A 66,651-nucleotide genomic window follows, 5' to 3' on the forward strand; every position below is an offset into this window, starting at 1 on the left:
CGTCTGACTCTTGATTTTGACTCAGGTCAGGATCTCACGGTTCATGAGTTCAAGCCCCACGCCAGGCTCTGCCCGGACAGTGCAGAGCCTGCTTGGGATCCTCTCTCTCTCTCCTTGCCCCTCCCCCAGTGGTGCACACTCTCTCTCTCTCTCTCTCTTAAAAATAAACATTTAAAAATTTTAAATAATGAAAAATGTTTAAAAATAAAAAAGATGTATTTATTGAGATAAAAGGAACATATGATGAATTCGTTCTCATCTCACAATAAAAGCATGTCTGTTTATAACCAAATTATCATGTTGTACACCTTCAACTGGTAGAGGGTGACGCGTCAATTACGCCTCCAAAAAACGGCATCCTTTTTAGGTGTGCAGCCCCCCCTTGTCGGCAATGCGGGAGCCACATCACCACGACCACCATCGAGACCCGGGGCACGCCATCTCCTCAAAAGCTCCTCCGTGCCCCTTTGCTGTCGGTCACCTCCGCCCACCCTCAGCACCCCTGATTTGTGTCCCTGCGGTTTGGCCCTTTCCAGAATGTCGGAAGGGCAGCATCGCACAGTGGGTAGCATTCAGCCCCTGGCTTCTTCCGCTTAGCATAATGCTTTCGAGCTCAGACACCGTGCATTTGCCGAACGGTGTTCCAGTGCGTGGACGTGACCCTCCTTCATCCAAGTGCCAGCTGACCATGTGGGTCGTCTCCGGTTTGGGTGATAAAGCGGCTAGAGGTTTTCTTCCGTCTCGGGTAAAGAGCCGGGAGGGGCGCTGCTGGGTCGCAGAGGAAAGCCTCCGTGTGACTGCATGAGAAGCGGCCACCTGTTTGCCACGTGGCTGCACCGCTTCCCGCCAGCTGTGGATGAGCCTTCCAGGTGCTCCACACCCTTGCCGGCCTTTGATATCGTTGGTGCTTCTCACGTTAGCCGTTCTAACAGGAATGTGGCGGTATCTCGTTATCGTTTTAATGTCCGTTTTCCCTAATGACTAACGATGTCGAGCATCTTTTCATGTGTTTATTCGGGGTCCGTGTCTCTCGTTCGGTGAAGCGTCGGCTCAGCACACTTTCAGAAATGGAGGTTCTGCATTTTCTTGCCCCAGCTGCTAACGTGAGGTGGGAGGGGGCACGCGGGAGGCATCTCAACGTGCTGGTCTCCATCATTTTCCTCCACGGGACCGCTAATGACGCCCTGGAGGGCCCTGAGGTCCTGTAGGACACATGCGGCACCCTGAGAAGCTTCCTCACGTGAGAGATCCCGGTACTCGGAGCACGTTGGTCCCATGGGAGGTACGTGCTGTCTTCTGATCCACACCGTAGGGAAGGTTCCATATAGGGCCTCTCCGATTCTGTATTTGCAAGCTGCCCTGAGTGGGAGACAAAGCGTGGTGGCCGTGCAGCTGGCACATGCAGTGCTCCCCAGAATCTGAAGCCTGCCTGGTGCTGGACCCTTGGGGGTGGCCGGATTTTGTCTGTCTTAACCAAGTTCTCGCACCCACGAGGGCAACTGGGGCCGTGTGGCCAGGTCACCCTTCGGCACTGGATGGGAAGAGAAGAGCTGGACCCAGAACGGATCGCAGCGGGGCTCTGGAACCTCACGTAGGCTCCTGGCATGAGAGCGACGTGCCTCGCGGCTCCTGAGCCCCCATCTGCATTGGCTAAGGCCGCTACCCTACGCCAAGGTGCTTGTCTTTTCTCCGTGCACTGTCTGTGCGGCCTCCTAGCGTCAGCCTGTCGTCACCCCGGGCTCCCCTTGTCCCCCATGCAGCTGGTGCCCACGCCCGATGCTCTGAGCTAGTGCTGTGCAGCCAGATCAACCCTGCCACCCTTCGGCCAGGGGACGGGGGGCAATGTCTGGTCATGTCTTTGGTCCGGTGTCTGATAAACACACAGACAGCCCCCCACACCCAGGAAGGATCCGGTCCCCAGGGTCAACAGCACGGACGCTTTCTGCTTCAGATCCACGGGGATTCTGCTCAATGACGGACGTGTCTCGTGCTTGGCTGTCACTAACACTGTGGCATTTTGGGTCATTGCAGGGCTCAGGAACTACAGGGTTATCATTAGTTCCATTCTATTTTTATCCTCACCGGGAAAAAAGGAAAACGGCAAAGACAAATGAAGAAGGCATGAATAATGGATATGCCCAACGATTTGACATAAATGGGACTGCAGACATAAGCATGCCTCTGACAGATTTACAACTGTCACATCAAAGGCTAGCAAGCCCCTGCACAGTGGCCGGCTCTCCAGGCGTCGAGTCTGAGAAACCCACGCATTAGCTCTCATGGTGAGGTCTTATTTTTTCTCATTTTCACACCGTTTTAATTTGGAGGCTTAGAAAAACTGATTTGTTTAAATAAAAGTAAATTGGAAACTAGATTGGCCATATGCGATAGTTATGTGATGCATCATCACATATAAATTTTGTATGTGATCATCACCTTGGCTGGGCTCTGGCACCCTGCTTCCGGTCAAACGTTATTCTAGATGTTTCTATGAAGGCATGTTTGAGATGACATTAACAATGAATCAGGGGACGTTGAGTGGGGCGGGTTGCTCTCCGTGACGTGGGTGGGCCTCGTTCAATCAGTTGAAGGCCTCAGAGACACGGACTGACTTCTCCCAAAGAAGAGAGAATTCAAAAGACAAAATGGAGGCTCGAACTGCAACTCTTGCCTGGGTCCCCAGCCTGTCGGCCCACCCTGAACTTTCTGGACTTGCCGGCCCCCATCATTACGTACGATAATTCCTTAAAACAATTATTTCTCTCTCTCTCCCCTTGTAAATGCATATGAATATTCATAGATGTGTATGTGTGTGCACGGGCACACACACACACATCCTGTTGATTCTGCTTCCCTGGAGAACCCTAACATATCCCAGGGCTCGATAACCTTGGGGTCTGGTCCGCTGCTTCCACGAAGTAAACAGAAGCTCAGATCGTGTGCGGCCCCCTCCTGGGTACAGGGACAAGGGGGTGGGAAGCCACCCTGATGTGCAGCAAAAGATGGGAGGTTTTGAGGAGGAAAAAGCTCAGGACAAGTTCACGCCACAGCTGAGCTGGACCAGCGCCAGGTGAAAAGTGTGGCGAGCGTGGGGCAAACAGCACCCCATCGTGTGATGTGACCGGCAGTCCTGGGAGGTGCTGCTGGGGTGAGGCCCGGCTCCTTACCCCCTCCGTGGTCTTGCGCGGGTCCCAGGATGCAAAAGAACGTCACAAGTATCTGTTGAAGGAACAGACGGGTGAGTGAGTCCCTGTAGGTCAAATAAAGGGAGTCCCTCCGCACACACGCGGGGCTGTAACCTTTCACTCTCCCGAGCGACTCATGGGACCTCACGAGGCGGCCGGCCCTCAGCACCCGTTCTAACACGTGCTTCGGTGGCTACTCCGTGCTCCTTTCTGAAACACAGGTTTTAAAAACCTGTTATCCCAAGTGTCTGAAACGAAAATGCTCCCCGCAATGTTTAGAAGTTTTCGTAAGAGACCTTGTCACGGCTTGGATTGCGTTCCCCCAAAACATACATTGAAGTCCGAAGCCAGATGCCCGGGGGACGGGACCTTATCTGGAAACAGGGTCTTTGCAGACGTGGTCGAGCTAAGACGGGGCCATGCTGGAGTAGGATGTGCCCACAGTCCAGTGACTGGTGTCCCTATGACAAGAGGACACAGACACAGGGGAGGGGAGGCCAGGAGACGCCAGGGGCAGAGACTGGAGCGGGACGGCCACGAGCCAAGGGTTGCTGGCCCCCCGGGAGCTGGGAGAGGCGGGAAGGCCCCTCCCCTCGAGGCTTCAGGGGAAGCACAGCCCCGCCGACAGCTGGGTTGTGGGCTTTCTCGCCTGGACACTGTGAGGAAGTAAACTGCTGCTGGCTAAGCCGCCTGCTCTGAGGTCCTACAGATGTGAGTACAGGTGTCATAATGACAAGAACAAGTCTGTGCCCCGGGAGCAAGCACTGGGGCTGAACACAACGGAAACTTCCATCCTGAAACATGACCCCTTCCATCGCTGGTACGCCTGGGGTGCTTCCGTCATGCTGGCACCTGTCCACCGTCTGATACGTCAGACTCATTAACTCGGCCCTTCAACAACCCAGGGGGAGACCCAGGCACAGAGAGGCTAAGTGAGTCACTCCTGGCCACACACACAGCTCATCCCTGGTGGGGTCGAGATAGAACTCAATTTGGACCCAGAACCTTCTTCTTAAGCACTGAGTGATACAGCCTGCATCAATGTCCTGGGACCACTGTAAAAAGCGACCACAAGTCAGGTGGCTTAACACCACATAGATGTCCTGTCTCACAGTCCTGGAGGCCAGAAGTCCAAAGTCGAGGCGGCCGCAGGACCGTGCTCCCTCCGAGGACTTGAGAAGAATCTTCTGGGTCTTTCTCAGCTTCTGCCGGCTGCTGGCAATCCTTGGCTTTCCTCGGCTCGGGGCCACCTCACTCCAGTCTCTGCCCCTGTCACTACATGGCCTTCTGTACCCTGTGTCTCTGTGTTCTCCCCCTTACAGGGACACCGGTCCCTGGATTTAGGGCCCGCCCCACTCCAGCATGGCCCATCTCGATTACGTCTGCAAAGACCCCATTTCCAAATCGGGTCTCATTCCCAAGTTCAGAGGGTTAGGAAGTCGACATGTTTGGGGACACAATTCAACCCATAAGGGCTCAACTGTCCCTGGGAATGCTGCGCCCTCAGGGGTGCTACGGGCCAGTGGGCAGGAAGCAGAGCAGTCTCCCCAGGGCTCCCCGAGGGCCAGGCTGGGGTCCGCTCACCGGGGCACCTGACAAAGCCACCCGCAAGCACGCGCAAGGGAAGCAGAGATGGCCGGTGACCCGGGACCTCGGGGAAATGAGCCGCACGCCTCTGTGCTTGCTCCGGGTGCGGCTTCTCCGTGCCCGCATCTGAGCCTCTGCTTCCAGAAGCATCCTCTCGGCAGCACTGGTCTCTGCAGGAGGCGTTATTCCTGGTGAGTCTGCCGCCCGGCACAGTGTGAGGACTAGAGAGAGACGGCAGCTCACTCCCCCGACGGCCGGTCAGTGAGAGCACCGAGCACAGGTCAGTCACCACGCGGGACCATGAACCGTCGGTCCCGAGCTCACGGTACCGCTCCCGGCCATTCCCTCCTCCCGGCCCAGCCTCTCGCGCCTCCAAGCCCCGACAGCTCCCCGCTCTGTCCAGTCCCACCCGCTCTCGGCTGCCCTGCACCCGTGGCCGAACGCCCTGTCCCCTCCACGTCTCTGACCACGCAGCCACCACGGCTCGCGACGGCCTCCCGGGCGGAATTCGGACCCATGCTGCCCCCACCCGTCTTCCCTCCACCCCCACGTCCCACCCCTCCTCTTTGTTCTTCGTGCCCCGACTGCCCGCTCAGCCAGCATGAAGCCCCACTGTGTGCAGGCGCGAGGCTAATCCCTGGGGCTGCGAGCAGGACGAAGCGTGCGACGGGTGAGAAGGCACCTGTCATTGCACCCGACTCTCGGGGCTGTGCCAGGAATGCACGGGAATCCCAAAGGAACAGCAAGGAAAAACTCCCTAGCTCTGTCCGCAGAGGTCAAGGAGGGCTCCCCAGAGGCCCCAGAGGCGGTGACGCCCTGGCTGTGTTGAGGGATGAGGAGGGCGCTCCCGGAAGAAGGAGGTGAGGACAGGGGACACGAGCTACCTGGCCGCAGGTCAGCTCTACCTGGAGGCTACACGGCCTGTAGGCCCTGAGGCCACACCAGCCCAGCCCTGCACGTCCTGCTAAGGTCAGATTGATATCACCAACACCCACTGCCACAATTCCACACACCCTGCCTACGTTCCACCCCCAGGCTGCTTGTTCCAGATGGTTCCCGGGTGCTTCCCCACCTCTGCTTCCCACCCCCACCCCCACCCCCCAGACAGCTCTTCTGCGCTCCTGCAAGGTAGACCGTGATCTGAGGCCAGCAGGGCGGTGCCCGGTGGCAGCGCTGGACCTCACATGCCAGCCAGTCCCGGCTTGGGGATGGGGAGGCAGGGGCGCAGGGACAGGTTGCCCGGCAACACTGGGCCCTCCCCCCTGGGCACAGTGTCCCCCCAGCACAGGTCACCCCCAGCACAGGTCCCCCCCAGCACAGTGTCCCCCCCAGCACAGTGTCCCCCCCAGCACAGGTCCCCCCCCAGCACAGTGTCCCCCCCAGCACAGTGTCCCCCCAGCACAGTGTCCCCCTCCAGCACAGTGTCCCCCCCAGCAGTGTCCCCCCAGCACAGGTCCCCCCCCCAGCACAGTGTCCCCCCAGCACACAGACCACCAGCACAGTTCCCCCCCCTTACAATGTTCCCCTACACTTGGCACATGTACAATAAATGTTCGTGGAACTACTGAATAAAGTTGTTGCCTAAGCAGGAGGTGACAAACATCACTTTTGCTCATAACCCAGAAGCTAGAACAAGTCACATTGTCTTAGCTAATCAAAGGGCATTGGGGGTGGGGCAGGCAAGACCTATAGTTCTTCTGAGTGCCTGGGGGTGCGGGGGCCCAGGGCACGCAGCCCCAAGAAGGGGCACTTTTACCTGAAGACTATTTTGAGTTGAAAGCAATCGAAGCCCAGCAGATTCGGGAACGTTCCTCACCTCGCCCACAACTGCCTACATTCGCGCTGGAAGGCAGAGCCCGAGCAGGAAGCGAGCCCTCACAGAGGCTCCTCTGCACCCAAGGGACTGGTCTGCACAGGAGGGCAGACGCTGTCTCCAAACACCTCCTCTCCCCTTCCTGCTAGCGTCCTCCCCCTTCGGGACCCCCAGAGCCCACCCCGTCCCGGGCTCAGGACGTCCTACTGGCCTCCTGTTGCCTGTCTCTGGAATGTCCACGTCTTTGTGGATTCCCCGTAGGCACCAAACTCAATTTGATTTCCTCCTGCTCACGTGTCTTGTGTCAATTTGACTCTCAGCCCAGCCACAAGGACCTTGAAGGGCAGAGAAAGATCTTCCTCCCACAACAGGTGGGAGGGAAGGAGGCTCAGAAGGAAGCCCAGAGTCTGCTGGGTTGAAAGATTGAAAGGAGAACCCCATTCAATCCACAAATATTAGCAGAGCCCCGACCTGAGGCCAGGTCCCCACCTGCCTGGTGTTTGGGAATTGGGAAATGAGGTGAGTGAGTGACAGAGATGTGTGAGCCCACACCCCCAGGGTGGAGATGGGGGTGGAAACCAACACTCCCACCCGACCCTTAGGAGGTGCCTGTCCCGGGCCCCAGGGGTTGTTCCACTGAAATGACCGGAAAGGCTGAAAAGGGGCTTGGTTGCTTCCATTCTGACCTCAAACTTTCTGGTTGGATTCTTCTCTCTAGTGGGTCTCTGGGCTCAGGCAGAAGACCCTGAGGGCGAAGTGTCCCCTGGTGGGAGCCCCAACTACCCCCTCAGGCAACAAGCACCGGAAGCTGGGGAGACCCAGCATGATTGACCCCAAGACAGTGACGGACCTGACCCACCTGCACGGACCTACTACCTTTGCCTCACTTTTCCTGACCCAAACCTGGAGTATTTCCCACACTTTGGGGACGGTCTTCGAAACCCTCGTCCACCGTCTTCCCCATGCTGGCCTCCCTGAAATAACTTCCTTTCTTCATTCACTGTCTCTGGGTTTTGTCAGCAATGAGTGACCCAGGCTGGTCTGCTTAGGACCCCTGCTCCCCGGCTACAAAGCAACACTCAACCTGGCCTTTGAAAGATGGGCTCCAGGGGCGCCTGGGTGGCTCAGTCTGTTAAGCATCCAACTCTTGGTTTCAGCTAGGGTCAGGATCTCACGGTTCATGAGTTCGAGCCCCACATCCGGCTCTGTGCTGACAGTGCAGAGCCTGCTTAGGATTCTCTCTCTCCCTCTCTCTCTCCAAATAAAAAACAAACAAACAAACAAACAAACAACAAAAAAAAAGCATTTGGGTCATTAGTGTATTGCAAAACTCTTGAAAGCTAATCTAGAATTAACTTTGTTTTCAAATCTGTGTTTCCCCCATGGTCGATTTTATAATTCCTACAACTCGGTAAGGTTTTCACTACCAAAAATAACGTGGAGGTGTTTGGTGAGCCAGTGACGGGGTTCACTGGGTGATGCCTTAGAGGAGTGTTTCCTGCGGGCACTGCTGACCCACAAAACCTGCTGCTGGGCCTTCCCCGGGATGCCACCGGCAGCCGGGCAGCTGGCCTCTTGTCACGGCTGGCCCCGCGCCCTCGCCGCCAACCTCCTGTTCCGTCGATCCTGCAACCGGCTCCCTAACACAGCTTTGCTCAGAACACGTTTTTCAACTTTCCCTCTTGCCCAAATTTAGTAGCTCTTTAATTAGCAACCTTTGCCAACATTCTATTTTTAAACTATTATAAATGTGCGCGGAATTGCTTCGCATCTTTCTGTTTGCACCAGTGTTCACGGTCCCTGGCTTTCCTACCGCCATAATTAGTTTCAAATGGGAACATAGGAGAGTTTTGAGCAAGTTATTTCTATCAGTGCATCGTCACGTGGGTCACATCACAGGAGGGCCTCTGTCTTAACTTTATAACCTTTTCTTTCCATCTGCGGGATTATTTTTTCGGCTCAGACTCAGTCTCGTCCCAGACAGCATCTTCCCAGACTGATGGGGTGCCATCCTGTGCATCACGGTAAGTCCCCGAGGCCGGCCGCTCCAGGACCACTCCTGGCTGTACTTACTCCAGACCCGATTATGTTTCTCTGGAACGGCTTTCAATTTGCCACGCAGTTATTTGAGCAAGGAGTGGAAATAGCTATAACCTCTAATTCTTGCTGAATCCCTATCATATGCCACGTAGCGCTAAGCACTTGACCTTTATCTCACTTGCTATTCCCACCCGACCTACAGGGGCTCAGGAGGTGGAAATTCCCGAGGCGACCGACCGTGAGGGGGGAGGAGGAAGCGGCAGGTTTCGGAGGTGATGTGACTTGGCCGAGGTCACCCAGTCACTAAGTGGAAAAGCTGGCACTGGTCCCCGCCCCCCTGCTCTCAGCTTCGAACCGTCTGCCTCCCGGCGCCCACCTTTATAAGAATGAATCAAAAATCAAATCGAAAATAAGCACCACGTGTGTATTTGTGGCTGTGGCTCAGCAGAACCACCACGGCTCAAGTTTGCCCTCACACTCCCCGTCCCTCGTGGAACTTTCTCGGTGTATCTTTCCTAACTTCAGAATTAAACCATGGTTTCTCAGTCATTGAGGGAAGCTTCTTCCTCTACTGTATGATTAATATCAACCCTCAGACTTGAAGGCGTTTGGTTTCAATTAACATTCTCCAGCAAAAGCTCAGCTTTGCTCTGTGGCTTTCTGTTCTTCCATTTGATGACGGGTCACGGGCACAAGTTTTACTTGCTGTCTCTTTACATTGTTGTACATCTTTGGGCCTGTTTAAAACATTATCTGAGCAATGCTATCCTGAAGGCTAGTTTATGCTGAAGCAATAGGTTTTTCCTAAAACATTGTTGTCGTGGGGGCCACTTAGGTTTTTTGTCTGGCGCCTGAGCTTAAGGTAGGCCACTCACCTACTGACCAGTAAAAGACAGGGGAAGCAGTGAGGGTACCTGTAGAGAGCAAGATGGAGTCAGTCACGTCAAGCAGGGGCCTGGGTCAGGCAATGACGCAAGCAGTTCGGGGTACGGTAGCAAGACCAGCACCGGCTGGAGACACCCCGGAACTGATAACCGGCAGGAGCAGGGGAGGCCTGCAGGGGCCCAAGGCTGATGACACCCCTTTAAAAAGGGAGGGTTTTTGCAGCAAACCGTCAGCCTCCTCGGACGTGACCCCTCTGTGTCTGACCACTTCAGAAAGGCAGCTGCGGCCAAAGACTCTGCCCGGTTCATCTCCAACAGGAACAGAGACCCTCCGCTGCTTGGACATAATAAACAGTGAGCTCTGAGCGCCGACCCAGACCCGAGGGAGGCCTTATCTCAACTGCTCGCCCACAGGCTGATTTCGCGTTGGGTTCGTTAACTTCCTACACCCTCTCACACTCTGTTATCTTGTTTGTTGTGTGGCTTATCTTCTGTTCTGCTCTGTCTGTCGTGTAAGAAGCCAAGTTTAACCACATGGTGAAATGCCACTGAGTTTGGAATCTTGAAGCTGCTTTATAATTGCGATTGACTTTTATTTATGACTGACTGAAGCCAGCCTTGGGACAGGCACACCTTTTTTTTTTTTTTTTAATGTTTATTTATTTATTTATTTACTTAGAGGGTATGCATGAGTGTGAGAAGGGCAGAGAGAGAGAAAGAGGGGGAGAGAGAATCCCAAGCAGGCTCTACGTCGGCAGCGCAGAGCCTGACGTGGGGCTCGATCCCACGAACAGAGAGATCACGACCTGAGCTGAAATCAAAAGTCAGACATTCAACTGACTGAGCCACCCAGGAGCCCCACCTGCTTCCCTTTAATACAGAATTCTGATGAGCTAACTTCAATCCCAGGAGAAAGAGCACACCAATGAGTTTTAGAATAACTATTACCTTGCTGACAATACAGTGGCACTATAATATCACCCTGATAGCCTTGCCATCGTGATGAAACCAATCACTCCAGCCTACTGGTCACAAGGGGAGAGAACTACATCTGAAAAGGAAATCAGATTTCCGAGGGACAGCCAAACAATTTTTCACCTTTGCCTCCCTATCACATACTCCAAACGTCTTATTTTCTAAATTTAGTTGATTTTCGTAAGTCAAAACTCTTGGGAACAGTCTCAAGCAATGTTCGAAAAGCATAGGCTTATTATAACCAATGATATGTCAAATGGGTTAAATATGCAGTCTTGGCCACACTTCAGATGACATCATGATGGTTCTTGGTCACTGATCATCACCACCCATCCATTTTCAAAGTGTTAGAACGCTGACAATAATTTGCCTACCTTAGAAAGAAAGAAAGCTTACAAAGAACAGGACATCTATGTTTAGAAGTAGTAATTTCACAGATATCAGGGAACCAGGCGGTGTCCTAAATCAACTGAGTCACATTTAAGAGGGGAGGGGGGACTGCTTTCTAATGGAGCTGACAGATTAAAACGCTTGACCCAGTTTTTACCAGAGTGCTTCGTAAGTAAACCTCTAGTTCTGTAACGTTTTACCAAGTCTAGTTCTAATCTCGATATTTTAACATAAATTTGGGGGAAAATATTTATTAAGATGTTGACAGGCGTCAAGTTTCTAGCACAGAACACGCCAAGCATCCAAATGAGTCTCGGAGATGATTTAGTACAGTAAGTACGTTTCCAATCAAGTTTAAATGCACGTTCATATTTCTTTTTCAGTAGAGTGACTCATGTTCTGAACCAGGGTCAACAAGGCTGACTCTTATCCAAAGAGAAGGGATGAATCTCTAAAGTCTCCAAGATTTAAAAAACAAAAGACAACAAAAAGGTCAATCATATCTCTACTCTTTTTTTTTAACACTTGTATATATTTTTAGAGAGAGAGAGAGAGCACCAGCAGGGGAGGGGCAGAGAGGGAGGGAGACACAGAATCCGGAGCAGGCTCCAGGCTCCGAGCGGTCAGCACAGAGCCCGACGCGGGGCTCGAACCTACGAACCATGAGGTCATGACCTGAGCTGAAGTCAGACACTCAACTAACTGAGCCACCCAGGCGCCCCTCATCTCTACTCTTTTAAGAATAGCTCCAGGGTCAGATAGATGGAGTCCACGTTTTAGCCGCGTATTCACGACATGCACAGAACCTCGTGAAGCTTGATGTCACGTTGGACAAATATGCCCGGCTGTCTTGAAATGTCGTGGTGGGAAGCAACGCCAGTGTGCTTACAGACACACAGAATAAGCTGCTGTGTGGGAAGGGCGGCCCAGCCTATAACACCCTTTGGTGAGCTCATTGTTTGCTCTCCCAAGGCGGCATCTCCACCTACAAATCCAGAATGACGGTCAGCTCCCTCCTGCCTGTCCCGGAATCAGCACAATGTCAGGGGTAAAGCTGGGTCCTCTTGCTGTGTGGCTCTTGTAGGGCAAGGCGGTTACTGCTTGATTCCAGGTTCATCTTCGTGGCTCTTAGGAGGCCTCCTAAGAGCCGTGGGCCCATGGAGGTGAGCTGCCTCCACCATCAGGCCCATCGGACATCTGGGTCCCCAGGAGAGGCGGAAGTGCCTTCCCTCACCGTCCTGAGCACACACGAGTCTCGTAGCATTCACCACTTGGTTCCTGTCTCTTTCCCCAGAGAGGATGACAGTTCCTTGAGGGCAGGGACCATCGAGTGTTCATCTTTGCAGTCCTAATGCCTGGGTCATGGCAGGCACAGACATCAGAATGCTGGAGGCAGGGTGGGAGAAACGGAGGCCGTCCAAGATTCAGATCTGATCCACACCCCACATACCTCACTGTTTATGGAATAAGTAGCTCACCGAACACAGGCCATGGGGTATGAATCCCTCCGCCTCCTGCTGCCCGCCAGATTATTCCCCATCTGCACACCCCTTTCTCCCCTCCCAAATCATCTGACAGAAGCCCTGCGCTCCTGATTCACCCCTTCCCATTAGGAGAAAAAGAAGATAAAGGGCCGAACAGCTAAGGAGTTCTACCCTAAACATCTGGAATATTTTCAGAGCTGTCGGACGTGATTCCAAACCCCCTCCTGCACCTCCTGGCCCTATGAGCCTCGCTTTCCTGGTGTGGACGGCTTTATCATCCCTGGAGAGCAGGGTGGCTGTGCAGGTCAGATCACAGCGGAGGGCAGACACTTGTTCAACAAAGGCTGTCATTCTTCACCCCAGTGTGACGCTTTGGGGATGTAGATCCATTTTTATTCACCCAAAGAATCCCATGGTGCAGATTTTAAGGGACCTGTATTCCTCACCAGCTTTCATGACGGCCACTTACAGAAAGGCACAAAAGAAATCCCTTCTGGGGGCGCCTGGGTGGTTCAGTCAAGCGTCCGACTCCTGATTTCGGCTCGGGTCACCATCTCATGGTTTGTGAGTTTGAGCCCCACTTCGGGCTCTGTGCTGATGGTGCAGAGCCTGCTTGAGACACTCCTTCTCCCTTTCTTTTTTTTTAAATTTTTTTTTTTAACATTTATTTATTTTTGAAACAGAGAAAGACAGAGCATGAACGGGGGAGGGGCAGAGAGAGAAGGAGACACAGAATCGGAAGCAGGCTCCAGGCTCTGGGCCATCAGCCCACAGCCTGACGCGGGGCTCGAACTCACGAACCGTGAGATCGTGACCTCAGCCGAAGTCGGACGCTCAACCGACTGAGCCACCCAGGTGCCCCACTCCTTCTCCCTTTCACTCTGCCCCTCTCTCGCTCGTGCGCGCGCTCTCTCTCTCTCAAAACAAATAAACTTAAAAAAAGAAAAAGAAAGAAACCCCACGCAAATCCGTTTCCTTAGTGTATGCAGTTCATAATCCAATGTCCAGAATTACTACGGCAGTTACGCGCATGCGCACTCACGCGTCCTTCCCCAATCCTGCCTAAGGCAAAGGGCTGCTTGAAACCGTGTGGATGCAATCCACTTCCTAGCCGGAACAGTTGTCTGCCCACCTGGAGGACCTTGAGGTGTCTCAGGTCTTCAAGGACCGGTGTGGCGAGGAGAGAGGCGAGGAGGCAAGCGGACCCTTTGAGAAAAGACGAGCACATGGCAGACGGATGCCTCGGGTCGGGGAGGAAGTTCAGCTCAGCGTCCCCGCCCCCTTCATGACAATGTTTAAAGACGAGGCTCCTCCACCGTGAGCCCCCGATGGGAGTGATACTTAACCTGGCCCAATTTCCACCCCGTCGACCAGACGGCTATGGCTCGCTCCAGTTCTGGGCCTACGCAAGGCTTGGACGCAGCGTTCGCTGGGCAGGGGCCGTCATAAAGCATGGTGTATGCAGCATCCTGATACTTGACCACTTCCCAGCCACGTTCCCTTTGGTTCTTCTTTCTCCGTCATGGGCTTTTCAAAGAACTTCCCCTGTTGCCGGCAGGTATCCGGGACCCCTCCCCTGTAGCAGATTGAACGGCAGCCTCCAGAGATACCAGTTCCGGTCCTAATCCCGGAAGCCTGCAATTCGAGCTTCTCTGGAAAAGGGGTCTCTGCAGACGTGATTAAGTTAAAGACCCCGAGACACGGAGAGAATTCTTGATTACCCCCATGGGCCCTTGATGCCATTGCAAGTGTCCCTGTAAGAGGGAATCAAGACGGGTGACACACACGGAAGGCAACGTGACCATAGAGGGTGAAGGGACGTGGCCCCAGTCGAGGAGCACCAGTAGCCACCAGAAGCTGGAAGAGGCGAGGCAAGGGTTCTCCCCTAGACCCTCCAGAGAGAGCATACGATTTCAGCCCAGCGATACAGATTTGGGACTTCTGGCCTCCAGCACCGTGGAACAATAAATGTCTGCTGCTTTAAGCCACCAAGATTGTGGTAATTTGTTACGACAACAATAGGAAATGAATACGTCACCCTCTACCCCAACCTAATGTTTCTTTTAAGTGTATTTATTTATTTAAGTAATCTCCACACCCAACGTGGGGCTTGAACCCATGACCCTGAGACCAAGACTCCTATGCTCTTCCAACCGAGCCAGCCAGGCGCCCCTCCAACCTAATTTTTTAAACTACAGTTTGGGCAGATTTGGACCTCTAGATGCATGCTCAAAATGCAACAGATGGTTAAGAGAATTGCGGCCGATTGAAACTTCCCACTTCCAAATGTGTAGAGGCTTAATGCTTTTAAAAAACATTTTTTTAATGTTTACTTATTTTTGAGAGAGAGAGACAGAGCATGAGCGGGGGAGGGGCAGAGAGAGAAGGAGACACAGAATCAGAAGCGGGCTCCAGGCCCCAAGCGGTCAGCACAGAGCCCGATGAGGGGCTGGAACCCACAAACCGTGACATCGTGACCTGAGCCGAAGTCGGATGCTTCACCAGCTGAGCCACCCAGGCGCCCCCATCGTAACACAGTTTCTAAGGGAAACCTGGCCGTGGGAAGCAGACGGCCCAGGACACAGGCCCCAAACTTTGAGAATACGTGGGTTAACAGACACGGTTTTGGCATCAGAGGAGCCCACGGCCTGCCAGCAGGCCACAAACAGAATAGATAGATGTTCCAGCGGCGTGGCTGAAGCACAGAGGCAGGAGGGTGGCTCTTGAAGGACAGACAGGGATCTGCCAGCAGCTGGAGAAAGAAAAGGGAATCCCTGCCAGTACGCGAGCCAGCTGTGTGTGGCTGAGCAGTCGGCCAAGTGGAGGAACATACAGAAGCCACCCGTGTGCCACGTGGTCGGCCGTGCCCACACCGAGGCTGCACCCATCCGATCTGCGTTTAGAGACGTAAATGTGACTCACCTGGACTGGCCTGGGGAGGGAGGGCGCAAACCTGAGGACGTCGGTGCAGCGCCTACAACGATCGGCCAGGAGCACGGCAAGAGGGCAGGTGAGGACAGACCGAAGGGGCGCCCGAGAGACAGACTGGCAGGACTCTGTCATGGCTGGTAGCTGTGGCCTCTCCGGACGGTGATGTCTGAGAGGAGCCTGGTCATATACATATATATTAGTTACCTATATATTTTAGTTACAGATATATTTTACTTATATATATATTAGATATACATATACTTTAGTTATATATATATTTGTTATATATTTTTAGTTATATGCATATTTTAGTTATATATATTTTAGTTACATATATCAGTCATACACATACTTTAGTTATACTAGTTATACATATATTTTAGTTATATATAGTTGTATATATTTTAGTTGATATATATTTTAGTTTAGACATATATTTTAGTTATATATATTTTAGTTATATAGTCATACATGTATTTTAGCTGTATATATTAGTTATACATATATTTTAGTTACACATCTATTTTAGTTATATATTTTTAGTTATATATATATTTTAGTTATATATATTTTAGTTGATATATATTTTAGTTGATATATATTTTAGTTGGTATATATTTTAGTTTATATTTTAGTTTAGACATATATTTTAGTTATATATATTTTAGTTATATAGTCATACATGTATTTGAGTTGTATATATTAGTTATACATATATTTTAGTTACACATATATTTTAGTTATATATTTTTAGTTATATATATTTTAGTTATATATATTTTAGTTGATATATATTTTAGTTAATATATATTTCAGTTGGTATATATTTTAGTTTATATTTTAGTTTAGACATATATTTTAGTTATATATATTTTAGTTATATAGTCATACATGTATTTGAGTTGTATATATTAGTTATACATATATTTTAGTTACACATATATTTTAGTTATATATATTTTAGTTATATATATTTTAGTTGATATATATTTTAGTTGGTATATATTTTAGTTTATATTTTAGTTTAGACATATATTTTAGTTATATATATTTTAGTTATATAGTCATACATGTATTTTAGCTGTATATATTAGTTATACATATATTTTAGTTACACATATATTATAGTTATATATATTTTAGTTGATATATATCTTAGTTGATATATATCTTAGTTGATATATATCTTAGTTGATATATATTTTAGTTGATATATATCTTAGTTGAAATATATCTTAGTTGATATATATTTTAGTTGATATATATTTTAGTTGATATATATCTTAGTTGATATATATCTTAGTTGATATATATCTTAGTTGATATATATTTTAGTTGATATATATGTTTTAGTTATACATATATATCCATATTTTAGTTGTGTGTGTGTGTACACACACACACACACACACACACACACGTTGGGCTGATATGTATTTTAGTTGATATATATGTTTTAGTTATACATATATATCCATATTTTAGTTGTGTGTGTGTGTACACACACACACACACACACACACGTTGGGCTGATATATATTTTAGTTGATATATATGTTTTAGTTATACATATATATCCATATTTTAGTTGTGTGTGTGTGTGTACACACACACACACACACACACACACACACACACACACACACGTTGGGCTCCGACTATAGGCCAGGCACTGTGCTAGGCTCTGGACAGGCAGAGGTGAAGAGGCCCGCTGGGGGCCAAGAGGGTCCCAGCAGGCAGACCCACTAGAATATACACAGGTGGTACGTAACAACCACCAGAGGTGCTGTGGGAGCACCGGAGGGAGCCCCAGACCCAGAGGGAGGCTGAGGAGGTGAGGGCGGAGGTGGTGGAATCCCGGGCGGGGGAAGGAGCGGGAAGTATTCTGAGCCAACGGGATGAAAAGCTCAAGGTTAGAGGTGCCTGGGGGTGGTGTGGAAGGGGGAGATGACGACACACACGAGATGCCCAGAGGCGAGAGACGGAGCCTGATTTGTTTAGAGGTGGGGGTGGGGGGTGGGGAGGGGGAGAGGGGATTATAGGAGGGCCAGGTCGTGCTCCGGTGGGTCACGTTATGGAGTTTGAAAGTTAGCCTCCGAGCAGCTGAGGGCCATCAAAAATTTAAGGGAGTGGCGCAATACCTTTTGTTGTTTAAACACTTTTTTTTTTTTTTTTTTTTTAATTTATTTTTGGGACAGAGAGAGACAGAGCATGAACGGGGGAGGGGCAGAGAGAGAGGGAGACACAGAATCGGAAACAGGCTCCAGGCTCCGAGCCATCAGCCCAGAGCCTGATGCGGGGCTCGAACTCACGGACCGCGAGATCGTGACCTGGCTGAAGTCGGACGCTTAACCGACTGCGCCACCCAGGCGCCCCACCTTTTGTTGTTTAAAAACATCGCTTGGATTGCAAATCGAGGGTGGATTAAAGGGGAGAAATCCGGAAGCTGGGAGAGCCATCTAGAAGTGATTGGGGGTGGGAGGCCATTATGTGATCAGAGAAATGTTCAGGAGGTGGACGGATCAGATCTGGTGATAGGCTGCACCCTGGACCTGAGGAAAGAGAGGACACGGTGCCCCACTTCCCGGCTCAGGCACCTGGGTTAATTGTCCCAGGGACAGACGTGACGAGTCGACAGAGGGTGAGCGTTAACCACGGGGTCAGGTTCAGGGCCACAAACCTAGGAGGTCAACTGACAGACTGAGGTTTCTGCTGGACGTGTCCGTCAAGCCCGGGGTCAGTGAAGCAGTGAGGGCAAGAGCCTGACCACGAGGCTTAGGGTGCAGGCACCAAAACGTGTCCTCCCGAGGCAGCTAGAGTGGAAGGTAATCTGAGGGAGATCGCTTTCGGTATTTGGAATAGAACAGTAACCAAAGAACTTGGCTTCTAGCTCTGGCTCTTGCTACCTAGCACGGTGTTGGTTTTCTCACCGCCAAACGGGGGTAGCTACGTGTGCTCGCTCACACTAATCCCAGGGGACCCTAAAACTCAAGACCCTTTGAAAGCCCTACAATCACTGTTGTATTCTGCCTTCTTTTAAGTCCAAAACCACTCTTTGCTCTGCTACCCATTCAGTTCAAAATACAGACACTTCTTAAAGGTTTGAAATAGCTGTGGGAGAAAATTTTCAGGTGCAACATTCTTTGAGACAGGGCATCCTCTTAAAACTAGTGAAAACTAAGATAACTGGCAATAAAGCTGTTACAATGGAACAAATTTTTAATTTTTATCACGCTAAGGCAAGATTATTTGTTACACATGCTCCTCAAACATTTCATAAATGATTTCAGCCAGGGTCATGTGCATCAACTCAAGCTTAAAAAATGAAATTAGGGGTGCCTGGCTGGCTTAGTCAGTTGAGCGTGTAACTCTTGCTCTCCGGGTTGTAAATTCTAGTTGGGTGTAGAGATTACTTAAAAATAAAATCTTAGGGGCGCCTGGGTGGCTCAGTCGGTTGAGCGGCCGACTTCGGCTCAGGTCACGATCTCGCGGTCCGTGAGTTCGAGCCCCGCATCGGGCTCTGTGCTGACAGCTCAGAGCCTGGAGCCTGTTTCGGATTCTGTGTCTCCCTCTCTCTGACCCTCTCCCGTTCATGCTCTGTCTCTCTCTGTCTCAAAAATAAATAAACGTTAAAAAAAATAAATAAAATCTTAAAAAAAACTAAAGATTGAAAATAAAAAATTACAGGGGTGCCTGAGTGGCTCTGTCATTAAGCATCTGACTTCGGCTCAGGTCATGATCTCACTGTTTGTGGGTTCAAGCCCCGAGTCTGGCTCTGGGCTGACAGCATGGAGCCTGGAGCCTGCTTTGGATTCTGTGTCTCCCTCTCTCTCTGCCCCTCTGCTGCTCACACTCTTGTCTCTCTCTCTCAAAAATAAATATTAAAAATTTTTTAATAAAAAGATGAAAAATTACATTAAAAGATTAACAGACATTTTAAAAGTATTAACCATGATTTTTTTTTTTTATTTAAAAGTATTATTTTAGGGGCGCCTGGATGGCTCAGTCGGTTGAGTGTCCGTCCGACTTCAGCTCAGGTCATGATCTCATGGTTCTGGGTTCCAGGCCGGCTCTGTGCTGACAGCTCGAGCCTGGAGCCTGCTGCAGATTTTGTCTCCAGCTCTCTCTGCCCCTCCCCCACTTGTGCTGTCTGTCTCTAAAATAAACATTTAAAAAAATTAAAGAAATAAACATAAAAATATTATTTTAATGTTTATGTTTGAGTGAGAGAGTGAGAGAGAGAGAGATAGGGTGCTAGCAGGGGAGGGGCAGGGAGAGAGAGACACACAGAATCCCAAGCAGGATCTAGACTCTGAGCTACCAGCACAGAACCTACCACAGGGCTCAAACTCATGAACCATGAGATCATGACCTGAGCCGAAAGTCGGAGGCTTAATAAGCCACCCAGGTGCCCTGGTATTAACCACGACTTAAATTCCAGAATTTAAGTCTGTCCTAACATTACCGCTTTAGAAGGCAACCTTCCCCCACCTTGCAATCTCCTCCCCTCTGGCTTTGGGGAATACACCAGACTGATCTTGAGCTTGTCTAACAGAACATTTCTTTAGAGTTACTGTTTAGAGTTGGGCAATTGTCGTAACAAATTTCTGGTCCAGACTGCGAGTGAAGTGAGCTTCCCAATTACAACATTCGTGCAAGAAAACGAATTGACATGGGCACTGACTTGGGAGGAACGGAGTTAGGTGCAGAGCGATCACTTAATACCGACTGGGGCTGCAGGCGGTCTGTGGCCACGCAATGACAAGCAAAAGCCACGTGAAGCTGGCGACCAGGGCAGCATCCTCCTCCGCTAGCGCAGGACCGACCGGGAGGCCCGTCCCCCGCTCACTCCCGGGCGGTCCCTGCAGCGCAGCCCGGGCGGCGGCTGGGGCACAGGTGGGCGATCAAGGTCAGCTCTGCAAACCCCGCACCCCGCGCACCTCCGCGCAGGCCGCCGAGCGCGGGCGCCGCGGAAGCCCCGACGGAGACGCCGCGCGCCCAGCGTCCCCGGCCTGAGGACCGGCCCCCGAGGGCCGTGCGGGCCGAAAGAGGCGACCGACCGCGGCGAGTCGCCTCCCGCTCCCTCCGCAGCCTCAGAGCGGCCCGCAGTGGAACGGCGCCCCGAGCCGAGGAAGCCGCGGGGCCGGCGCGGAGCAAGCGCTCGAAGGGCGCGGGCGGACGCGGAACGCCAGGCGGAAGGCGCGCGCGGGGCGCGGAAGGACGCGGACGCCCCCGGCGCGCCCGTCAGGCCCGCCCTCGCCCGCCCCCGGCGCGGCGCACCTCCCTCGCCCCGCCCCCCGGGGCCAGCCGCCCAATCACAGCGCCGCGCACGTGACGAGCGCTGCCTGCGATGACCTCATCCCTGGTGTGGGATGACGTCAAATTCAAGATGGATGGAATCACAGCGGCAGCGGCGGCTGCGGCGCGCGCGAGCCGAGTGTGAGCGGAAAGGGGCCCGGCGACTGCCTCGGGGCTGGAGACCGGTGAGTAACTGTCACGCCCCTCGCCCTAGAAGAACTGCGGGGCCCCGCGGGAGGCCACAGCCTCCTCGCAAAACGCGGCCTTTCCTGACGTAACTCTGAGGTGATTTCTCTCCTCTTTTTTCTCTCCACCAGCGGGTTGCGGGTTCCGAGCGCTTCTGCGCGTGCGCCGGGTCCGGGCTCTCACCGAGCATGCCCCAGGCTCCCACGTAGCCGATTGTGCCTTCACACTGCGCATGCTCCTTGCCCGCACTTGGCCTCGCCCTCGCCACTGCGCACGCTCCGTCCCCGGCTGGTCTTCCCTCGCCCGGCCAGGTGCCCCCTGGGCCGGACGTGCCCGGCCCTGGCGCGCGCACCTGCGCGGAGCGGTTGGGACGCCTTCCGGGCCGAGGGCACGTGCTCGCGGTCCCGTGCAGGCGTGGGGACGGGCGGGGGGCGCGAGTGTGCGCGGGAGCTGGGGGCGGTGGGACCCCGCACCTGCCGTGGCCAGCGCCCCGTAGCCCCTGGGTCCCTCCCGGCGACCGCAGGCGAAACCAGCCGGTAGCCCGGGTGGACTTGGCCGGCCCCGCCCCAGCCCGCCTCCTTGGCCGGCCCTCTGCCGGACGCGTGGACCCCGGAGCGCACTCGTTTCCCTCCAGAGGACCTGTTTCTGCTCCGTTGCGGGTGGTTTCCCACTCGAGACAGGCCCCGGCCGAAATCTGCGACCGGAAGCGGTGGGGAGGAGGGGGGTGGGCTGGGACCAGCGGTTCTGGAGAACCCGGCCCGGAGACCTCCGCTGGCGGGAATCCCCGTGATCTTTTCGTGTGTTCTCGCCCGGACCGCTTAGGTCGACCAAGTTCAGTAGCGCCCTATAGGCGCCTGTAGCGTGGGGGAGCCCCTCGGCCCGAGCCCTTCACAGGGCTGCGTGCTTCTGGAGAATGCCACTTGAGCGGCACGTTTGGAGGTGGGGTGTTTTCAGAGACTGGTTCTTCCTCGGGATTGCCAGACGGGGGTCCATGAGGGCAGAGGTTAATCAGACCCCCCGCGTAGTACAGCCTCCTGGGGTCTTGTAGTGCAGGAGCCCCCCTCCGGCGTCTGAGGGCCTCACTGTATTACAACATAGTCCAGTGATTGCCATGATGATGACCCCGAGTCATCAGTAAGGGACCTGCATTGTGGTCTGTGCACCTCGTTTAAAAAGACAAAGCGGGGGGCGCCTGGGTGGCTCGGTCGGTTAAGCGTCCGACTTCGGCTCAGGCCATGATCTCACAGTCCGTGAGTTCGAGCCCCGCGTCGGGCTCTGTGCTGACAGCTCAGAGCCTGGAGCCTGTTTCGGATTCTGTGTCTCCCTCTCTCTCTGCCCCTCTCCTGTTCATGCTCTGCCTCTCTCTGTCTCAAAAATAAATAAACGTTAAAAAAAAAAAATTAAAAAAAAAAAAAAGACAAAGCGGGTTGATCCGTTTTGGATTTTCCATTGGCAGCTCTTCTCCCCTCTGATGCTTGGAGTAAATAACCTCTTCCACCTCTAACGTCTAATTGTCATTACTGTTAAATTTAAGTATTCCTAAGTGTGAAAGAACAGGAAGAAAGTGGACATGGGGGCACTGGTCTGCGTGAAAGCAACGTCATGTTTCATTCATTTCATTCAACGCTCTTGAAGGTGGCACGGACTTCATTGTGTGCGGTGAACAGTGGAAAGGATAGAACCCCAGTCCTTCAGGAACCTTAACAGTGTTTATGGCAGGGGATGTGTAACCAGGGAGCGTCTGGGTGAGCGGGGGATGACTGAAGGGACAATTCTCGTGGTCCCCAAAGCTGATTCTAGAGCTGTTTACCAGCGAGGTTTGCCAGGTCCCGGTGATGGGCTGCAGAGGAGAGAGGTTTCCTGTTTGGGAGACCTGGTGGTTGTCAGCATACCTAACCAAATAAGGAACGTGTGAGGACAAGCAGATGTGGGGTAGGGGCGAGGGTGGGGGGGCGTGAGGACTGCCCCGGGCACGTGGGTGATGGAAGTGTTCATTCAGTGAGCCCCGCGGGCCCAAGGGCAAGTCTGAGCAGAGATGCGGGTTTGGCAGCCCTCGTCCAGGGGGCCTTCAAGCCCCGAGAGCTCATGTGAGAAGCGGGGCTGCCAACGGGCTAAGCTCTAGCAGATGCTGGAGCAGTGAAGGTGAGCAGGTGCGGGGCTTGAACCTGGAGTGTACGAATGGATTTCTCTCTTTACCCGGGAGATGCTTGCCAGGCCTGTGCTGAGCGTTAGGGATACACAGATCATTCCAAATAGTTGTGTTAACCCCAGGAGATGTGGATGGAGTATTGTGGCAGTTCAGGTAGGACTGGGCCACGGGCTACGGGCACAGCAACCGGAGCTTTGTAGAGACCGTGACATTTGAGCGAGATCTTTCTGGGAAGGCTGGCCAAGGGAACTTGGAAAGGTGTGTCAGGTGGTGAAAATTGGGTGCACAGGTTTGTAGGGTGGGTGGTAAGGAGTGTCCAGAGGGGGGTGGAAAGAAAAAGTACGGCCAGAACATGAACAAGCTTGTATGCCAGTCTGTGGAGTTTGGATTTTATCTAGGAAGCAACGGGAAAATCTGTATAGTATTCGAAAAGGCTGTGATGGGACCGGCTTTACTTTAGGAAAACAAATACAAGGCACAGTTTCCACTCCTGCCTGTAGTTGGATTGTCAGAGTACAGAAAAATCAACAAATATTATTGTGCAAGGAGTTTTGTTGGGCATTGTGAAGGGTATCAGGATCTATTAAATAGGTTTTTAGTCCTTACATAAGCTTACCGTTCTGTTGGGGAGACAAACCAAGTAAACGTTATGTAAATGGTGCGACTGTGATACAGGAGTTGAAAGGTATTTGCTCATAAACCGAAGTGGTCAAGGAACGTATATTCCTTAGCTAAGGCTGCCAAACAAAGTACCACAGACTGGGGGGCTTAGTAGCAATTTATTTCCTCACAGTTCTGGAGCCTAGAAGTCCAAGATCAAGGTTTGGGCAGGGTTGGTTTCTCCTGAGGCCTTTCTCCTTGGTGTGTAGAGGGCCACGTTCTCTCTGCCTTCACGTGCTCCTGTCCTCCTCTCCCCTTGGAGGGATACCGGTCAGATTGGATTAGGGTCCACCTTAAAGTCCTTGCTAAAACTTGATGAGCCCTTTAAAGACTCTGTCTCCAGGGGCACCTGGGTGGCTCAGTCGTCTAAGCATCTGAGTCTTGATTTCTGCTCAGGTCATGATCTCACAATTTCCTGAGTTCAAGCCCCGCATGGGTCTCTGTGCTGGCAGCTCAGAACCTGCTTGGGATTCCCCCCCACCTTCTCCCTCCCTCTCCCCCCTCCCTCCCTCCCCCACCTCCCCTGCTTGTGCTGTCTCTCTCAGAATAAAAAAAAAAAAAAAAGACTGTATCTCCAGATCTGCTTGCATTTGGAGGTTCTGAGGGTTAGGACTTGAGTGTGTGATGGGGCACAGAGAGGGGGACACAGTCCAGCCCATGACAAAGGCTTAATGGAGTGATTGGACTTGAGCTGAGCTTTGAAAGATGATTAATGTTCAGCTGAGTCGCATGCGGGGGAAGGTTCCACGGGGTGCCTTGGACATTTCAGATCCGGTAGTGGAGGAAGCAGGACACTCGGGTTCTGTCTCAGAGACACAGCATCTGAAACAGGAAGTTGTCACACGGGAAAAATGAAGGGAAAGAAAATGTAAAAAGTGGTTTGAAACCAGATTTACAGAGCTATAGAGTCTGTGTTTTTAAATTTCTGTGTTTTCACAGATAACCATTGTTTTTGTCATTACGTATTTTCACCCAACTTGTAGGTCTCAGCTAAAATGTCACACGAGGCATTTCTTAGACTCCCTCTCCAAACCCCGTTTCTCCACCCAGGTATGGCCCCCTGTTTACTAACATTATGGCGTAATCTGAAGTTACCTTTTTCATTTGTTTCCTTGCTCATTATCTGATTTACCCCACTAGAATCCGGAGGCCTCATCTGTTGTGTGCGCCCATGTTTCAGGCCTGTCTAAACACGCCTTGCACATACTAAGAGCTCAGGAAATAAATTAGTAGTAGCATTAGCTGCGCGTGTGCCTGATGGATGCTTGAAGCTTCGTTTTAGGAAGCTCCGTGCAGCAGCAGGGTTGTGAAGGATGGACTTGGAGAGTGTGGCAGGAAGAGTGAGTAACACTTGGAAATGTATCAGTTCGGGTCCTTTAAGAAGAAGAACAGAAACCGACAGGCTAGCTTGAGTAGAACAAGGAATTTATTGTAAAGATGCAGGATCGCTCCAGAGGTTTAAGAAAAAGCTAAGGAATTGGGCCAGGAAGTACGGAAACGAAGGTAACTGGCTGGAATGGGCACAGTGGGCACTGGCACACTGCATTTTTAGGTCACTGCTGCGCTAAATCCTCTCCACTCATTTGCTGCCTTTATTGGTTTTCGCAGGCCCGTATTCCAGACAGAAGGTTTCTGATCTGCTTGGCTTTGGTTGCGTGCCTACCCGTGAGCTGGGACAGAGCAGCACAGCACACTCCCTCACTGGGGTGGGGGTGGGGGGGGGGGTCTTCAAAGCCAAACCCAGGGCCGGGCCTCTTCCAGCAGGAGGCCCAAGCAGAAGCAGACAGGCTGCTCGCCGACCGAGGTGCCCCGCACGGGCCGGAGCTGTGCTGTGGGAGGGAGCACATCCTCAGCCAGAGCCAGCCCCTCCCCGAGAGACTGAAAACAGGGTGACGGGGGCCCCAAGGGAGCGGCACTCCTGCCCGGGAAGGGTCGGATTAAGTAAGGCTGGCTCTGCAATCTGAGGCTCTTTGGAGGATTTCTGACACCTGTCTGGTCACTGAGGGAGTGATAACAGCCAACTGAGAGCACTTCTGGTCTCCTTCGAGTAATAAAATCTCGTGGGGAGTCAGGCCTAAATCCAGCGGCGAAGGTTTGGGGCTGCGTGGTACGTGTGTGCTCGTGTTCCAGAGTCAAGCGTAGACGCTTTGCTCTTCTGTTTGCTTTGTGCTACGTGCATTTCTTCTCTGCCATAATGGTGGGGACTGTGGAAGCGGTCCCCAACGCTCCAAGGGACTGTGCGCCCAGAGTTCGGTTCGGGTGTGGGTGTGAACAGACATTTTCCTATAGAACTGGTACCGAGGCTCTTATGGGCTAGTCCAGCAGGGAGTTTGATTTGTAATGTATATTAGCTCTGACACCAGCCTGAGTTTTAGTCTCCAAAACGTGAAAATCAGTGGGCTATCTCGGTCCCTTCCCCTCTCCCTTCCTGGGCCCCTCATTCACCTCCTGGTGCCCATTATACCAGTGCTTTGTTGTGCTTTGCTGTCTTCTGTCCACGTCACGAGAATGCTCTCTTCCAAAACCATCTACCTTCCCTCCATCCCCTTAACGATCTTAATTCCTTCCGCTAACATTGGTATAAAGAGGAAATTATTTGCATTGAATCAATTTCTATTAAGATACGAATCCCCGCTTCTCGTGGCATTTAGTACCTAGGGAATCTGAGGTATTGGTGTGAAATAATTTTCTGCAGTTCAGTTGCAGAGTGCTTTGTAGCCATGCTGGGGAGTTGGAACTTGGATTCCCCGCCCCACAAGGGGTTTAAAGCCCCGACGCAATCAGATGTGTGTTTCTGAAAAGTATCTGTAGTAAAAACGGGAAGAACGGAACCTTTGCCGTTCCGATAGTCGAGCGTGAGTCCCAGGTCTTCTCTGATGTCCCCACTGTGCGCCCACCCACCCTCCCACCTCCCGGCCAAGTTAAGTGCTTCCCGAAATCGGTGTTCTTGTAGCACTGTTGGCATCCGTCACCCTGTTTAATTTTGTACGTCTCTGTCTTCCCGTGGGAACGTGAGCTATTGGACAACAGGCCAGCGACTCTTTAGAACACTCGGGACCACGTACATTCAGGAAGGGAAGAGAGGAAGGAAGCAAAATGCCTGCTTGCCGTGTAGGAAGCACTACATGCAGGGGGAGCTTGCGAACATAGTGTGTCTTCTGTTGATCGTAAAACTCCCACGTGGTAAGCAGGGTTAGCCCCACTTCACAGGTTAAGGAAGCTGCTACTCAGGAAGGTCAAGTGACCTTGACCGGGTTATATGCCCGATCAGTGGCACAGCCAGGACTGGAGACCCAACTGATTTGAACGTCTTTTCCAGGAGCTGGGACTTCCATGAATCGTTAAGCATAAAGATTCTCATTTTGAAATTGCAGGAAACCGCATGAAATAGGAACAGTTCAGGCAGAGTTTGGGAAGATTTTTGTGTGCGAGGATCCAAGTGGTAAGCGAGCCAGCCCTATTTCAGAATCTGGTTTTCCTTGGGGGATTTCCACTCAGCTCTTTCCGTCCATCATAAACGGCTCTTTTCGTCCACATTTCACCCACTTTCCTTTCAAGAGCGCCAGGTTTTCACTATGACTAAAGTGATAGCAGGAACTCTTCACCGATGAGTCAGGTGGAGATAAGCCATGGGAAGGGCGTGGGGGTGGACGCGGTGGCAGTGTGCATTTACACGTAAGAGCTTTCAGATTTGTGATGCGCTGTCTTCGGTGAGTCCGAGGTCCTGGTCATTCATAATTAAAACGTACGTGAGAGGTTGGAGTCTGATGAGCGCAGATTTGTGGAGGAGGCAGTCCGTTCAGTAGCAAAGCTGGCCTTACGGGGGCTGAAGAGCCGAAAAAGCAAAGGCGTTTGGACGTTCAGTCCGCACACCCACCAGCCACAAAGGGTCTGGCTGGGTCATCTCAGGAAATTCAGCAGCTGTGATTTCCACCCCCCTTTTGCCTGCATTCCTAATGGAGCATTTTATATTTTCAGTCACGTTGTTAAACAGGGTGTAAATGAATAAATATACCTACTGTCCTTAAAACACAAAAATCCAAATTGTTAATTGTTTGCAGCTAGACCGGGAAAGGGCCCATTGATCTTGAGTTTCAGTAATTGCAAAGGTAAAAGCAAGGTCTTCAGCCGGCCCGTGAGGGGCCCGCGCTGCACACATCTCAAGGCTTTGTCCCGGGCCGCTGGACAGGACAGAAGGGATCCGGCTCCTCTTAGGATCTTGACTGGTCTTCGTTTAGCCCTCGGGGCCCTCGTGCCTCCTTCCCCTCTGCAGCCCCATCACCCGCCTTCCCTGCGGGCAGCCTGTGCTCCAGCCACGCGCTCTGTCTGTCTCCTGTCCTTGAAATGCCCTTCACGCGTCCTGCCTGACTCCTCCCAGGTTTCTGACTCCTGCTCGTTCTGAAGAATGCCTTCCCTGCCCTCCCTCTCGGCTGCACCTGCACCACGTCCGGACCGCCGCCCCCGTCCTGCGCGGTGCTCAGCATGCTGACGCGTGGTGACGGACTGACCTGTCCTGGTCCCACACCAGTCTTTCAGACGGGACCACGCTTCTCAGGCCTCCGTCCTCCGCGTCTCGCCGGGCCCAGTACATCCTGGACACGCACCGGGCTAGGAGAAGCGGGTAATGTGATGACGGAGTCCAGGCTCTGGGACCCGACTCGCAGCTGGCCCTGCTTCTCGCTGAGTCACCTTAGGTACAGTGCGTGACTTCTCAGTGCCTCCGTGTCCTCGTTTGTATAGGACAGGGGTTTGCACAGTGCCGAGCTCAGATGTTAGTGTGGGAATTAAGGGAGGAAACCAGCGACAGGAGCGCCGTAGGGGTTAAAGAGCGTGGCCCCTGGAGCCAGGTCCCCTGGTGTGAGTCCTGCTCGGCTGTTTATTGTGCACGTGACCTGGACCAAGTTACTGCCCCTCTGGGCCTGTTTCCTCGTCTCTAAAATAACCGAGTACCCACCTCCCAGGGTTGCTGTAGGTACGCAGTTAAGGCGTAAACATGTGGACGCCGTGTGGACGCCATGTGTGGCAGAGCAGGCATGCGAATCCGAGCCACTCGTGGGTGTCCATTAGCGCTCAGGGCAGTGGGACGGGAGATGCCCAGCTGCGTCCCACACTGCGTGCCAGGACTGCGCGTGCCCGGCCACCTTCCGAGCCGGTGGTCTCGTGGGGGGCTCTAAATGCGGCTGTAGCCAAATGAATGGTTTAAGCAGTTTACGGGGACAGCGACTCTTTCTCTTAAGGCCTCACTCTGAGTGACTTATTTTTTTCCTAATTCCCGAACGTTTTCGCTCAAAGAGTATGGGAGCCCGTGGTTCAAGGGATTAGAAGTAGGGACTTGGAACAAAAACAGCGATCACGATCATTTGAGAAAAGCAAAAGAAGGACACTTTTTTGGACCGCGTCGTTTGTGGCATGCAGTGGTGGGGGACGGACGGTGTGGGGTCGCAGTTGCCGCACGGCCAGGAACATGGAAGTCTCCCGTGGTTTCATCCTCACCCAGCCTTTCAGCCTGTGCCTGTGGTTTCATCCCTGGGTGTTTGGATTCCCCCACGAGCAGACCCCGAGACGGGAATGCAGAGTGGATGTTTGCTTGGGAAGTGATCCCAGGAAGCACAGGAGGTCGTAGGGAACGAGGAGCGAGAAGGGGCGCCCGTAGAAGGCACACTCGGCAACAGGTGTCTGCTCACGTTTGGAAAATCAGACTGAATTCCTGAAAAAACCCGAGCCAATTTTTCTATCAAACTTCATCTCCGGTAAGGACACCCTTCCAGCTGTTCTGGTCGGATTCGTGGAGCTTTCTTTAGTTCCTCGCCTTCTCACCCTCTACAGTCAATCCATTAGACGTCCTAGTAACTAACTGCCTCGGCTCCCCTGCTACCACCCTGCTCCCCCACCGTCCTGTCTCCCCTGGGTCACTGCTGCAGGCTGCCAGCTGGTCCAGGCTGCCGTCACCTGTCCCCTGCCTCCTTGCTGCGGGCTCCCAGCTGGCCTCCCAGCTTCTACCTTTCCTGTTTTCCGTGCTCTCTTCTCGACAATGTAGCCGGAGGGATCCTTTTGAAACATAACTCAAGTCATTGTCATTTTTCTGCCCAGAATCTTGGAGTGACTCTCGGTTTCACTTCTGGCAGAAAGCTCAGTTTGCCTGCGGTTCCCTCAGCCCTGCAGTCGGCGGCTCCCTGCTCCAGCCCTGCTGCCTCTTGCGCCCCGTGCCGCTCGCGCTGCCCTTCCCTGGGTGATTGCCATGGCTCCTTGCCTTCTTCAGAGCTTCTCAGATGGCATTTTGTCGAGTGAGTGAATGACTGATTTGTGGAGCTCTGGCACAGTTTGCACTGTGCTGTAGGTGCTCCGTAAATGGCAGCACCGTTTTCTCCTTTATTTAAAAAAAAAATTTTTTTTTTTTAACATTTATTTATTTTTGAGACAGAGAGAGACAGAGCATGAACAGGGGAGGGGCAGAGAGAGAGGGAGACACAGAATCTGAAACAGGCTCCAGTCTCTGAGCTGTCAGCACAGAGCCTGACGCAGGGTTCGAACTCACGGACTGTGAGATGATGACCTGAGCCGAAGTCGGACGCTCAACCGACCGAGCCACCCAGGCGCCCCACCGTTTTCTCCTTTAATCTGCACGACTGCATGGTGTGGTAGCCGCTGTTATCCTTATTTTGCAGTGGCGGAAACTGAGCCCCAGAGACTGACCAGCCCCGAGCCCTGTCTTGGCCCGGACTCGCGGGAAGGAGCACATCGCACATAACGTCTGTGGATGTGAGCACATGAGACTGAAACACAGGTGTCAGGAGATCGCAGCCTTACTGTGTTTGAGCCACGCGGACATTTTCTACTCTGTCCCTGTCGTTTTATCTGTTTTTAATTGCTGGTGTCAAACCACTAAATTGATTTTAAGAAACGCTTTTGAAAAATACTCGTCCGTGCTTTTAATGCTGCGTCTTGCTTTTCTGAGCTGGGTTTCTCAAAAACTATTAGCGCTAAAGACCGTGGTCATTGCATAGCTGGGTTGGTAAGTGTGGCATTACAAGTTGCTTTCTTTTTCTGCTGACCTTTGTGAAAGGTGACAAGGGTCTGTGTAAACAAATGCATGATGTTAAGACATGACAGTAGGATTAGGGAAGAAATTAAAATGGCCAACAGAAAAGAGGAAGGGAGATGTCTCTATCAAGCAGTCACAGATAGAGGAATTAAAATTTGCCGTTGATACAGAATGTTGGAAGGCAGGAATGAACGGAAACTCCGTACACTCTGACCAAAGCATGTGTCTGGGGACAAGCTGCTTACCCGGCACCGTCTCTGGAAGCAGGCACGTCTCTGAGCCCATTATATTGAGCCAGCACCATCAGGGGGTTAGAACAGTGGTAAAGCAGTTTGTATGCCGTGTTCACTGAGTCTAGGTTGGGGGCCCAGCGAACTCTTTGTGGGCTCTTCTGAGGAGCCCCCATGCTGGTGGACCGGCAGAGGCTGATCCTTTGAAACCAGAGGAGAACTTGCCAGTGTGCTGCGTGCCAGGTTTCGTACACTTACAACCTGCCCCCTGCAGAATGATGAAACGGTCACAAACAATCCGCGTTACTCTGAATCCATTCAAAAATAAACGCATTAACAATTTTTTTTAATTTTTTGAATGTTCATTTACTTTCGAGAGAGAGGGAGACAGAGCACGAGCGAGGGAGGGCCAGAGAGAGAGGGAGACACAGAACCCAAAGCAGGCTCCAGGCTCCGAGCTGTCAGCACAGAGCCCGACGTAGAGTTCAAACTCACGAACCGTGAGATCGTGACTTGAGCCTAAGTGGGACGCTTAACCTACTGAGCCACCCAGGTGCCCCAAATCATACTAGTTTATTTATTTATCTTTATGAATATAATTTGTTGTCAGATTGGCTTACATACAACACCCAGTGCTCATCCCTGCAAGTGCCCTCCTCAATGTCCATCGCCCATTTTCCCCTCTCCCAGCCCCCATCAACCCTCAGTTTGTTCTCTGTATTTAAGAGTCTCATAGTTTCCCTCCCTCCCTCTCTGTTTGTAACTTTTTTTTTCCCCTTCCCTTCCCTTCCCCCGTGCTCTTCTGTGAAGTTTCTCAAGGTCCACATGTGAGTGAAAACATAGGATATCCTTCTCCGACTGACTTATTTCACTCAGCATAATTCCTTCCAGTTCCGTCCACATTCTTGCAAACGGCAGGATTTCATTCTTCCTCGTTGCCAAGTAGTATTCCATTGTACGCATAAACCACATCTTCTTTATCCATTCGGCAGATGATGGACATTTGGGCTCTTTCCATGATTTGGCTATTGTTGAAAGTGCTGCGGTAAACATTGGGGTACATGTGCCCCTGTGCCTCAGCACTCCTGTATCCCTTGGGTCAATTCCTAGCAGTGCAACTGCTGGGTCATAGGGTAGTTCTATTTTTAATTTTGGGGGGAACCTCCGCACCGTTTCCAGAGCGGCTGCACCAGCTGTGCAGGAGGGTTCCCGTTTCTCCACATCCTCGCCAGCATCTGTAAATCATAACTGTTTTACAGAAGACACTGCCGTCAAACCACAGAGGTGTTACAGTGACAGAAGCCCAAGTGAAGGGTCAGCTTTGATTGCGTTGTCTGTGTATGAAATGGTTTTCCCTTCATCGAGAGCATGGGTGGTGCAAATATGGGCCCTTTTCTTTGACACCGAATTAAATGGTTACCGTGTATGAGATGCTAGCTCACGTAACCTTCGCAACAGCCCTAAAGAAGGGCACGGTCCCCCATGTTTCACGTGAAGGACCTGGTGCTCAGAGGGGCTAGCCGACCGCCAGGAAGGAGGTGGCCTCTCACCCCGTGTCTCTGCCCGAACACGCGCCCAGCCGCTGGGCCTTTTCTCGTCTCACCTTTAGGTTGTTAGAGAGTTGCAGAGAGATCTGAATCCAGACCTTTTAACTTATAATTAGTAATAATGAAGTTTAGATCAGGCCAGAGTTTCCTCTGTGCTGCTGTCGAAAATGTGATTTGATAAGAAAATTGTATTCGGGAGCCGGTAGGGTGTTTGACATAAGACAGAACCCAAGCTCTTCTGTTGTTTAACATTTCTAACCATTGTTAAGCACTGATACGGTAGTGATCAGTAAGTGACTTTTTTACCTCTTTACAGATTCTTGCCTTTTAAACTTTTTTTAGAGTGCGTGAGCGTGCATACGCGTGAGGGAGGGGCGGGTGGAGAAGGGGGGGGAATCTTACGCAGGCTCCACACTCGGCAAGGAGCCAGACGTGGGGCCCGATCCCATGACCCTGGGATCGTGACCTGAGCTGAAAGCAAGAGTCGGATGCTTAACCGGCTGAGCCCCCCAGACGCCCCAGATTCTTGCCCATTTTTAAAAAATTTTTTTTAATGTTTGTTTATTTTTGAGAGAGAGACAGAATGCAAGTGGGTTCGGTGCAGAGAGAGAGGGAGACACAGAGGCGGGGGGAAAGGTGCAGAGAGAGGGAGCCGTCAGCACAGAGCCTGACGCGGGACTCAAACCCACAAACCGTGAGATCATGGCCTGAGCCGAAGTCAGACGCTCAACCGACTGAGCCCCCCAGGCGCCCCGATTCTTGCCCATTTTTAAAGGTCTGGTAAGGCCACCCCTTTGCGACCCAGTTGTAGCAGTTCACGTCGTGTATAAGTATGCCCAAAAGCAAGACTGACTTTGTTTCCCGAATCACGGGCTCGGGAGTCCTGATAACTTCATACTTACTCTCTGAGGTTAAAGGGATAGAACGAAGCATCGGATGAAGAACCCTAGGTAACAAACTTTTAATTTCAAGTGGTGCCTTTCTGCGTAGCTGCCGAGTTCCAGCAGCCTTCCGACGGTGGTACGGTCTTCGGTCCTAAAAGCGCTCCGCTTCAGCCATCGCTGGTCTCCGGGAGCCACGAGGCCGGTTCGCTTCTGTTTCCCGTGGCATTTAAGGGAGAGCTTTGGTCTGCCTGCGGTCTGCGCAGTGTCGGCCCCTAGGAAAAGACAGCTAGCGTTCCCTGCCCTCGAGGAGCTTTCCGTCTCAGGGCGAGCTTTTCGGCACGTTTTTCATGATGATTCTGCGCTTTGTCTTTCAGATAAGCCCACGCGATGGAGGGGTTGCTGCATTACATCAACCCGGCCCACGCCATCTCCCTCCTCAGTGCGCTCAACGAGGAGCGCCTCAAAGGGCAGCTGTGTGACGTGCTGCTGATCGTCGGGGACCAGAAGTTTCGAGCTCATAAAAATGTCTTGGCTGCCAGCAGCGAATATTTTCAGAGTCTGTTCACGAATAAGGAGAACGAGGCCCAAACCGTATTTCAACTTGATTTTTGTGAACCCGATGCTTTTGATAATGTTTTGAACTACATTTATTCTTCGTCCTTATTTGTCGAGAAAAGCAGTCTCGCCGCCGTCCAAGAGCTGGGCTACAGCCTCGGGATTTCCTTTCTGACGAACATCGTCTCGAAAACACCTCAGGCACCCTTTCCAACGTGTCCCAACAGGAAGAAGATATTCGTAGAAGAGGACGAAAGCAGTTCTCAGAAGAGAAGTGTCATCGTGTGTCAAAGCCGAAACGAAGCACAAGGCAAGACTGTCGGTCAGAATCAGCCCGACCTGAGCCACACCTCGCGGCCCTCCCCCGGCCTCGCGGTCAAGACCGGCACCGGGAAGCCCCACGTCCCAAAGCCAGCGGAAGCGCCTCACGCGTCGCCAGTAGCCGAAAAGACTTGGCCCAGAGATGGCCCTGCGGGCTGCGCGAAGTCCCTCGAGCGTCCCGGCTCTGTGGACGACCCTCACAGAAGCAGCTTAGCGAAGAGCAACGCGGTGCCGCCTGGCAGGCCGCTGCAGGACAGAGAGGGGACGGACGAGAAACCGTGTCTGAGCGGCCAGCTGCCCAAAGGAAAAGCCATAGAGCTGGCCTTGAAGAGACCACGGCCGCCCGTCCTGTCTCTTCGAAGCGCGTCCGAGACCCCCTACGTGTTGAAGGAAACCGGCAAAGGAGGCGGCCCGGGCGAAGACAGGAACCTGCTGTACTATTCCAAGCTGGGGTTGGTGGTCCCGTCCGGCGGCTCTGGTTCCGGAAAGCAAGGCATCGACAGAAGCGGCCCGCTGGTGAAGAGTCTGCTCAGGCGCTCGCTGTCCATGGACAGCCAGGTTCCCGTCTACTCGCCCGCCATAGACCTGAAGCCTTCCCAGGGGCCCTCGGCAGCGTCCGGGGAGGTGCCCGCCAACGTGTTCTGTGCTCTGTCTCAAAAGCCGTCTGTGAAAGAGTGCGGCGACGCGCCAGCCCTCGACGAGCGGACTCCGGCGCCCCAGCCGCACCGCCTCAGGTCCTTCAGCGCCTCTCAGTCCACGGACAGGGAGGGCGAGCCTGCCGTGGCCGAGGTGCGCGTCAAGACGGAGCCCCGCAGCCCGCTGTCGGACCCCTCCGACATCATCCGAGTCACCGTGGGAGACCCGGCGGCCGCGTCGTCCGTCACGAGAGACCTCTCCCTGAAGACCGAAGACGACCAAAGAGACATGAGCAGACTCCCGGCCAAAAGGAGGTTCCAGGCGGACCGAAGACTGCCGTTTAAGAAGGTAAAGGAGGGCGAGCACGGGTCTCCGGTGTCCGAACAGAACTTGGAGGAGGGCTCGAGCCCTCCTCTCCCCGATGCCGACTTTCCAGACTCTGACTTGAATAAAGAGGAATTTGGTGAGTTGGAGGGAACGAGACCAAACAAAAAGTTTAAATGCAAACATTGCCTTAAGATCTTTAGATCCACAGCAGGCCTTCACCGGCACATTAACATGTACCACAACCCAGAGAAGCCCTATGCTTGCGACATCTGCCACAAGCGCTTTCACACGAACTTCAAAGTGTGGACGCACTGCCAGACCCAGCACGGCGTGGTGAGGAACCCGTCGCCGGCCTCTAGCTCACACGCCGTGCTGGACGAGAAGTTCCAGAGAAAGCTCATTGACATAGTGAGAGAGCGAGAGATTAAGAAGGCCCTGATCTTTAAGCTGAGGCGCAGCAAGCCCGCTTTTCAGGCGCAGACTAGCTCCCAGGCCCAAGCCATCAAGAGGAACTTGCGGTCCCGAGCCAAAGGAGCGTACGTGTGCACTTACTGCGGAAAGGCCTATCGCTTTCTCTCGCAGTTCAAGCAGCACGTAAAGATGCACCCGGGAGAAAAGCCCGTTGGCGTCACTAGAGCTGCTAAGCCCAGGGAGCATGTTTCTCTGGAGAGCCCGGTAGAGAACAAGGAGGTTTACCAGTGCCGCCTCTGTAATGCTAAGCTCTCTTCTCTTCTAGAGCAAGGAAGCCACGAGCGGCTGTGCCGAAACGCAACTGTTTGCCCCTACTGCAGCCTTAGGTTTTTCTCGCCCGAGCTCAAGCGGGAGCACGAGGGCAAGTGCGAGTACAAGAAGCTGACGTGCCTCGAGTGCATGCGTACCTTCAAGTCCTCCTTCAGCATCTGGCGGCACCAGGTCGAGGTCCACAACCAGAACACGATGGCGCCGGCCGAGCACTTCTCCCTGCCCGGCCTGGACCACAACGGCGACGCGACCGCCGCCTCCAGGCCCCAGGCCCAGGCCGAGCCTCCGAAAGCCAACCACGCGGCGGCCGCCAAGGACGACGCCGCGTTCAGCGACTGTTCCGAGCAGGTGAACTTCGACTCCGAGGATTCCTCCTGCCTCCCCGAGGACCTCAGCCTTTCGAAGCAGCTGAAAATCCACGTCAAGGAGGAGCCCGCCGAGGAGGCCGAGGAGGAGGCGCCCGAGGCCCGCGCGGCCGCCAAGGACGCGGGCCCCAGCAAGGACAGCAGCCTGTGGCCGTGCGAGAAGTGCGGCAAGACGTTCACGGCGCACAAGCAGCTGGAGCGGCACCAGGAGCTGCTGTGCTCCGTGAAGCCCTTCATCTGCCACGTTTGCAACAAAGCCTTCCGCACCAACTTCCGCCTCTGGAGCCACTTCCAGTCCCACATGTCCCAGGCCGCCGAGGAGCCGGCGCACAAGGACCCGGAAGCCTGCCCTGTCCCCACAAACTCGCCGTCCCCGCCCCCGCTGCCCCCGCCCCCGCCGCTGCCCAAGATCCAGCCCCTGGAGCCCGACAGCCCGACGGGCGTGGCCGAGACCCCCGCGCCGGCCGCCGCCGAGAAGCTCTTTGTGCCCCAGGAATCCGACACGCTGTTCTACCACGCCCCGCCCCTCTCGGCAATCACATTTAAAAGACAGTTCATGTGTAAACTGTGCCACAGGACATTCAAGACCGCCTTCAGTCTTTGGAGTCACGAACAAAGCCACAACTGAAGGGCCGGGGCCCCTTCGGCCCCTTAACGGAAGGGGAGGCGGTCCCCAGGTTTCAACCCAAACTGTGAGCCGCGCATGAGAAACAAAATATTTTTTCAAGAGAAGGAATAATAAAGGTTGGAAATTGTTACGCTTGAATGGAAGCTCGAGGGAAATCGATATCAATTAGCAAAGTCCTTACTCAGCTTAGAAAAACTAAACTACGTCGTGCTCTGGACCTTACGGTCACACGACGACTGGACTTCATCAATGTTGAAATTCTGATCGATCCCGGTTGTTTGCATGGTTCCTCATTCCACGGTGTCAGTATACTCTTTTACTGGAGGTTGTTTTGGTTTTTTACTGATTTGCAGCCCGTGAAATACTACTTAAGTATTTCTTTCGATTATAGCAGACACCTAAGTTCTAGTTAAGCCTCAGCCACGTCCTGGAGTCCGCAGTGTATCAGGAGGAAGGGGAGAGTAGTCTGCAGTGTTGACTTAGATCTTAGGATACTTTAGCAATAAAACAATGATAAGCCTCAACTGTAATAAGTTATCCTGACACTTGATAACAATAAATATTTGGTATTTTGTGGTCACGTAGACATTCTTTTGTACGAAAGTTGTGAGGAATTTAAATCAGCAATAGTAATACTTAGATTTTTATAAAGTAACAAAACTTGCTCTTGGGTCACTTAGTATAATTAAGGACGGGAGACTTGGGAAATGAAAACAGGATTTCTAGAAGGCCTCTGAGTTTACAGAAACTTCAGTGGCGCTAGGCGTTGTGGTCAGAGCTGGCGCTCCGGGCTGCGTGTGCACATCCCGGCTTTCCGTTCTGACCACGCGGGGCACACGAAGCGTCCGGCGTCCTCTGACTTATCGCTGCCACAGAGGGAAAATCCGAGCGCGTTTGGGACAGGAAGCAGAGGTGGCACGAGGCGCTCACTGATGTTGAGTTTAACCACGTTGGTGTAACAGATCGGGTCGGGACTCACGTTTACGCCCGTGGATCCCAGGCCCCGGGGTCCGTGCGGTGCGGCGGCCCTGAGCCCGGAGTTGGCATCGACTTCCGGAGCTGGGGAGCCGGGGAAACCCCACACCGCGGCCTCCATGCGCCCTCGACGGCGGTATTTACAGCGTTCGGTTTCCTGCCTCTGTCTCCTGAGGATTTCTGTTAGAATTTGTTGGAGTTTATTGTGGTCAGACGTCCTCAGTGCAGTCATTCTGCTCTGAGTCACTGCTTTTGGTGTCTCAGGGATCTGTGTGAAAGCGCGATCAAGGGTCCAAAATGAGTTTCGGCTACCTAATAAGGCCCACGGGGTTTGGGCTGCCTTTTTTTTTTTTTTTTTTTTTTTCTTCTTTTTCCTATTTTGTATGAGTTGCAATTAAAAGGCTTTTGGGAGGGGCCACCCGAGTTCAGTGGGTGTTTCCAAAGGGAAAACTGTCTCACTCGCAGGTACTTAGGTACGAACAAGTGGAAATACTATTGAAACTACAAAAGAGCTCCTTGTCAGGTAGTGCTACGGATGAAGTCTCCCAAGTTTATTCATTTTGTTTGCAAGCTGTTCTTTCAAATAAAAAAGAGACTGTGGCTGAGAAACAATTTGCTGAGTGTTTCCCCGTATCCCGCTGCCACAGAGAAGGTTTCTGGCCTCGGTCTCGTCACCCACGTTCCGGACCAGCGGGAGGGAAGACACGCCTAACTTTTTATCCATACACAAGCATTTTTATACAACAGTAGTGGACTTTGTAGATGAGAGGAATTGCGTATGACATTTTGCCTTTTTGTTTCCTTTTCCATTGGAAAACTGTCCTAAGTCCCAAAGTATTTTTGAGTGGTTGCTTCCTATTTTTGTTCTTAGTTAAATTTGATGGAGAAAGGAAAATAAAATGAAGTCACAGCTACCGACGATTGCCATCTTTATATTTTCTGGAAGAAATCTATGCGTTTGAAAGATAAAACTAAAGCATAGGCTTTTACGCGAACCATCAGGATGGATTGTTGTTCACTGAATGAGTCCCCCTTGTAATGTGCCGTTTCTCATTCGGAGCACCTTGGTAGCTGTCACTTCCTCAAAGGACAGTTTCCCTCAGAGTAGTCCCTGCTTCTGGCTGTTAAGAGTACGTGTGACAGTTCCACGGCACACATCATCTTGGCATTGTAAATTCAGTATCCCAGGACTTGAACCTCTATGCTACATTTTTGAAGATTTTTTGATAATGTTAATCAGTAAAAAATATTTTTGATCTAAATACACGCTCCGCGTATCTGTTAGACTTTGAAAATTGCCAGTGTTTTGTCTTGTTAGTTCCCATTTTTGTCTAGGCAAGGAGCGTAAGATTTCAAATAAAATTTTGAACCAAAAACATTTCTAATGCCGTTCTGGTTTTTCTATTACTTTTTATACTGTACCTTCAAAGCGTCAGGCAGAAAGAGTTTATTTTGGTGGTCAGAGAGTAAACTACGCTTCCTCTCACGTGACTATTTTCAATGTTAGGAAGCAGAGTAATGACAGACACGTGAATTGCTCCATTTAAGAATGTCGATCTCAGACAGCAGGCAGATACTTGGTGTGAGACCAGTGGGTCTTTCCTTGTTACATCTCCAGCTCATAAAAGTGTTGAAAATGTTTTTTCTGATTAGAATTAATTTTTGAAAATGTAGAAAGCTCATTATTCCTTGTAAGTATTCAGGATGCCTTTTTTTATGCAGTTGTGGAAAGAATGTAAGATGTTTTAATATATTCTTTGTTAATCTGAGAACTTGCTGTGTTGAACCATTTTCTTCATGTGGGAGAGGGCGGGAGGGGCCGCCTGAAACACCTCTTTATCAAAGCAAGCAGTGGAGGTTACAAATGGTGTGTGTTTTTTGTAGTTAATATTTCAACCTAATAGAATATTCACCTTTAAAACCAGTTATGGCTAGTGTGCGTTCGTTATTTTTATCAAAATACACAACTAAGGGTTCAACCGTGAGGTCATTTTGCGTTTGTGGGGACATGTGTGTGGTTCTTGGTTTTCTGTTTTGGAGTGGATCGTTCACAGCCTTTTTAAAAATAGACTCCAAGGGCGCCTGGGTGGCTCAGTCTGATTTCAGCTGAGGTCACGATCTCACAGTTACTTATGTGAGTTCGAGCCCCGCATGGGGCTCTGTGCCGACAGCTCAGAGCCGGGAGCCTGCTTCGGATTGTGTCTCCCTCTCTCTCTGCCCCTCCCCCGCTCACACTCTGTCTCTCAAAAATGAGTAAGTGTTTAAAAACAAACAAATAATATACTCCAGCTCTTACTAACCACTGGCGATTGTACCTACACACAGCAGCCATTGGTGTTGATGAGGGTAGAAGCTGGGGGACCAGAATAAGATGCCCTTTCCTGGAGGCAGGGGTATCTTCCTCTACGGGCCAGCGGTCCTTGCGGGTGAGGGACAGACAAGAACTCACTGGTCTAAAGTTGGCCTTCGTTCCCTCTGTGCGCGTGTGTGTGTGCGTGTGTGTGTGCGTACATGACCAGAATCCAGAACCTTAGGAAGTAAAGGTATTTGAATTTTCTTACTACAAAAATAGAGTTCATGTATAACAGGTTTCTTTATAAATTGCACTAACTCATATTGGAACCCTACAAGTCCGTTTTGTCAATTTCTGAATTCTCATTGATGTTTTTTTGTAATAAGTGTGAAAAGCATTATTATTTAAATAATGCTAATACAGTTAGTAAGTTCTTTAACACTGGCTTTATTATTTTTTTTTTAAGTTTAAAACATAGGGTTTTCTTTTGTGGCTTTAGCACTTTAAGAAGTTTTATGTCTCCATAATTTGTCACGGGCTTGCTAGGTGCTTCTCTGCGTGTGCTCTAGCGAGCACTTCTTCCGCGCGCCTGGGGGACCCTGAGCAGCCGTGCTTACCTGCTGGAGGAGGAAACATGGGTGAATGTCAGGTTTCTTAAATTCCTTTCAGAGACCATCATTTGGGAACCAAAGTATTTGACTGTAAATCTTGAAAATAACTGAGTACTCCCTCATCATTTATTAGTGCTGTTCTCAAATTGTCCACAAAGCTTCTCCTCGGTTAATGTTAATTTTGGAAAGGTGATAATTTCTTATTGACATTAATCCAGAACTTCAAAATTTTCCATTGAATAAATGCTTATTATTAAGCAAATGTGGTTATAAACAAATTGCGTGTATTTTGTTGTCAGATGCCTTAGCAGACTAAATCATTGTTCAATTTTATTTAGGAATGAGCTTTTCGGAACTCAAAATTCATGGTAAAATAGGATTTCTATCTAATGTTAATCCATTGCTTTTTCTGTATCCAATTCCATCGTCTGTTTCCTTTGCTTAAATCTTGACTAAGAATGATTGGAGTCAATAAATTTGTACTGTATTTTGTTTGGAGTCGTGGTCTCTCTGGTGTATTTTGGGCGTTGACGACCTTGATCAGCAGCGTATCCGTTTCTGAAAGTAAAGACGAAGCCGTTCTGTGAGTAGCAGGAGGGGCCGCCAAGGGCTGTGAGAGCTCTGGTTTCCCCAGCGCGTCCAGGCTGCTTGTGGAACAGGGTTGGCAGTGTGGCTTCAGTTACTGGGGCGCCCCAAATACGGCACCGTTAAACCACATAAGCAGCAGTCTTTGCCTATCTACCTTTTCGTCTGCTGTTCACATTAGTTTTTGAAATGCCGACGGGGTAAAATGCACGGACAGCACGTTTACTCCAGGTTGACGTGTCAGCAGTAATTTTCAGGGCTTCCGGGTCGTGGCATCGTCTGCCATCCTCAACGAGGCCCTTCCGTGATGCCAAGATAGATTGCCTTCTTATGTCACTAGCTTTCCCCATCAGGGGGTATGAGTCGTGGTCGCCAGGCTGACTGCGGGAAGGGAAGGAGCCTGTCCGCAGTGGTAGCCAGGCTCGCACCCGGCTTGCCCCGAGCCCTCTTCCTCCCCGGAGCCCCTAGCCCCGTCTTGGGGGCCCCTGGCCAACAGTTTCGTGGTCACGCTGCACCTAGAGGAACAGTATATAACCTCTTTGTCCTGATCTGCTTCAGCTGTGCTGCTCAGTTGGCCACCAGATACTCTTGTTTAAAGTGTTTACTGTGCCCTTTTCTTTGCAGTGATGACAGGCCTTTCTGGTCTAGGACCGTTGCAGCCCTGTGGCGTCCTCCTCGGTCTTAGCACACACTCAGTACGGTAAATGCCTGTGGTGACAAAACCACGTCTCCAACATGTCATGCTTTCCCCCCACGAGAGGCCCAGCCTTGGCTCTGGTAAGAACGTGGGCTCTGTGAGCTCTGACGGGTGAGTGACCAGAAAGGCTCCTACAAGGCGTATGTCTGGAGAGGGAGTCTCCCCGTGCTGTCACAGGGACACTTTAAAAAAGTGCCTGGGGGCGCTTGGGTGACTCAGTTGGTTAACCTCTGACTTCTGCTCAGGTCGTGATCTCACAGCTTATGAGTTCAAGCCCCGCGTGGGGCTCCGTGCTGACAGCTCGGAGCCTGGAGCCTGCTTGGGATTCTGTGCCTCCCTCTCTCTCTGCCCCTCCCCTGCTCGCACTCTGTCTGGCTATCTCTCTCTCTTAAAAATAAATAATAAAACATTAAAAAAAAATTAAAATAATTCCAGTCTGGTGCAGTCCTGCTGCAGCATGAGTTTGGGGGTCTTGTGATCAACCCTCGACGCCGTCCTCCGAGGTAGGTCCCTCGGTCGGTCCTCTGACACCACATTAGCACACCTGCATCTTGCCCGGCAGAATGTCTTAGATCCCACTTACTGGTGTTGGCATTTCCGGGGCACGCTTCCTGACCCCTCTCCACCTGCTCCTCACCCCTGCCCAAAGAAGGCGCCTAAGTGTTCCCATCAAACCCTGAAGAGCCAAACACTCTCATCACCTCGCCACTTTTCTATTTTCCCCATACGTTCCAGAGCAGGGCTGTTTCTCGTCTTCGCGTTTCTAGGGCTGGCCAAGGGGAGGGCACGTTAAGTGTTTGATAAGTCCAGCAAAGAAATCTTGTCAGAGGCTAGACACAGCCAGTCCATTTATTCTCAGGCTGTATTAGGACAGCTCGCTGAGTCTCTGTGCACATGTCCCCCAGATTCTGAGTCAGCCGCTCAGAGACCCAGAGCGCATTTAATTTTTACGCAGTTCTCAGTAAGCCTGAGGAAGAGCGGAGGTGTTCAGAGGGCTGGCCTCAGATCGATGAGTCCCTTGCCCTTTGTAAATGCCGCACACCCTTGTGCTGCTCTCATTGTTTTGGGTGTCTGGCGGGCTGTATGAGCGTCCCTGGCCCTGCTCCAGTGCCCATTAGGCCACCCTGGTGTGGTGGTGGTGGGTTGTCCAATATACTCCGTCAACCTAAGAAGAGTGATAGCTAATTACTAGCTACTACCAGCATATAGTAGTAACTACACTGAGTTCTTTTTTTATTTGTTTTTAAGTGTATTTATTTATGTATTTGGGGGGGGGGGGTTGGGAAGAGAAGAGAATCCCAGACTCTGTACTGTCAGAACAGAGCCTGACGCAGGGCTTGAACTCACGAACCGTGAGCTCATGACCTGAGCCGAAGTCAGACACTTAACTGACCGAACCACTCAGGCGCCCCTCCGCTGAGTTCCTGGTGCGTGCGCACGTGTGTGTGGAGGTACGTGTAAAACAGTACCAAGCTTGTTTTCCTCCTCCATTGGGTTTGACTTTCCCTTCCCCAAGCTCACGTAGCCCAGGCCTCTCGTCTCCCTCAGTCTGGAACGTGTCTCGGTGTTTCTTTGACTTTCGTGGCCTTGGCCATTTTTAACGATTATGGACCAGCCATCTTGGAGAGCGCCCCTTAACTGGAGTTTGGCATCCCCTCCTGATCAGACCCCAGTTACGTTTTTGTTTTTTTGGTTTTTTTTTTTGCACCAGAACATCGCAGAGACCGTGTTCTTTCCTTTTCGAACCGTGCATGGCGGGCAGTGCCTGTCTGCCCTGACACTGGTGGTGTTCATTGTACCATTTCTCCTCCATGCTTTCCCCCTTTGATAACTATTTTGTGGGGAGATATTTTCAGGCTATGTAGAATCCCATTTTTCGTCTCAATTTTACCCACTAATTTTAGCATCCATTGGCTTTTTTTGCCTGAATTACTTTTCTTAATTTTTTTTTTTTTTATGTTTATTTTTGACAGAGAGAGAGACAGAGCATGAGTGGGGGAGGAGCAGAGAGAGAGGGGGAGACACAGAATCTGAAACAGGCTCCGGGCTCTGAGCTTTCAGCACAGAGCCCGATGCGGGGCTTAAACTCACAGACCACGAGATCATGACCTGAGCCGAGGTCAGACGCTCAACTGACTGAGCCACCCAGGCACCCCCTGAATTACTCATCTATAGTTGTTGCCAAATGGAGATTTTCTCATACCTTCATGCCTTCTTCATTTATCTGTGGGCTCTCTACTGCAAGAAAAAATGGCTGTTATGCCCACTAATATGCTCATTGCTTTTGTGTTGTGGACTCAGGGATTCCTAGTCTGTTCAATGGGTTATAGTCAGTCGCCATCATTCTCTAAGTTTCAATGTTCAAAGCCAGTGGGAGCTTCAGACTGGCTCCCCTGACCTGTGACATGTCCCCCTCGTTCTTTGAGTACTTTCTTGCTTCTCACTCAACAAGGTGTTCCAGACTCACCCTGTCCTTTCCCTGCCAGAGCCCCCAAATCAGGCATTTCTCTAAGGATTCTGGTTCCTTTTAGCAGAGACTCTTGTTTGGAGACCAGGATCTGGGCATTAAGTGTGCTCATTGATGCAAGGTGTGGATGTGCCGGGTCCTTCAGTAGGCAGGCTTAAAGGGAACACACACACACACACACACACACACACACACACACACACACACACACTGACATCTGGATTTATCTCTGAATCTTCTAGACTTATCTGGATATGTGCAAATCACCAATAGCTTCAATTCTAATCCAACACCAGATGGTTCATTCCATGACTCCCTCTTTGTACGTTTATACCTTCCTTCTCTGATGGTGAAAAACCAAGCCCCCATGGCCTCGGTCTCCCTGTGTGTAGCCAATCTCCAGCCCCTGGGACCTGCCTTCCACATGCAGGCTGGCTACCAACCTCACAGGATTTACCTAATGGCTTTTTAACAAAGGGAGAAAGGAAAGAAGACAGGGAGGGAGAGAGGAAGGACTATAATTGACTATTTGTCTCTCTTCTCCTTTCAGTTCTACCCATTTGTGTTTCTGTAGTTGAATACCTGATATTAACTGTATACTGTACAGGATTGATTAGCTGACCCATTATTTATAAATGAACTTCTTTATCTACCATGAAACCTACTTTGTTTGTATTAATATAACTACTCCAGCTCTCTCTTGACAAGTTTTAGCGTGGTATATTTTTTCCATTATTTCACCTATTTGTGTTTTTATAGTTAGTATGTTTCTTGCAGGCAGCATGAATTTGGGCACTGATTTTTTAATCCAATCTGACATTCTCTTTTTTTTTTTTTTTAAGTTTACTTATTTTGAGAGAGACAGAGACAGCGCAAGTGGGGAAGGAGCAAAGAGAGAGGGAGAGAGAGAGAATCCCAAGCAGGCTCTGAGCTGTCAGTGCAGAGCCCAATATATGGGGCTTGAACTCACAAACCATGAGATCATGACCTGAGCTGAAACCAAGAGTTGGATACTTAACTGACTGAGCCACCCAGGCGCCCTTGACATTCTCTGCCTTTTAATCAGAGTATTTAGATCATTTCCATTTCCATTTAACATCTTATTATCCATTTTCTGTCTATCCATTATGTGTTCCCTGTTTTCTCTTTCTCTTTCTTATTTTCAATTAACTGGGGTTTTTTTTTTTTTTTTGTGATTCCATTTCTCTCTTTGGTTGGCTTATTAGCTATAACTTTGTTTTATTATTTTAGTGGTTATGTTACAGTTTATAGTATACATCTTTGCCTTTTCATGGTCTATCCTCAAGGAATATCCTGCCACCTTACATATGACATAAGAATGGATGGCATGTGCTTCCTTTTCTCCCTTCCTGGTGTTTGTGCTATGATTGTCAGATGTTCACTTCTGTGTATGGCATAAGACCCACAATGCATTTTTATTGTTTTCACTTTAAATAATCAACTAAATTTTCAAGAAATTCAATTAATAAGAAACAAAGTATTTATATTTACCCATGTAAATTTCCATTTCTGGTGTTCTTCATTTCACCTGCAGATCCAAATTTCCATATGGTATCATTGTCCTCTGCCTGAAGGACATTAACATCAGTATTTCCTGTAGTGTAGGTCTACTGCTGCTGAATTTTTTCTGCTTATGTATGCTATAGTCTTTATGTTGCCAATCCTGAGAGAGAGTTTTGCTAGGTATAGAATTCTAGATGGATAATTCTTTCTTTTAGTACTTTAAAGATGTTGCTTCACTGTTTCAACTTGAATTGTTTCCAACAATAAATCTTCAGTCCTTGTCTTTTTTCCCTTATACAGAAGGTATCATTTTTACTCTGGCTGTTGTAGAATTTTTCTCCTTGGGGCGCCTGGATGGTTCAGTTGATTAAGCATCTGACTCTTGATTTCAGCTCAGGTCATGATCTCATGGTTTGTGCGTTTGAGCCCCACTTGGGATTCTCTCTCTGCCTGCGCCCCTCAACTCACATGCTCTGTTGCTCTCTCTGAAAATAAATAAACTTTAAAAAAATGTTTTCTCCTTATTACCAATTTTATACAATCTGATTATGATGTACTATGGTGTAATTTTTATGGTGTGTGTGTGTACCCATATACACCTGGGTTCATTTAATTTCTTAGATGTTTGAATTCATAGCTTTTATCAGATTTGGAATTTTTTCAACCATTATTTTTTCAATTTTATTTCTTTCTTTCCTACCCTCTCTTTCCTCTCCTTTCGGGACTCCAATCACACATTTATTAGGCCACTTGAAATCATCTCATAAATCACTGTTGCTCTACTGAATTTTTCTCCCCTCTCCCTCCCCTCCCCCCGCTGTGTTTCATTTTGGCTATTTTCTATTGCTATACTTCTAATTCACTAATTTTTTTCCTGCAAAGTCTAATCTGCAATTGACCAGCTGATGTAGTTTTCATCTCTAGAAGTTTGATTTGGGTCTTATTTATATCTTCTGTGTCTATACTTACTGGGTTCCATCTTTCCTCTAACTTCTTGAACATATGGAATACAGTTATAACAACTTTTCAAAATGTCCTTATATACTAATTCTATCATCTGTTCTATTTCTGGGTTGGCTTCAATTTATTTCTTTTCCTCCTGATTCTGGGTAACATTTTCTTGCTTCTTGGCATATCTGGTAATTTTTTGTTGGATAGCAGACATTGTGAATTTTAACTTGTTGAGTGCTGGGTATTTTTGTATTCCTATAAATGTTCTAGCGCTTTGTTTAGGGGATATAATTAGCTTACTTAGAAACAGTTCTATCCTTTTAGATTTTGCTTTTAAACTGTGTTAAGTGGGATTGGAGCAGCATTTGATATAGGGCTAACTTTGCTCCACTACCGAGGGAAGCACACTCCTTCTACCCAACGTCCCATAAATTATTTTAAGCACTGTGTGAGCTCTAGGGATGGTTCCCTGCAATCTTTTCAGGGTATCCTCTCCCCAGTCTCAGGAAGTTCCTTCACATGCATGTATTGATTGGTACCTGACTAAGGAGTCAAGAGGCCTCTCTCCGTGCAGCTCTCTCCTCCCTGGTACCCTACTCTTGAAGCCCTGGCCACTGTCTTTCCTGGACTCCCAGCTCCAGCTCAGTATGGGGACTGCTGGTTTACCTCATTTCTTTCTCATCTCTCAGTGGTCACTGTTCTTTGTCGTCCGATGTGCAATGTTTTCGAAACCGTTCTTTCACAAATTTTGTCTGGAATTTAGTTGTTTCATGGAGGCTGGTAAATCCAGCCACTGTTCCTCCATTTTGGTCAGAAGTAGAACTGAAGCTTATTAGTTTAAAATCAATAGGTTTGCTAATGTGTCCTAAAGCATCTAGCCCTTGATGTCCGTGCCTGTACTCCAAAATCTTGCCTGTGGGAAATTTTTCCAAAGTCCAAGCATAAAGGAACTCAATTGAGATTTTCTCAAACTTGACCCAAAAAAATCACATAGAGATCTCACTAAATGAAAACTAAATTTATCCCCTCCTCAACTCACCCTTAGTCAGGTTCCCCGAAGCCTATGTTCACCTCAGTACCATGAGATAACGACATTAGAAAGTCAGGACGAAATCTTAATTTGTACCACTAGAAATAGAAATTTTGTGTGTAGGAAAGCAGAGGTTTGGTCCTAATGATCTCAGTGATGAAAAGGAGATTTTCACAGGCATTAAAGTTGGATCTCCAAGTTGAGATCATAGAGTTTATTAAGAACCAGTTTCTGTTCACAAATTCAAAGACCAAAGATAGATTATTGAATAGTATGTGATGTTTGTTGTTATTTTTGTCTGATTTCTCAGTAAAGGAAAAGGAAAAAGTACAAAACACCCTACTGGCCCTTTCACTGAAAATAAAATAATTTATACCAAGTGTTGTTGGCTCTCTAAGAAGGGCTGCGCTCCGCTTCTAGCCCCTGTCTGCCCACATAATTCTAGAAACATCCAGGGAACTTTTCCCAATTTGTCAGACTGAGTGGTTGGAAAAGACTGTAGCCTGCTGCTAAGGAAAGGCTTTACACAATGCAGGGGGTGAAGCTAATTCCATGGAAACTGATTTTGATTGGTCCAAAGAGTTATGGTTGAAAGTTACCAGAGCTCAGGAAGAGTCTTATAATTCATACAACTTGGAAACTTTTTCCTTTTTGTGGTCCCTAAAAAACATTTTTGTGGTTCCCTGAAAGTACCATAAGCCCTAAACACTGTGCCTAATGGACAAGTCGGCCCTCATTAAAGGAACAAGGGAGGCCACACTGTGTCAGGCAGCCAGAAGCAGGTCCCCAGGTAGACCAATGGAAGCTTGGGTTTCCAAAGTTTCTGTGCATTATTCAGTGCATGGCAACCTCCCAACATTTATGTTTATTTTTAACCTCATAACCAAAATTAGGAATTCTTATTGGGATTAATATATATATATATATATATATATATATATATATATATATATATATATTAAGGGGCACCTGGGTGGCTCAGTCAGTTGAGTGTCTGACTCTTGGTTTTGGCTCATGTCATGATCTCATGGTTCCTGTGCTGGCAGCACAGAGGCTGCTTTGGATTCTCTCTCCCTTTCTCCCTCTCTCTCTGTCTTTCTCCCACTCATGCACTCACTCTCTCTCTCTCAAATGAATATTTTTAAAAATTATTTTAAAAATAAGGTACTTTCATTTCTGATACATGATGAATTAGGTGCTCTGAGGAGTTTCCCACTTGGGAGGCACTGGATTCTCAAGAAGGTTCGCTTTCTAACGAATTGCCAGACCCACAAGAAATAGGGGTGTTTTCCAAGTCCCCTTCCCAGCCCACCCCTGAGAAGCACACAAAACTCAAAAGCTGGACAGGAGTCAGGTTGCCCGAGGGTGGACGTCCTGGCATCACTGTCCAGGAACAGTAGGCTCTGGGACAGTGAGGAGGGGGGAGAGCCTGACCCTGTGGGGCAGGGGGCTGATGGGAGTGTGCGGAAACGTGTTCTTGATTTCGGCTCGGGCCATGATCTCACAGTTGGTGGGTTTGAGCCCCACATCAGGCTCTCTGCTGATAGTGCAGAGCCTGCCTGGGATTCTCTGTCTCCCTCTCTCTCTGCCCCTCCCCTGCTTGCTCTCTCTCTCTCTCTCGCGCGCGCTCTCTCTCAAAATAAATAAATTAATGTAATTAAATTTAAAAGACTCAAAAAAAAAAAAAATCAACAAAGTTTGCAAGGTTGGCCCTTGGCCGGTGTCTGGGAACGTGGATTTGGGGCGAGTTCTCTCTCACTCTTCCCTGATGTAGCTCCCCGCACCTAAACTGTTTGTACAGATGATGGGGTTTGTGCTGAACACCTGGTCTCTATGTGGGAGTCTGGAATTTCGCTGCCTGCTAGGCAGCAGGTGCTTACGTGACCAGCCCCCAGTAGAAACACGGGCACCGAGTCTCCAGTGAGCTGGCCTGGCAAACAGTAACGCACGTGTGCTGTCACCAATTGTTGCCGAAGGAACTTAGCACACCCCGGCGCGACTCCGCCGGGCGGGCTCCTGGAAGCCTGATCCTGGCTTCCTCCAGGTTCCAGCTCATGCACCTTTTCTCCGGACCGAGTTTGCTTTGTGTCCTTACACTGCAATGAATCATACCCACGAGAATGACTAGGTCCCAAGTCCTGTGAGTCCCAGCAAATCACCAAGTCTGAGGTGTGGCCTGGGGGACCCCAACACATGATTTCAAGTCCCTGCCACCTCTGGCTCACAGCTGAATCAGGCTCGGACGGTGGAGCGTCCGACTCTTGGTTTCGGCTCAGGTCATGAACTCGCAGTTTGTGAGTTCGAGCCCCGCGTCGGGCTCTGTGCTGACCGCTCAGAGCCTGGAGCCTGCGTCCGATTCTGTGTCTCCCTCTCTCTCTGCCCCTCCCCCGCTCATGCTCTGTCTCTCTCTGGCTCTCTCTGTCTCTCTCAAAAATAAATGAAAATGTTTAAAAAATAAACAAACACTGAATAAATTGAAAAAGCACACCTGAGTCAGACAACAGTCCTCTCTGTATGAAATCACCCCAAGTGGAGGCGTGCATGAGTCTAACAGCTCCAGCCCCGAGGTCACAGTGGACACGTAAGGACACAGAGCCGATGCGCGAGGGTGGCAGAAACACCAGAGTCAGAGCACCGAGAGCAGCAGGCGTTAACAGCTGCCAGGCGCACGGCGCGTATTTATGAAACACGGAAAGAAAAAAAAGTGAAAGGGTACGATGAGAAACAACTCAACGTTATCAGCAGTGAACAGGCAGACTTGAGAAAAGAAACAACCGGAAACTTCTAGAAGAGAAACAGAAATGATTTGAAATAAAACAACCCAATGAACGGACTGAGTGTTGTGTCCTCCCCCAATTCTTATGTCGAGATCTAGTCCCTAATGTGATGTGTTTGGAGGTGGAGACTGTGGAAGGTGAGTAGTAGGTCGCGAGGGCAGAGCCCTCGTGAAGAGGATCAGGGACCTCGAGCAAGAGACCCCAGAGAGCGCCCTCGCCGTTCCCGCCACGTGAGGACGCGGCACAAAGACGGGTCTGTGAACCGGGAAGCGAATCCCACCAGATGCTACTTCTGCCGACGAGGGACCCGGTTTGCCTTCCCACCTAAAACACCAGACAAAATATAGGAGCCCACAGTCCTCAAGACGCCAGACCCCAGGCAGCGAAGTGACAATTCTCAAAGAACTTAATGTTATGAAAACACTGAATGTTTCATACTGTTTACTTTTAATATTTGATAGCAATATTTTCTTTAAGTAGGCTTCGCGCCTACGGCAGAGCCCAACGCGGGGCTTGAACTCACAACCTCGAGATGGAGAGTCGGTTGACACTTAACCAACTGAGCCACCCGGGCACCCCTGATAACAATGATATTTCATGTTAATGAGAGAATTGCCACGTGTCGTGCTTTCCCTTGATCCAGTGACAATTTTAGGTAATTTCAATGTTGTTAAAATATTTGACGTTCAATGTTATTTAATACTGAAATAATATTTAATATTAATCTCATAATTTATTTTATACTAATTTATTAAATCATTTGGGATCATCACTTGGTCAAAAGAAATCGCTAGACACAGCAGTTATCTGAATTGAAAATAAGATAAGCAAAGAGGTAGATCTTGAAAGTACTAATGATGATTGCAATGAAGTCTGTTTACAGTGTTAGTAAAAACTTAAATTTAAAATAATGTTATAGGGGCTCCTGGGTGGCTCAGTCGGTTGAGCGTCCGGCTTCGGCTCAGGTCATGATCTCGCGGTCCGTGAGTTCGAGCCCCGTGTCCAGCTCTGTGCTGACAGAGCCTGGAGCCTGTTTCGGATTCTGTGTCTTCCTCTCTGTCTGCCCCTCCCCTCTCTCTCTCTCTCTTAAAACTAAACATTAAAAAATAAATAAATGTTGATATTTTGTTCCTCAAGAATTTTTTTGCATTAATTTAGATTTTTAAAATAATCGCGTTAAAATTGTATTCGTGTTCACCACTGAGTATTTGGAGCCCGGGCAAGTGACCCCTTCTCGCACTCCTGTCCTTAGCCCTGGGGCCCAACCTCCATCCTGAGCCATCCACCTGCCTGGAGCAGGAAGGCAGGGCAGAAGTCACATGGCAGCCTTTCCACCTGCCGTGTTTGAAGACTCGTGGGTGTTAAGGCCACGCCGTTGTTCACCGGAGCGCTTTGCTGAAAGAAAATAAGGTTGGACGTTAAAGTTTATCAGAGCTCCTGATGTCCTGGGAGAGCACAGAGGCTTCTACAAATGACCTCGTGTCATCCTTAGGCAGCCGGACGCGGAGATTACAAGAGAGGACAGCTGACAGCAGTGACCCCGTGGGCCCCGAAGGTGCTGCCCGTGGGAACGGGGAAGGCTCTGTCGTCGCAAAGGTGCCCGCTGCTCTCTGACAGGTGTGGCAGCGGCATCTGGGGACCACGAGGGGCCAGTGGCTCTGAGACCCGGCTCTGTGTTAAAATCACAGGAACTGTGGAGAAACACATTGTCCCAAAGGGGAAACGACGGGACCCCCGTGAGCAGCAGGACGGAGACAGGGGTGTGTTCATGCAGAGGGCGTCGGCAGCCACGAGGACGCGGCAACCCCCTGTGCACACGGGCCGTACGGCCCGCTTATGTAAAGAAACCGGCCAAAGCTACGCTGTTAGAAGTCATTATCTGAGGGGCACCTGGGTGGCTCGGTCAGTTAAGCGTCCGCCTCTTGACTTCAGCTCAGGTCATGATCTCACGGTTCATGGGATCGAGCCCCACGTCGGGCTCTGCGCTGACAGCGTGGACCCTGCTTGGAATTCTGTCTCTCCCTCTCTTGTCTGTCTCTCAAAATAAATACATAAACATTAAAAAAGAAGAAGGAGACGAAATCATTATCTGGCTATCTTTGGAGGGGGTGAGGGGTAGTGACCCAGGGAGTCTGTGTGTCACCTTTAGATTCTTGATCTGGGTTCCATGGGTGTGGCCCACTGGTGATCTGATCTGATACGTCATACTTCAGTGGATGTTCAAACAGTAAACACAACACCTACGAGCCAGAGGCCCCACCGCAGAATTTCTGGGGGTGAGCCCCGATTCCAGTCAATTCTACGGTGCCACCAAGGTCGCGAACAGCTGATTGGGAGCAGCGCCTCGCACACTTTAATGTGAGCGCAAATCACGCGGGCACCGTGTGAAACTGCGCCCCGCTTTCCGAGGTCTGGGCGGGGCCCAGGATTCTGCGATCTTGTTCTTGTTAGAACAGCCTCCCTGCCAGGCGAGGCTGGGGTCCGACCCGGGGCCGCGCCCCAAGCATCAGCCAGATCAGCCTCCAGGAGAGCCTGGGCACCTGCGAGTTTAGCCAGCACCCCCTGATTCTCAGGCAGACTCGAAAAACACGGGTTAAGTCCCCAGTCGCCTCTTCGGATGATGAGAAGTTGTGTAGAATTCGCTGCTTTTCTGCAAATGAGAGAGCTGGCTTAAGGGGTTTCGGAAGCTACTTAAAAATATATAATATTGCAAAGAGAGGAGGAGAGGTCAGCCAAAAGCAGGAGCACAGTCGGAGCTGGTGGCGGGGGCTCAGGGCCGGCGAGCTCTGTGGGCGCGGCCACCCCTGCCCCGGAGAAGCAGAGGGTGATGACGGGGTGAGGACCCCAGAGACCCACTCTCTTCTCCAGGAAGGCTCAGCAGAGCCCCAGGCCCTCCAGGCAGCTGGGGACGGAAGAGCCTTCTGGGGCCCCAGATGGAACGGCTCAGGGGAGCAGCCCTCCCCTCCGCCCTGGGGGCCCCATCTCTATCTGGCTTTGCTTCTCCTCCCCTCATGGAACAAAGTGGGAACAGTGGGACTGGTTGGGGAGTGTTGGAGCAGCAGGGCAGGACCGCCTTCGGATTCATCCGGGTCAGCGCTTCGGGCACAAAGACCTTGTGGCTGTGACCACAGGATCACTGTCCCCGGGCTGAGTGAGCGGACACGGGCGTGCAGTGGGCAAGCGGCTGTCCGTCCCAGGCCCGTTTCTGTGAGCCCTGGCCTCCCGGGAAGGGCGTGTGGCTCTCTGGCGGGCAAATCGGAGCAACAGGCAGGACGATTAGGAAGAACCCGCCTGCAGGAGACAACCCCCTCCCCCCTCAGCCCTGCCTGTGTGCTGGTGCCCGGATCCACCTGATCTGGGGGCTCCGCATTAACACGCCATCCCAGCCGACGGGCCTCCGGCCCAGTCCTCCACTCCGCTCCCAGGGGCCCGCGGTGACAGCCTGGCTTGCTCATTACTCCACCCCCAGCGGATTCAGCAACCCTGTGAGCAAGAGGGTGCTATTTTCGGGGGTCCCCCTCCCTCCGAGATCCTAAAGTAATCCGGGAATGCGGACATTGACCCCCGACCACATTTTACACGGGATCATTAAGCAGGTGGTTTGCGAAAAACTGAGCAAGCGGCAAAGACTCAAAGCCAGCCAGTTCCCTAAAACCCGTGAACGGCCCGTGAACATCTCTGGTTCTGGACCCGTGGCTGAGGGCACCAAGGAGCAAGAATTTGCCTTCGTCTTCTCGCCGAGCTCATCTTCACGTCCTGGCGTCTCAAGACTTGCCTGTGTTGCAGAAGGTTGTGCCAGTCCCTATGGAGGTGACAGAGAACCCAGGCCAGAGATCCTTGGTGCCACTGGGGCACAGGGCGGCCACCCTCTCCCTGGCCACAGCTGGGTGCCAGAGCAGGGCTGAGGGAAGATGTAGGTCACAAGGACAGGAGGTGCGGCCCAGAGCAGGGACTATATACACAGAGCACAGAGCTCCAAGCCCCACAGGCATTTGCTGAGCCAGCCTCGAGAACCAAGACCCAGGAGGCCCTGGGCCGTTCCTGGCTGACCCCCCTGCACCCTCTCTCCCGTGCCTCACCCAGGGCTTGACACCCATTTCTTGAACCAAGGCCTGGAAGTCATACTAACATTGATCAAATCTGCACATAAAACAAAGGCGGAAGGCTATCGAAGAGATGACGAGCGAGGCCAGAATTAAAAAGGAGGAAACACTTAGTGGGGAGCAGGACAGAGAAAGGACTCTGTGAAACTACTCCGTGCGTTGGGTAGGAAGTTAGAACAGGCCGAAATTCTAGAACTTGTTTGCCGGCGGCCGTGTGTGAGGAGGCGCATTTCGGCCCGTGCTGGGGTGGACCACGCTGGGGTGACGGCTTGGATGGAAGCAGAGAGAACAGGAATGCAGTAGGCCGGAAAATGACCAGATGCCGCCGGGAAAAGAGGAAAGAGAGCCAACACTGGCTTTTTCCCTCCTAAAAAGCTGGAAATAAGAACCTATGAAATGAAACCTTAAAATTAAAAATACTTTCAGGCATCTTATTTTGGAGGTGGCTCTCATAGCACGGCCCTCGTAGCCCCGGCCAGTGCCCCATGCACCCCCTTCCTCACCCCGGACGACAAGAGAGTCGTCAGCACAGTGTGACCCCTGAGACTCTAGGACACCGAGTGCCAAGTGAGAAGGGCCCCGGGCACCCCCTTTACCAGCAAACATCTGCGCTGATCTGATTGTATTTTTCACGATAATGCAAACACTTTGGTCTATAGGCAAACCTCTTGATGTAGTCCCCTCTTACAAGGATGTTACCAAAGTAAATGAAATATCGACCAGAATGATGGAAAACCCAAGGACCGATCCGAAACCAGTGGGGAACAAACCTGTGAGATGGGCCAGCTTGATTTCATTCTGAGCCCAGAGGCAGCAGGAAGCAGCCCGTGGACGCCTGACCCGGTCGTGTAATAGGTTCACCTGGGAGCTGACCCAGCGGAGAGTGTGTGTATGCGCGTGTATGTGTGTATTTGTGTTATGTGTGTCTGTATGTGTCTGTGTTGGTCTGTATATGCGTATATGTGTGTACGTGTATGTATGAATGTATGTGTGTGTGTTTGTATGTGTGTGTATATGTATGTGTGTGTATGAATGCATATGTGGGGGGGTATTACGCACATACCAGAAGGCTCCTTGTCAAATACCAAAGTCTTCCGTGGTTTTCAAAAAACAGGAATGTTCTTCAAGTGAATCATCTTTATATTGGGCCTTATTAAGAGCAGAAGCTATACCATTAATGTGAACTCAGGGGACCTCTTCCCGGTGTTTGTTAAATTTATTTTTTTTAGTGTTTATTTATTTTTGACAGAGAGAGAGAGAGAGAGAGAGAGAGAGAGAGAGACAGAGCATGAACAGGGGAGGGGCAGAGAGAGAGGGAGACACAGAATCCGAAGCAGGCTCCAGGCTCCGAGCTGTCAGCACAGAGCTGGACGCGGGGCTTGAACTCACAGACTGCGAGATCACGACCTGAGCCGAAGCCACACGCTCAACCGACTGAGCCACCCAGGCGCCCCTCCCAGTGTTTCTTGAATCAATCAGTCGATTCCCTTCTAAAAACTGTGGTAAAATGCACGTAACATACATGTGACCATTTTAACCATTTTTAATGTTTTTACTTATTTATTTAGACACTGTGAGTGGGGGAGGGGCAGAGAAGGAGAGAGAGAATCCCAAGCAGGCTCCACGCTGTCAGCGCAGGGCCCAACACGGGGCTCGAACTCATGACCTGAGAGCTCACGGCCTGAGCCAAAATCAGGAGTCACCCCGTAACTGATGGAGCCACCCAGGCGCCCCTTAACCATTGAGTACCCTCAAAGCGTGGCGCGACCACCACCACCATCTAGTTCCAGGACATTGTCTTCACCCCCTTCTCCCCTCAGCCGCCGGCAACCAGGAATCCGCTCTTGGCCTCCAGGGACTTGCCTGTTCTGGACGTTTCCTGTCGGCGGAATCTCGCAGTCTGGTGGCTGTGCCCGGAACTCCAGGATGTAGGAGAGGACGCCTCCCGGGCTCATCTGGCACCTCCTGTCCTCCCTGGCTCCCCCTTCCCCGTCTTGTGGTGACAGAGTCATCAGGTACCGTGGGCAGTCCAGCAAGAGCAGCAGCCTTGGGCACGGGGACAATTCCTCTAATGGCCTTCTGGACGTCCCCTGTTTGGACTCGCATTTGTCACCTGCAGGGTTGGCAGGCTGGCTCTCCCCACCTCTCCCTAGACTTGTGCGTAAGTCACAAACCCGCCGCCGGCAGGAAGCATGTACGTCGCTGACTCCACACTGTCTGGGAAGGGGGAGGAGCTTTGGTGAGGAGAGGGCATCTGGGTCACTCACCTCCACCGGTTTCCGGACCTCCCGGAGGACACCCTCATGGAGATGGGGAGAGAGACAGAGAGGAGACAAGTTCGGTGTCTGCTTTGTCCCCAGCCTGCGATGCCCCAGGGGCCGGGAGCACCCCCCCCCCTCCTCCATGCACTGCTGGCTGGTGGGCGGTGGGGGGAGGCGGAGGGCTCAGGGTCACGGCCCACACAGAGCAGGACAGCCCCACCCCCCGCCTGCCCCTCCCGCACTAGACGCATCTCTGGCACCCACTGAGCTTCATGCCGACCGTCTTTTTCCCGTTCCTTCAGTTTTGTGTTAGCTTCCTAGATCAAATGCATTTTAAGACAAAATAGTTGTTTTTTAAAGACCATTTTCTCCCCGAGCCAGGTGGATAAGCGCATTTGAACCAACGGCCGGGCACACACAGCCCCAGCATCTGGAGCCTGCCCGCTGGAGGCCTGGGTGAGGCCTGGCCTGGACATGTCTTTTTTTTTCTTTTAAAATGTTTCTTTATTCTCGAGAGACCGAGTGCGAGCGGGGTAGAGGCAGAGAGAGCGAGAGAAAGATACAGAATCCTAAGCAGGCTCTGGGCTCCCAGCTGTCAGCACAGAGTCCTACGCGGAGCTCAAACCCACAAACCGTGAGATCCATGACCTGAGCCGAAGTCGGACGCTTAACTAAGTGAGCCACCAGGCGTCCCCAGATACGTCTTATTTTCCACTGCATTGTGATGAGGGAGCTTAAGGCACGCTGACAGGCCGAACCCCTACCCCAACCCCCTCCCTCCACCGTGGGACGTGTGTGACATTCCTCAGGCATTCCTGGCTGCCTGAGAACAAAGGAAAGGGGAGAAACGAATGGCTAACTGATAGAGATCACAGTCCTACCCGGCCTGAGTCTCCACCTATTTACAAATATCTTAGTAAATCACCAGAAAAAGGCAATCTTATCAATAGCTAATCTCCAGAAACCTATAGACTCCGTTTCCTGGAGCCCCAACATCACCCCTCCATGGTGACGTGGGAAACAAAGGCAGAAGGAAATGGCAGATCAAATTAAATTTCCTTCTAACCTGCAGCCCATGGACAACTACTTGAGGCCCAGAGTAAAAGGTCTCTCCAGGAACTCTCTACTGTCTTGCTGCTAATGCTTTGCTAGAGGGCAAACAACCCCAGTTTGAAAATAGCTAGGCCTCCTGTATCCGGAAGTCTTCTTTAGCATAGGAAAATCTCACTGGAAACTTCCTCTGGCCTTTACCTCCCCCAACCCCTGGTATAAAACCAGTCTCCGCTCCTGCTCCCGGGGCAGCTCTTCCTGCCATGGGTCCTGTCTCAGGGCTTCAATAAGACGACCTTTTTGCGCCAAAGACAACTTCAAGAATTCTTTCTCGGCCGTTGGCTCCGGACCCCACGAACCCCACTGTCACCCCAAAAAGACGTCATCACAGAGGAGCCATGGTGTTTTTTAGTGAATATGCACAGTTTTATTACTGCAGCAAGTAATGTCACCTGGCCCTCTACAACTGCTTGGACTAAATGCCAGATGATTTCCAAAGGCCCCTCTGATGGGACTGAGGCCTTAGAGAATCATCAAGAAGGACGCTGAGCTGCAGGGTGGCCTTTTTTTTTCTTTACGAAGGCTGCTCCCAGCTCAGGAGGGATTGTGAGCAGTATGCACCACACACGTGTTAGCCCTAGCGGTGTCCATAATAACCAGGGGGCTCTCGGGGAGTTCCGGAACTTTCTGGACTTCGGGCCCCTACCAGGGGCAGTCCTGTCCAATTGGACCGTGTCATGGCACGTTGCGGGCTAAATCCAAAAATTGCACATTTTTAATTCCCTTTATTTTTACTTATTGATTTGTCTGAACTCAGTTGTATTGGCTAAGACTGTTAAAAAAATGCAAGCGAGTAATTTGAAGATCTGACGGGCTTTATTAAGCCACTCGTGAATGGGGCAGCGCCCCATCCAGCGAGCACAGGGGGCTCGAGTTCCAACAAAATGGAAGGTTTTTGTAGGAAGGAGGGTGGGACAAGGAAGTTATTAGCAAAAGAAAGGAAGGGTTGCTTCAGGCCGGGTCACCTTCCCTGGGTGGGTGGGGGTTGATCCCGCAGATCCCCTCCTCTTCCTGGGGTGGGGGCAATGGAGAAGGTCCAGAAGACCGGTCACCCCATCTGTGCCCACCAGAAAATTCCTGACTCCCAGGTTGAGACTACATTTCTGTGGGAGGCTGGACCCACAGTTAGGTTATGTGTAAAGTCCTGGCTCGGGGACTTGGCCAAAGTGACACCACTGGGGGGCTGTGATTTTTGACAAGACCCTAGGTGGCTTCATCTGCCGGCTTCCCCTGGAGATTGGGCAGCCTGGCATCCGTGTCCCACGAAGCAGTGTGGCCAAGGGGCTTCCGGGGTAACAGTGAATGCTATCGCCCTGCAGGGGGACTTCTGCGGGAGCCCTGGGTGTTCCCAGCCTGCTACCCCCTTCATACAAATATTAGCCTGGACTTTCCGAGGTCGTGCAGCTGGCGTCAGCAAGGACCAGCTTCCTTGACACCCCCCTCTACCCTGGAACATTCCCTTCTCTAGTGCCTTTCGAAGGGGTCTGTTCAATGTGGGGGTCTCATTTCCACCCACTTGGTGTTTCATCTGCTGGTCCCTGGCTTCGAACGTCCCGCTCTGCGGTGACAAAGACCAGCCAGCCTGCACCGCTCTGTCCTGCCTGGGAACAATGGGACGTGAGCCCCTGGAAACCATCCTGCGCTAACTCCTGTTCCCTCGGGGAGGCCCTGCACCTGCTGCTGTTCTCCAGCGAAGATCCAAGATCGAGTGCGCGTTAGCAAGGCTGCTGGCGTGACCCCCGCGGCATGTGGGCCCGAGAGGTGTGGGGGCGGGGTTCGTCCCCCATCTTCGCGGACACAGAAGCATGCAGTTCAGACGATACCTGTGTGGATAATCTGGAACGTGTCCAGGAAGGATCCTTGGGTGCTTGAACACACAGAAAGGGGAGGGCTAAAGGGGGACCTTTTGCTGTCACCGCCCCCCACCCCGGGACCCAGCAGCCACCTTCTTTCTGTCACCTGGGGAAGAGCCCCCAGGACTCAGGCTGGGCTGCTTCCGTCCAGAGAGTTCCTGGCTTCATGTCTGTGGCCCCCTCAACCTAGGGAAGGTCAGATTGGACCGGACGGGGAGGCAGAGCCGGAAGGGACTCTGGGGCCCGCAGGTGGCATCCCCCTGCCCTGCTGGCTCCTCCCCCTCCCAGCTCAGCGACAAGGATGGGGTCCCCGAGATGGAGCTGGTACCCCCCCACCCCGGGAAACCAGGAGCCAAGAGAATGGGTGTGGTGACCCCAGGGGTGCACGGGTACAGTTACACCTTCCACTGGGTGGGGTGACGATGACTCCATCAGAATCACTGAGAAATGAGACACGGCGACAAATCCGGGTGAAGACTTGCTCTCTGACTCTGCAGGCTCGTGCCGACGTGCTGCGCGGCGTAGGATCATGGCAGGGAACACCGGATTCCAGGTCTGTCTCCGGCACCCTCGGGCCACCTTGTCCCCGGTGGGTTGCTTATTACAGGAATTACTGTAAAGTGCACGCACACGGAAGGCATTCACGCTTGCCCCCTATAATCGCTGGATTGGTTGTGCCCACGCTGAAGGATTTTCCAGACCAGCAAAATTGCTCGCTTTGTCCTGTTGGGTTATTTGGGCCAGTCGTCGTTTGTGATGAGCACGTGAATGACTTTGTGGGTGAACAGGTGCTCCTGGGATGTTTGAAAGGCCCTTTAGAGGCACTTGAGTGGCTCAGTCGGTTAAGCATCCGACTTTGGCTCGGGTCATGATCTCACTGGTCATAGGTTCGAGCCCCGCGTCGGGCTCTGTGCTGACAGCTCGGAGCCTGGAGCCTGCTTCTGATTCTGTGTCTCCCCCTCTGTCTCTCTCTGCCCCTTACCTGCTTGTGCATACACACACTCTCTCTCTCTCTCAAAAACTAATAAACATTTAAAAGTACTTTTAAAAAACAAAAAAAAAAAGTGCTTTGATGGGGTGTCCTTTAACTCTCAAAGAGGTGAAATACCCCTCCAGATATTTTTAAAAATTTGTTTAACATTTATTTATTTTTGAGAGACAGATCACGAGTGGGAGAGGGTCAGAGAGAGAGGGAGACACAGAATCCGAGGCAGGCTCCAGGCTCTGAGCTGTCAGCACAGAGCCCGACGCGGGGCTCGAACCCACGAACCGTGAGATCATGACCCGAGCCAAAGTCGGATGCTTAACCGACTGAGCCACCCCACCTCTCCAGATATTTAGTTGACTCTATCCTTATGCCCCCACCATTTAATTAATTAAAGGTAATTAATTAATTAAGACATTAATTACATTTGCAGGAGGAGACTTCCGGAGTCCCACATCGGGTGGCTGAGCCCTTCCTCCGGCCTGTGGGGCCCGGCTGACCGGCTCTGAGCATGCCCTTCTCTAGTTGAGCCATCCCCTGGATCAAGCCGGTGTCGTTCCCAAGTCAGCACTCGGGACGGCAACACCAGGGGGATTGCAGGGGTGGATGGGGCAGGTTCTGAGAAGCTAGGAGCAGCACAGATTCGTTGGTGTGGCCCAGGGGGCTGACCCCAGCAGGAGGGCCCCATGGTGACCACACTCTGCTGGGGCCTCTGATGCAGGCCAGGCCACAGCAAAGTCCCAACAAGGGGCGGGGGGGGGGGGGGGGGGGGGTCTCTGTCCTCAGTGCCTTCCTCTCTCTCTTCCAGCCTGTCCTCTCGCCAGGCTCCCACTGCCACCTGAGGAGCCCCTAGGAACCCGACGTCTATACGGTAGATGTATGTGACTCTCCAACGGGGTGAGTGAAGAAGAACACACGGTTCAGGTGACTGCCTCCTCAGAAGGACCTTTTCAGCGTACCAGAGAGTTTTTAAAAACGCAAGGTTGAACCTCTCGTGCCTCAGTTAGGTCCCGGCCTCGCGTGCACGCACAGCTGCCCTGTCACCTTGCCGTCGGGCAATCGTGCAGGAGGCTTAACTGGGCCACCTGGCAGGGATGCGGCCTGCCATCTGGGTCACATTCCTGCATCCACCCGGCGTGGGCGCAGAATTGCAGGCACCGCATTCATCAGGGTGGCCCAGGGCAGGCTCCTGGCAGGCCGGCTGGCCCACAGTAGGCGGCCAAGACCTGCCTCTGGCCCCGAGCCCTCCCCACCCCGCCTCCCTGAAGGGCGGCATGACTCAGGCTCTTCCACGGGTCCATCGCCAGGCTGGGATTTGAGGGCACATCCTGTTGACAGCTCACCCTCAGGGTGGGAGGTGGGGGGCCCGGAAGGCCCTGCTGGTGGGGGGATGGCCCCTCGGACCCTCCTTGGTGGGCATCTGCGGGACGGTGATCTGGTTACCCGGCCACTGTGGCAGGCTCTGCGACAGGAATCTGTCTTCCCCAGGAAGGGCCCGGGCCAGAGCAGAAGCTCCCTGTGAGTCCCTCGAATGAACCCTCGATGAACTTCCTTCCCCTCTGGTTTTGAAAGAGTCCGTGTCCCCTGGACTTCAGAGCACAAAAGGCAATTCATCTTCTTTGGACGTATCTGCGCCCAAGCACTCGAGAAACGGGACCCCTTCCTTTCCAGCCTCTAACGTTTTCCTCTTTTCATAGCATGCGGAGGGAAAGAGCACAGGCTCTGGGGCGGATACTCCCTAGGGTCAGACTCTGGCTCTGCCCCTTTCTCACTGTGTGGCCTTGGGTAAGTGACTCAGCCTCTCTGAACTCAGCTTCCTCACTCTGAAAACGGGATGAGGCCGTCCTCTGCGCGTTGCCCTGAAAACGAAGTGAGCCCGTCCAGCCGAGCGCCAGCTACGGCGTCTGTCCACCAGCCGCCCGGCCACACGCAGGGCATCGAAGGGACCTCCACCACGGGGTCGTGCAGCGAGGCCGGGGCCGATTCTGTGGCAGTCACTCCCCCCGGGGGGCGGCTCCCAGCCCTTCCGTGCTGTGCTGCGGGAGTTAGTGCACCTGCCAGGACCGTTGCCCTCCCCCCAGAGAAGGGGTCACGCGCCAGGATGAAGCTCGTCAGCCAGTCCTATGAATGGGGAGGAAGGAGAAGTCAAGGTCAAACAGAGAGGGAAGCCTTGTCTGGCACAGAGCCTGACTCTGGCCGTGGGCCACCTTCAATGTCTATATATTTATTTTGAGAGAGAGAGAGAGAGAGGATCCCAAGCAGGCTCCATGCTGTCAGCACAGAGCCCGGCGCAGGGCTCGAACTCGTGAACGGTGAGATCGTGACCTGAGTCAAAATCAAGAGACCCTTAACCCACTGAGGCACCTTTGACAGGGTTCACAGGTGCCCCGTAGCCACCGCGGCAAGACTGGAAGCCAGCCTGAGACACCCCAAGCCTCCGGATTGTGGAAATGACCGGGGCCCTGTGAACGTAGCCAAGGAGACGGCCAGATGTCCCCTCAGACCCCACTGCCCAGGCCCCTGGAGCCAAATCTCGAAGGCATTTTGCCGAGAGGGAATTCTGGGAATGTCTTCCGTGCAGCGCCCCTGGAGGAAACTGCACGTTTGTAATCCGGGGTCGTCTGTCCGAGTTTAAACTCAATTCGGGGTCACCCACGGCCCCGGCTGCGGCCGTCCGAGCACACGCGATGATTCAAGAGGTGATCGCAAACCGTGCAAACTGAAGAAGGAACTTCTCTACCAAGTTACAGACAAACTACAACTCCCAGGACCTCCTCCTTTCCCCTTCTGCAAATTTAGCGTAATTACTTGGGATTAAGTATACGTGGGAATAAGTCTATACATCCTGATTTTTTGGGTTAAGCACTTTCAAAAATCCGTAAGGACAGGTGGCTCAATGGCAACGAACAACTTGAAATGTTAACATGTGTAACTTTGTTTATAGATAGGAAACACATGTGCCACTTATTAATTTTTTAAAATGTAACATCATCGCGGAACCTCCTGGCTTGGCGGGAAAAGACGTCAAAATACTTCCCTCCTGGGATGCACAGAGTCCCCCCAAACGAGGGACTGGATGGGGATCACCCAGCAGGCCATGTGTGTCTACATTTTGGAAATGTTCTTTATGTGAAAAAAAAAAAAAAGGGACCAATGGAGCCCTTTCTGCCACAGCCTGTGGTCTGTCTCAGAAGCAGCAGAACATTCTTCAGTAGACTTTGAAAACCCAGCTTTTACTGTTGCCTCCCTGCCACCGTGGGACCACCTGGTCCGAGGGTCACAGTGATGCCTTCTAGAGAGTTCCAGGTAGGCTGCTGTCTCTGGTGGGTCCTGTAGGTTCACGTGAAGACGGTCTCCCTGGGGTGGCAGTATGAGGGCCTGGCTCGGGAAGGGTGGCCGGGACCCAAGGGCCCCAGCCCCGCCCTGAGGCCCCCCGCCCCCACCCCCGCCGCTCACAGAAGCTCCATTCGAAGCAGCCTGGCTCTTTCAGGCGGGGTTAACACCAGCTCCGGGAGCTTGCTGGAGCCCATCACATCTTGGAAGGTTTGGTGGCGAGGAGAGACCTTTCTGGGCAGAGAGCAGCGTCCCGGCTCCTTGGGCTAAAGGGATTCGGGGTGGCGGAGACGGGACTGTGCTGAGAGCGGGGGGGTATCGCCAGCCGGGGTGCTGATGGCCAAGTCCTCCACGCGGGGGATGAACGGGCCCGGGCGCAGGGGGACAGTGGCTGGGAGCAGAGGCGGAAGGAGACTGGCCTGTTCCCAGGTTTCCGAGATGTTTCTGTTCCTGTCGCATGGTTTGGCCACCTGCATTTTCCCGGTCGCCCGTCCCACGTCCCACCCCTCATTTCCCCTTAGTTCTCTTCTACACCGAAGTCAGTCAGCATCTACCTGTTTACATTCCCTTTGTAAAAACTTACAACCGGGTGACAAATTCCAAACCAAGGGCTGGTTGTTAGTTTACAGTTTGTTTCAAGCCTCTAAGTGAGCCAGTGGGCGAGTACGCCTGGGAGACACGGCATGGAGGAAAGAGACTGGTTCCACCAGTCACACCGGACTGGCCGTCTGGTAACCGGGGACAAGGCCACAGCCAGCCAGAACAGGGAGACGTGGAGCCCCAGGTATCGAGTTATCCCTGATATGCTGGTAAGGGGGCAGCAGTACCCGAATTATTCAATTGCACGGATCTGGCTACAGGTCAGAACATAATTCGGTGTTTCCTCCAAATAAGGAGAGATTTCTTAAAGGAGCGCTCTTTCCCCCCCAACCCCCAGGGGCCCGAGGGGGGAATGTTTAATGGCCAGGTAGCTTGCAGAAAGCTCGCAGGATCATTCTGCTTCCTCTTTCTAATATCAGACCTGCCAAGTAAGGGCTGGCTCCCCGCCCCCTGCCCCCAGCTCACCTGGGCACTCCCTGCCAGCTTCCTGTTCTGTTTCCCACAAGGGCTCCTGGACCAGCTGCCTCCCAATCCCTTCCTCTTTCTCAAAGAAAGTCAGGCCCCTGGGGTGTAAACTCCTTCATCCTTCTGCTACTCCCTGCCCACAACTTCAAATTCACCCTCGTGTCTCCTGGCCTGGAGCCTCTAAGCGAGAAATAATCTCCTGTAAGGGCCTGTTCCCTCCCGGCCACGCACTAGGCCTAGTTTAAACCCTTCTCTTGGATGCTTGGGGTCACCTTCTAGCTGGCCTGTCTGCCCCCCAGCTTCCTTCCGACCGGACCTCCACCATCTGCTGGCAGTGACATTTGTAAAATTCCATTTTTTTTTTTTTTTCGCTCTGTGCTTAATTAAGACAGCTTGCCGCTTCTTTTCCATGGCACAATCCACTACCCATAACTGGGGGGCTCCAGTTCCAGCTTCCGCCCACCTCCCGACTGTCTCCAACTCTCACACCCCCTTGCCCTCTCCGCCTCAGGGCCTTTGCATGCACACGCGCGTGCGCACGCACACACACACTTGTTCATATGCCCTTGTGCTGACCCCCCTGCCTCCAGCCAGGCACCTCACTCCTGTCTTTAACACCTGGTGTCCCGCACAGACCTAGCATATCATCCGTGGTTCTCTTTGCTCTACTGTTCCCAGGGCTCTTGCATAGTAAATATCAAAAATGCCACTTCCTGTGGACCAGATCTAGGCCCCAATCCCAGATCTGCCAAACTAGCCTGTCTCCTTAGCAGACTCCCCTCTGAGCCAGCTTCTAAGGCTTTACTTTCCCAGCGCAGGGGCAGGGAGGGGCTGAGGGGGAAGCAGGGAGGACCCCTCCCCTGCAACCCCAGAGCCAGAATCCCCAGTGATGTCAGCAGCCAGGCTGACCCTGGCTAGGTGAGCCACGGCTAAGCCCTTGGGTCTGGCCAACCCAGTTCAAGGTCAAATCCGCCTCCTACAGCTGCAGAAAATACCTGCGATTCACTACTTCGTGATTTAGGCCTTTCCTTCGGCCTTGGAGAATCTGGGGCTAGTGTTTTGCGGCATTTCCTACGAATGGGGGCCAAGTCTCCCAGGTGAGGGGCGCAGGGGGCATGCCGCACGCGCGCGCACACACACACACACACACACACACACACACACACACACACA

At 51.7% G+C, this 66,651-nt stretch overlaps 1 protein-coding gene and 1 long non-coding RNA gene across 7 annotated transcripts; one reads left to right on the forward strand and one right to left on the reverse strand.

Annotated features, from left to right (window-relative positions):
- Nucleotides 1-262: 262 nt before the first annotated feature.
- Nucleotides 263-20,331, reverse strand: LOC122198485. The gene is made up of 3 exons (XR_006193006.1): nucleotides 19,974-20,331; nucleotides 15,281-15,466; nucleotides 263-3,219 (listed from the first exon to the last, which is right to left on the reverse strand). It is a non-coding gene; the product is annotated as an uncharacterized LOC122198485 (long non-coding RNA).
- A 358-nt stretch (nucleotides 20,332-20,689) lies between these two features.
- Nucleotides 20,690-39,922, forward strand: ZBTB21 (zinc finger and BTB domain containing 21). 6 transcript variants are annotated; one of them, XM_042955568.1, is made up of 4 exons: nucleotides 26,493-26,765; nucleotides 26,957-27,024; nucleotides 27,961-28,203; nucleotides 33,660-39,922. In XM_042955568.1, exon 4 carries the CDS (start codon nucleotides 33,673-33,675, stop codon nucleotides 36,856-36,858), a length of 3,186 nt encoding a protein of 1,061 aa, XP_042811502.1. In that variant the 5' UTR covers nucleotides 26,493-26,765; nucleotides 26,957-27,024; nucleotides 27,961-28,203; nucleotides 33,660-33,672; the 3' UTR covers nucleotides 36,859-39,922. The 6 variants fall into 6 exon arrangements, with proteins under 6 accessions (XP_042811501.1, XP_042811505.1, XP_042811503.1 ...); XM_042955572.1 differs by having other exon boundaries at nucleotides 26,493-28,203; nucleotides 33,660-35,260; nucleotides 35,861-39,922; XM_042955567.1 differs by lacking the exons at nucleotides 26,493-26,765; nucleotides 26,957-27,024; nucleotides 27,961-28,203 and adding an exon at nucleotides 20,690-20,772.
- Nucleotides 39,923-66,651: the final 26,729 nt, after the last annotated feature.

Source organism: Panthera leo, chromosome C2 (assembly GCF_018350215.1).
Source record: "Panthera leo isolate Ple1 chromosome C2, P.leo_Ple1_pat1.1, whole genome shotgun sequence".
Classification (NCBI taxonomy): Eukaryota; Metazoa; Chordata; class Mammalia; order Carnivora; family Felidae; genus Panthera; species Panthera leo.

Excerpts from the sequence above, each read along its gene's own strand:
- ZBTB21 (XM_042955567.1), top strand. The coding sequence starts at position 33,673 with ATGGAGGGGTTGCTGCATTACATCAACCCGGCCCACGCCATCTCCCTC.